This window comes from Benincasa hispida, chromosome 1 (assembly GCF_027475165.1).
Source record: "Benincasa hispida cultivar pf3 chromosome 1, pf3_genome.v1.1, whole genome shotgun sequence".
NCBI classification, from domain to species: Eukaryota; Viridiplantae; Streptophyta; class Magnoliopsida; order Cucurbitales; family Cucurbitaceae; genus Benincasa; species Benincasa hispida.
Window position 1 is genome coordinate 95,271,373 of NC_143478.1, and position 72,089 is coordinate 95,343,461.

A 72,089-nucleotide genomic window follows, 5' to 3' on the forward strand; every position below is an offset into this window, starting at 1 on the left:
AGCAAGAGGTATACGATCGAGTAGACAATCGAGTAAGTGGAAGATGAAGACTGTCTAACGTATAGACGAAATACTCGATCGTTTAGAATAGGGAAGCCTATCGTCTAGACTTTGCTACTTGATCGTGTAGCAACAATTAAGCGAGTAACCATCGTATAGTAAACTCGTAGCTAGATCGTGTATGCTCTCTATGCTATCGCTTAGTAAAACCATTTTACTTGATAGCCTTTTGTGAGATTAATCCGAATGAATCATCAACCTAATTTTGGAAAACTATTTTCCTTTTATCTCACAGTTACCATAACACTTCTAATAACCTTCCACTCAATTCGGTTATTAGAGAAAAAGAATAATTAATTATCATGTAATTAATATATTAGAAATAAATATAATAACCAAATTTTATCATATTATATTTATAACATATAGTTTTAATATTTCATCATATGAAACATATAAACCATAGCTCTTTTTCTATTTTATGGTATTTAATATAAATAAATTTACATTAAATCCTCCAATTAATGTATCTAATACACCATATCAATTATATCACATATAATTGAATTTTCTCTTTTTAATTTGAACACTTCAAATTAACCCAAAATCTGATTCTCAACTTGAACCCATTGAGCTACCCAAGGGATCTCATGGACATGTAGTTTGAAGCTCCAACGATACGTTAATAACTGATTAAACTCCTTAATCATGAGATCCACCATCCGTTAACTGTTGGTCACTCCACTAAAGACCAACAGCTGCACTCTTCGCACTATATATATATTTTTGTGTCCATATGACCAATCAACAATGCGATGACCTAATCAACAGTGCCAAAAACTTGATGACGGGAAATTAGATGTCAATTTCTCAACAACTAAAATTTCGTGGACGCAATATGCGATGCATGTTCCTAAAGTATGCGTTGATTATCATGCGTTGATAGTCATGCGTTGGAATGACAATGCGTTAACGAATGTATGCGATGACCATGCGTCTTGTCATAAGTTTTCTTGCGCTCACGCCAAGTATAATGCGAACGCAAGTTTCTCGCGTGATCTGAGGTCGAACTCAGGGACTTGTAGCTGGATGAATGCGGTAATGTGCATGCGGTGGCTGAATAAAAGAATGTTAGAGGGGTTTCTAAGCTAACACTACTTCTACTCCTAACTAACAAACAACAGAATGAGAATATGAATGAGAGGTAGAGACGCGACAATTTTGACATGAAGTAAATGGATGGAAAAATAGATAAAATGTGGAGATGTCTTCATTAAAACCCTTAAGAGTGACCGCAAGGGCAACCTTAGTCAACGCAAACTATGCGATCATGCTACACACACTAAAAGCCTAAATCTAGAACGTATGCGGTGTGTATACATAAGTGTCAAGATAGCCGCATATAGCCAACATATCCTACTTCCTGGATGCATACAATATCTTATCCGTAGGGTGCATACGTTATGTGATAGCAAACGGAGCTTATCTCTAAGTGCCCCATTCTTGCCTATGCGTTCCAATCTGCTCTCTCGAGTCTTAGATTTAGATTTTAGACTACTCTCTCAAGTATGTCTAAATGATGAATGAAGCGCTCATAAGACAAGGTAACCGCATAACTTTGCTGACATAAGATTATTCCTATCTCTAGTGAACAATAGCTTATATTGTTTAATGCGACCAACCTCTTACCCTCTCGGGCAGTTAGTTGTTGCTGACTTTACTCATAGACAAGCATTGCATTCGCCTATAGACAGGCATTGCTACAACTTCACACTAAGCAAATAAGGTTTTCTCACACACTCACACAATGCACACCTCTCGGTGGTTTGCTACATACTTCATATCTCTAATCCATATAACTAAATATAAAATACTCTAACAATCTCACTAAGTGATGTAATGAAAGTTAAAGATGCTAAGTAAGAAGATGAAGATGGAGTCGAAGGAAACACAGAAATGCATTGAACATATCATGTATTAATTCCTTAATCACAAAATGTATACAATACAATATAAGAAAATAAGAGAAAATGAAATGATCGGCTGGAAGAAATGACTTGCTTCCAACGGATGTGCGTCAAGGCTGCTTGTGGTGCCATGGATGGGCGGAGGAGCTGACTCTCTCGAGATTTAGCTCCAGTCATCACTCGGAATGGAGGAAAGAGGTGAAGAACTCTCAAGCTTCTTCTCACGCATTTGTCTGGATCGCAGGGATAAACCTTGGATCCGCCCTAAGGCGAACCTCAGGCGAAAATTCTTGGATGAGTTGACATTCTGCTCATCGGCTTCTTTATATAGAGTCTGTATCACCGACAGCATTAATGGACAACTTTGATTCTGACATTCGTGGCGCGTTTAGTCTTTTCTGAATCTCTACTGCTAACGGTGTGGTAGGTGAAATGCCAACATCAGCTTTTGATTTTCCCGAGATATGCGTTGATGCGTTCATTCCACCAACCTTGCGTTGATCCCATTAATATGCATTATCGTGTAACCGCAATCATACAGTGACCGCATTCGCTTAATACCACAACTCTACACGATGACGGCCATCGCTTGATGAGTGCAACTCCCATACGATGGACGTATGCGGCTGATTACCACAACACCCATGCGTTGATCGAATGCGTTCACCTTTGTGATGGAAAGTTTCTCCACATGCGATCGTCTAGGCGGTGGTTTAGCTTCTGTGTTTGCGTCCACTTCCTGCGTTAGCTACAAAAATAGACAATTGAATGCATAATAACACATAATAAGGGTTAGTTGAGATTCTTAATGTTGAACGCCGCAAGCTCATTTTCTCATGAATTCCTAACATAATTGCCACATATTCTGCTTAATAGCCCTCACAATTCTAAATAAAATGCCTAAGATGACATGTATTTATGAATGTCATCAATCCATATGACCAATCAACAGTGCGATGACCCTTCACAAATTGTTCGTAAATACAATTTGGCCAATTTACCGTTTTTCCCTGTGTAGTTATATCTAACTCCTTAAGTACCATTGATTCCTCTAATAAATAATAAATCATAGTCCTACTATGACTAAGTCCTCTCGGACCAGAAGAGGGTGTGGTCACTATGTTCAAGTCCCGGAATCAGCCCTTAAGGGAGTAATTTATCTATTTACCCCTGCTTTGGGGAAGGAGTGAATTCTGTCTTGCGTAGCTAAGTTCCCAGCTCCCCAATGAGACGAATCCCCAAAATGGTAGGCTCGTTGAGTCGGCAATCTGGCCACTCTCACCCATACAAATCAAAGAACCGCCCTCATAGGCAGGGTTCCCAACTCACTCAAGATTAAGATCATGTCACCTATGGTCATTTTAGTCAAATGTAAATCACAATTACCAACGGTGTTATATAAAGAGACTAATCATCTCGTGGTTCGGTCTTATACAAACTCTTTGTATAGGATACCCCCGCTCGCATGTCTCAACATAAATGGTTAGGATCAAACCATTTGTAGCAATTTATAACACTTGTAACATCTATAAAGCAGGTCGTATCCGTAGTGTCAACAAGATAAGGTATCCCTCCTTCATCCATCTACTACAGACTATTTAGGTTATTACTTACGGCATGATCCACTTGTATGTCTCACATACATGCTTAAGTTACATAAAATAACCACGTATCTTAGTTTATTGGATTTGAGTAAATGCTTATAAAATAACATTTATTTTATTAATAACAATATGTGTACAAATGTTTGCAAACTACGAGACCACCAAGAGAATTAGGACACCAATCCCAACAAATCCCACTATAGGTTATGCATTTAGTTTCATGCATCATTTATATTATAAGTATTACAATATATATAATTGCATGATTTGATTAATATAGCATGCTCATGCATCATATAGTATAAATGATATAATATATGCATGCATGCATTAATAACATATACATTCATAAATTATATTATAAGAATTATAATATAGTATATGGATGTATGTTTGGATGTATGTTATTATTTATTTCATTACTTTAGTATATAAATGTTATGTATGTTATTAATGAAATGGAATTGCATGAAGCATATCACTGCTTTAGGGTATTTTATAATTGTTATAATATTACTTAAGTATGCTTTCACATGCAATGTATCATTTGAATTAATTTCATTTTTTTAATAAAAGTTATAATTAAATGAAATTAGAAATTAAAATCAATAATTCAGAATTACATGCAAACCTTAGATTAAAATCATCTTTTAAAATAGTTTTAAAATATGATTCATATAGACCTAAAATCAATTTTCTAATGAGACTAGAAATTTATGCTTAATCTTTTAATTGGTTTAATAGGATTAAATTTATTCTTAATTAAAAGAATAAATTTGTAACAAATGTATCTATAAGGGACTTTTTGTTTAAGGTTTGTTCTATCTAGACTGGGGTATTTAAGTTGACGAAAACGTAACACCCCTACCTGAGAACTTACCAGGAAAAGTGAATTAGATAGATTTGTTGCAAGCATGCAATGATTAAAGTTTATTAAAATGTTTAATAAACATTAATCAAAGTTGTTTAGCTATCCGAAATAAGTGTTACTTTTGGGAAAATTAAACAAACACTTAGTTAAAATCAGTAGCCGAATTTTCTTGAGTTAATTAACCCTAGGTAAAATGCTCAGTGGGAGGAAAATAAGGTATATGATACTTTCTTTTTTATCTTCACATTTTCCCTAAATGTTCCCACCATGAGATCTATACTCGACCTCGAGACACCTAGAGTGTCCCTCTATGGATGGTGTTTATATAGATCAATACCAAAGTGAATGGAGAGAGTGTTTATAGTAAGTGGGAGCAGGACAAGTGTCAACTGATCCCTCAGTCTCTCTCATTAGTTTGAAATAAAGTTTCATGCTCGGCCTCGAGTCACTTTGAGTGTCCCCCTACGGATGACATTTTGCATGATGTTTTATTCAAACTCCAAAAATGGATAAGGGTTACTTTAGTTTTTGTCCCAATCGGTTTTTCCCTACGGTTGGCTCATTTCCCTACGGTTGGCTCATTCTTGCATACGAGAATACAAGATGTGTTTAAGAGCATTGTGCCTAAGTGAGTTTTATTATGAACCGAACAATGATGACTGATAGTTATAGTAATAAGGAGTTGTTCTATCAATTGGTTGAGATAGTCTCATTTCAGTGAATGTGCATTTGAGCACTCTACGGTGGCTGTTGTCCTATCTCACTGAAGCATCTTATCAAAATAGATGTCACTTAGGGTGCCTAAGATTATTTTGCCAAAATTTATTAGTTTTTCTAAATGGGTTAATGCATGATATACTTATATATATAATTTGTATGGTTTTGGCAATTTATTATGACTTCTGCTACTTTAAATCTACTCTATGTTGAAAAACTAATGAGCGAAAATTATACAACCTAGAAAAACATAATCAACACTATAATGATCATCGATGACCTCCGTTTTGTCCTAATGGAGGATTATCCTCCTATTCCTGCTCCAAATGCCCATCGAAATGTTCAAGAGGTTTACAAGCACTAGACACGGGGAAACGAAAAGGCTCGAGCGTATATCTTGGAAAACCTTTCAGAAGTCTTTGCCAAGAAGCATGAGCCCATGATTACTACTCGTGAGATCAATGAGTCCCTACAGGGGATCTTCGGACAACCGTCCGCACAACTTAGGCACAATGCTCTTAAACACATATTGTATTCTTGTATGCAAGAAGGGGAATTTGTTAGAGAACATGTTCTCAACATGATGGTCCACTTCAACGTAGCAGAGATGAATGGGTTTGTTATTGATAAAGCTAGTCAGGTTAGCTTCATTTTGGAATTTTTACTTGAAAGCTTCCTACACTTACGTAGTACTGTTGTTATGAATAGGATTGACTACAACCTAACCACCTTGCTCAGCGAGCTTCAGACTTTTTAGTGCTTAATGAAAAGCAAGGAACAAAAGGGAGAGGCTAATGTTGCCTCATCCTCAAAGAAGTTCTATAGAGGATTGTCCTATTGAACTAAATTATGGCTTTTTCTTTCAGCACCAAAAAGTGGAAGAAGAAGAAAGGTAGAAAAGGGAAAGCTAACCCACCAGTTGCTGCCCAGAAGAGCAAGAAGGCCAAGGTTGAAAAGGGAATCTGTTTCCATTGCAACCATGAGGGACATTGGAAGAGGAATTATCCCAAATAATTGGCAAAAAAGAAGAAAACCAAGCAAGGTAAATATGATTTACTTGTATTGGAGGCCTGTTTAGTGGTGAATAATGATTCTGCCTAGATAATTGATTCAGGCTCCACTAATCATGTTTATTCTTCATTTTAGGGAATTAGTTCCTAGTGGAAACTGGAAGTTGAGGAGATGACGATACGTGTTAGAAGTGGGCACGCCATTTTAGTTGTGGCAGTGGAAAGAATCCAGTTGACTTTACAAAATAAATATGTTTTACTTGAAAATGTATATGTTGTTCCTTATTTGAAAAAGAACTTAATTTTTGTAAGGTGTTTGTTAGAACAAAATTATTGTATTCAATTCTCCATAAATAAAGTATTTATTTCAAAGAATGGTATTAATATTTGTTCTGCTAAGCTGGAAAACAATCTTTATGTGCTAAGACTGTTCGCGACTAAAGTCTTTCTTAACACTGAAATGTTTAAAACTGCAGTAACTCAAAATAAAAGAATTAAAATTTCTCATACAGAAAATGCCCAACTTTGGCACTTAAGATTAGGGCACATCAATCTCAATAGAATTCAGAGATTGGTAAAGAATGGACTTCTAAGCGAGTTAGAAGAAAACTCTTTACCTGTGTGTGAGTCATGCCTTGAAGGAAAAATGTCTAAAAGATCTTTTACTGGAAAAGGTCATAGAGCCAAAGAACCCTGAGAGTTTATATATTCAAACCTTTGTGGTCCAATAGATGTAAAAGCAAGAGAAATGTTTGAATATTTTATCACTTTCTGCTAGTTAATTTGATGCAATATAAGTCTGCATCCTTTGAAAAGTTCAAAGAGTTTAAGGCTGAAGTTGAAAATACATTGAAAAGAGCAATTAAGATATTTCGATCTGATCGAGATGGAGAGTTTTTGGATCTTACCTTCAAGAACTATTTGATAGAGCATGAAATTGTATCCAAACTCTCAACACCTGGTACACCTTAGCAAAATAGTGTATCAGAAAGGAGAAATCGAATCTTATTCGACATGGTTCGATCTATAATGAGTTACCCTTCCTTACCTGATTCGTTTTGGGGTTTTGCAGTACAGACTGCAGCATATATTTTGAACTGTGTTCCATCCAAGGGTGTTTTGAGAACACCTTTTCAGTTATGGAATGGTCTTAAAGCGAGTTTATGTCATTTCATAATATGGGGTTGCCCAACACATGTGCTCGAGGCAAGTCCTAATAAACTAGAACATTGTTCAAAGTTGTGCATATTTGTAGGCTATCCCAAAGGAACGAGAGGTGGTTACTTCTTCAAACCTAAGGAAACTAAAGTGTTTGTGCCAAAAAAATGCTATCTTTCTAGAAGAAGACGATATAAGGGAGCACTGGGAAAAAAGATTCCCTAATCTTCTGTATATTTTTTCTTCCTGAATCTTGAGCCAAGTTTAAACTACACCTTCAATTTGAAAAATGAAACAGTTGTTGGACGTAGGGTTGCACTTCATATTCAAGTTGGACAAATGGACAACAACACCAACTTTTGGTTCAACCTATTCAATGCCTAACAATCAAGCTTGGACGCCTGGTACAACACTCCATCACATGATCTTCCCTCAAAACTCTAATTATCTCTAATCACTCCCTTATAAGACTTCTCAAGAGATCAAAAAGTTGTGGAGTGAAAGATGACTCCCTAGAGGTATTTATAGGTAACTTCAGGTCATCCTTGTCATCCTCTCAAGCCTCGAACACTAGTCACATCCTCCTTGAAAAAAAAACTTGAGTGTCTTCTTTCCATTAAGCCACCACCTTCTTCATTTCCAACACCGACTTGCATGTAGGTAAATCGTGTCCTTCATTGCATATGTCCAATGCATACTCCCTTTGAAGTGGCTTTCCTATATACAATCTTGCATCTCCACCCTTCACCTCCTACTTTGGTTTACCAAAATTTCATCTGAAAAAGCCATGTTCATCCCCTTACTACCACTTGATGCCCAAATACATTTTGTTGGATGCATGGTCCCCTTGCTCATGCATTCAACTTCCCAAATTCCTACTTTTTCGTCTTAACTTCCATTTTGTAGCATGGTCTTATACTTCCCAAGTGACTTTCCAAATGCCTAACATCTTGGCTCATGCGTCCAAGCATATTATCCCCTCATGGTATGTGTTTATCTTATTTCTTATAGGGTTTCTTGGTGAAAAATTCCCCCTAAACGGTCACCTCAAGCTCTATTTTGCCCTTCATATGCTTAAAATGGTTCCACCCACTTATTGTGTGATACATTATCCAACACTTAGCCAAATTTTCAGCCTGGACCTCTATGCATTCACTACCTCCTTGCTATTCGTCCAACCCTAGTTTTCTCATTTAGTCATGTATAGTTTAACGCATGGTTGTCCAACACAACCATTTCTTCCTTTATACGTTTACCTAACACTAGACATCCTAAAATGGTTCTTCTTGCCCTAGCATGCATCCAAGTGAATCTATTCTTGTCCAAGTATGTGTTCAAGGCTTCTACAATTCCAGTTATGCTTCCAACTCTATGGTGACTTATCACATACTTAGTACTTAGTCCAAATTCTTCTTCTTCCTTGGACTCATCACATACTTAGTACTTTGTCTTTCCAACACTTGAATTCCAACTCCTAGATCAACCATATGTTTCCAACACCTAGAAATTTTCTTAAGTACTAATACCTCTTCTAAGGCATAGTTTAGATACTTAGCTAATCTTTTCCTTTCAAGACTTTTAAGTCTGAGCTCTTTACTTAACCTAAGGAATCATTCGAGGACTGGGTTGTTATAGAAAGCAAATATCTACATCGATGGCGGTTAACAAAAATTTCTGCATATATGAAGGTAAAGATCATGCAGACTCAACAATGTATCATCAGTTAATAGGTAGTTTAGTCTACCTTATCTTAACAAGATCTGATATCTCATATTTCGTCAGAGTTGTAAGTTTTTACATGCAGAATCCGAATAACCCTTATCTTGAAGCAGTTCGAAGAATTTTAAGATATATAAGAGGAGAAAGTGAATATGGCATTTTTTTTATAAGAAAGGGGAAAACTGAAAGTTAGAAGGCTCATGTGATGCTGATTATGCAGGAGATCATGATACACGACGATCAACTACTTGTTACTTGTTCAAACTTGGTTGTGGAGCTGTTTCTTGGTGTAGCAAGAGGCAAGCAACAATTGTATTTTTTTTTACCACAGAAGCAGAGTATAAAGAAGCAGCCATGACAACACAAGAGAATATGTGGATAAAGCAACTCGTGAAGGATCTGCACCAAGAAGTTAATTATGCAGTGACTTTATACTATGACAACCAATCTGCAGTTCGCTCAACTGAGAATCTAGTATTCCATGCAAGGACTATGCATGTGGAGATACATTACCACTTCTTTAGAGAAAATGTGCTTTAAGAAGAAATTGAGATGATGTCAATAAAAACAGAAGATCAAATTATAGATATATTCACAAAGAGGCTACTAGCACACAAACATGAAAAGTTTGGACAGCAACTCGGGATGATTGGATAATCTAAAATAGTTAGTGTTGAGGGGGAGTGTTAAAATATGTAGCAACACTAACTAGTCTAGAAGGTTCTTGAAGTATCTATCATATGACATAAAAATGTAAATTAGATTTTTCTAGAACTTTGTTGTAGTATGAATAAATATATCAAAGGAAGAAGTTTATGAATATTCTAGAACAATCTTAGGTATAAGGAATTCTTGAATTCCTTTAGATAAGAATAAACCCATAAATATTTAGATATTTAGAATCCAAGAATAATCTAGAGAGATCCCTTTGCTTTGGCTCGAAGGATCTCATGCCTATAAATAGGAGGTGTGACTCTATTTGTAAGCCAAGTGAGCAAAGAAAGAAAGAAAGAAAAGAAAAAAAGTTAGCGAGAAACTTTGAGTAAAAAGTAAGTGTGTCTTGAGAGAGTGAAAAAGTATTCTCTCCAAAAGTGTCCATCTTTTTAAGTTCTTACTAAAAGTTTATTTCTTCAAAAGAAATTGTGTCTCTTCTTTTTGTGTCAATTTCTTCACCATATTATAGGGTCGATTAAACATACAATCTTTTTTATTGAATATTTAATCTAGCATGCATCAATGATCAATCAATGTAATAAGCACAACAATATTGGAAAACATAATAAAACACAACATCTATAGAAATACTAAAACATTAACTTAAATCCATAATAAAGTTCACCAACACCCTAGAACTACAACGTTTAGGAACTCATCTTTGTTACAGACATACTCTTACACATTGCAACAACCATGAAAAAGTAGAGAGAATAAGTAGAAGAGGAAAAACTACTATCGTGATCAATCTCGTCGATGTAACAAGTCGGAAGCTCCTTGATTTGCACCTGAGGATATCAAACGGCCTCCTAACAAACCTCTAACTCTCTCAACTCTATTTTGAAGCTAAAATATTCTCTAAGACTCTATAATTTCATTGTGATTTGGAAGGTTGAAGACCCCTAGATTTTATAGAGAAAACTTTTCAAAAATTCAATTTTTAGAAAATGAAACCTTCCAAAAATATGTTTTTCTCATAAAAGGAAAGCTTTCCAAAATTACATTTTTTTCAAAAAAGAAAAGTTGGCGCCTCTTTTCATTTGATCTTGTTTTCTTCCATACTTTGGAGATTTATTCTAAATAAATTGCAAATCAGACATACTCAAGTGTCTTTTAAAACTCCTATATGTAAAAAAAGTCTATTAATAATAGATTTCTATTAGTTATAGAAATCTATCATTGATAAACTCTTTTTACACATAGGTGATAAATTTTTATTAGTTATAGAAGTTTATCATTGATTAACTCCTTTTTAAGATAAACTTCAATAAAAACACAACTCACCAAATGAACACACATGACTTCAATAGCTTATCATTAGAATATCATTTTTTAATATGTCAATTCAATATTTGCTTCTTTCGTCTTAACTTGATTTTTCTTTTACTTTTCGGAATGACTTCCTGCCCATCACCATATGTTAAATACACGAGTGGTACTATCACAAATATGCTTGCATAAAAAATTGAATAATTAGTACACAAATATGTATATATATAGATATATAGATAGATATATAGATATATAGATAGATATATAGATATATAGATAGATATATATATCATGAATAGAATAATATTACTATTAAAGTTTATCACTGATAGCAAAATTTATTCGTGATATAAGTATACCATTGATAGACTTATATAACGATAGAGTTTATTACTGATACTATCACAGGTAAACTCTATCAGTGATATAAGATATCACCGATAGACTCTATCAGTGATATGGGGTATCACCAACAGACAATGCTAGTGATTAGAGTCTTAACTTATATGCTTATATTATTTGAAGTCTATCAATGATAGCGAATGATAGATTTCAAATAGCATATAGAAAAAAATTTTGGTTTAGTTTTTTAAAGCTCTTGTGATTGAAATCATGGATCACAATAGTTTATCATTGATAGATTTGGGTTATGAATGAACTATATGTTAGTGATAGGCTTCTATCACTAATAAATTTGATTGACTTTTTTCACAATTCTAACTACAAAAAGATCTATCACTAATAGACTTCAATCACAATTCTAATGTCTTACGTCCCAAACACAAATAAATTTAATTGACTTTTTTCCAATTTAATTTGGTCTTTGTGTATTCTTCTCTATGCAATTGGATGCTTTACAATGAAAAACAATCCTATTTATAGGATTCTCATGGGTCCATGACTCTCATACTTAAATATATAAAAATCGAAATTAACCCCAATACTTTAATTCATGAAACTCTCACACTTAATAAAACTCTTACATTAATTTAATTAACTTTTTCATCGTTTAGTTTGGTCAAAACTCTCCTAAATTAATTCATCTACAATCCATCTAATTGAGACAGGTTTAATTTCAACCATTTAAAGGACAAGTGATGAGGATGGGCGTTGGGCAATTGGTGATTTCATCAAATAAATGAAGAATCAGCTGTCAAATTGTCAATCAGCCCTTGAGATAAACCGTAGGAACCAAAAGAAAATAATTATTTTCGGCCATAAATGTAAACCAATAGTCAACATTTTCACTCCCAACCAAATTCTTAAACAAAGTTTTAATTAACGTCAACTTACCTAGTTCCTTGAAAGTTTAGAAATACAATATAATTTAAAAAAAAGTTGTCAAGCTTTTCATTGGCTAAATATAAAAGAAAAGATCATTCTCTATGAATGAGGATAAGAATTTCTAACTGAAATGACTATTTTGGATAAATCCAAAGGCAAAGTTATGGGAATTAATGTCCAAACTGGACAATATTATATTGACATACTTTTATTCAGATATGAAAAGTTGTTGTATTCTTGTCAAATGGTATTAGAGTCATGCTTCTCTGAAGATGAGTAGACATGGTCATAGCATATTGAATTCATGATTAAATTCCATCAGATATGTGTTTTGTCCCAATGAAAGAGGAGTTGATATTGAATAGATAATTGTTCAAAAAGAAGTTAGATGATGTTTTGTTCATAAAAAAGATCGCTAGTAATAGGACTAAAATCTCACGTTAGCTAAATGAAAGGAAGATCATAGGTGTATGGAGGAAGACTATATATATATATATAAATCCATTGAAACAACATCATTTTATGATTCCAAACAGAAAAACTATGAGTTTGTGCTGGAAATAGATAGTATTGTATTATTGTAATGATCCGTCAAATCATCTTATCCTAACCTTAAATTCTCTTAATTTGTTAGTTTTTTCTTTCTTGTGTATCTGAGGCTATGGAGAGAACAAGTGATGGGGATGGTGTAGGACAATCAGTGATTTGATTGAAATGAAGAGTCAACTGTCAAATTGTCAACCAGCCTTTGAGCTAAACCGCAGGGACCAAAAGAAATTGATTATTTTCGGTCTTAAATACCAACCAATAATCAAATTTTCCACAATACTAAATTCTTAATCAAAATTTTACTGAATGTTAGATGATCCTCAATTTAGTCCTTAAGCAATAAAAAATATTGGATACATTATTCAACTTTCAATTTTGTATTTAATAAAATTTTAATTTTTCAATTAAAAAAATAATCACTGATCCATAAGATGTAAAATTAAATTTTATGTCTGATAAAATCTAAACTTTTAATTTTATTCTTAGGTATGTGAATTTAAGAAAGTATGTCAAATATGTTGAAGACCCTATTAGAAGAAAGAAAAAATAAGGATCTATTGGACGCAAAATTTAAAATTTAAAGACCTATTAAACATATTTTAAAACTTAAATACTTAATTTAGGCAACATTGAATGTTTAAGGATTTATTGCCCATGTTTTAAAGTTTAATAACCTATTTGAAACAAGGTTGACAAAGTTTATGAATTAGCCCTTCTAATTTAAAACCTTTAACTGATTAAGAAATAAGAATGAAAAATATTGTATATCATTTTAGAGAAAATAGCAATTTATACTCTTGAATTTTGATAGTTGTATCAATTTAAACCCTAAACTAATAGTTTTATCAATTTAGATCATGAACTTTAGGATTGTATCAATTTAAATCCCAAACTAATAATTGTACCAATTTAAACTCTCTACTTTCATAAATATATCAAAATCATAAAATATAATGGAGGATTGAAATTGATACACGGATGAAATTCAAGGTTTAAATTGATACACTTATGAAAGTGTAGAACTTAAATGATACAATTATTAGTTTGAGATTTAAATTGATACAATTATAAAAGCTCTGAGTTTAAATTGATACAATTATTAATTTAGAATTTAAATTGATACAACCATCAAAGTTCAAGGATATAAATTGATATTTGTCATTTTTTTGTTTGCTCCCTACAAACGACTCTTTATTGGTATTTGGAATAAAATCCCACCAAATGCTTAGTTCAATTCCTGTGGTCCTTAATATTTATTCAAATTAACTTCTTTTGGTCCTTTCGGTATTTGGAGGGGAAAAAAATACCGACATTAATATTATATTAGAAAAGCTATAAATAAAAAAGCAGTAGCTAACTATGCCTAAAAAAATATTGTACACTCCCTCCATATCTTTTTCATTTTTATGGACGGACATGCGTCGAGTAAAAATATAGTTAAAACAGTCAAGAGATAGAATATCGTTTTCAATGAATCGGATTGATATTGTGTTAGATATTCAAAGATTGTTCTAATTTTATTTAGGAGACCAACTTCAATGGAAAACAAATTAAACTAATGTAAAAAAAAAAAGTAATAAAAGTAATTGAATATGAAGAAACATTTTAGGAAATAGATTTCATCAAAACGTAATCTTAAACACACTTGCTTTGACTCTTCAAATAATTAACACAACACTTAGATCTAAAGTCTTTTATCCAGATTTGAATCTTTCGAAAACATTATATTCTTTCACTTAATTACTAATTACTAATTCCTTTAAACTAGATAAGTAAGCAAAACATTAAGACTCTTCATCAACAACCTCTACATTTATCTGATTATTCTCTGTGTATTCAAATGATAGTTTAGTATGCATGATCTAATCTAAACTCTACTTGCTAAAGTAAGATTTACACTACAATAAACATGATCTATAGCTTCTGATATAGCTTCTCGCTAACTAGGCTATAGCAAGAGGAAAAATAAGGCCGAAGTTTTCTTTTTTTTCTCCAAAAGAATTAAAGTCATCCTCCCCCTCAAATTTTATAGAAACAAAAAGAAAAGGGTGTCACTTGACTTCTCGTTTTAAAAGGGCGTCACTTGACTTCTCGTTTTTTCTTCTTTCCACTTTTTTAGTCTCACCACTCTCTCACTCTCCAGCATCTTTAGTTTAAGATAGGGAGAGAACGGATGAACCCTAGCCGACTACAACATTTGCAAGGAATTCACTCTCCACCTTGTTCTTCATCCTAGGGGAGGTGTCAAGAAGCTTAACAAGAAGACCTACGTTTACAACAAAGCTTGTGGTGATTATATTTAATCTGTTATTTTTTCATCATGTTTGTTTTATATAGAAGACAGGAAGATGGTTTCATTGTGGGCTTTCGAGGAAGAGGGTTGCGGAGGTGTCTTCAATTTTTAGAGGAGCAAGGTTGCATCTTCGATTTCTAGAGGACGACTAGGAATTGGTTTCGATTTTAAGAAGAGGTCCGCAACTTCAAATTTTAGAGGTTGGTTGTGGTTGGTTCCGATTTTAAGAGGTAAGAAGAATTTAATTTTGATTTTTAGATGGAGAACGAGCTTAGCTGTGAGCTAATAATCCGGTCATGATTCAAGACCGAATATTTCGGATCGTGTGGAAGAAGAAGTCCACACGTTGCTATTTTTAGTAAGCATTATATTAGTGGTTTGTGGTTATTTTGTTGTTATTAGACTATAAATGTAAGTCCATCAATTGAATAAAAAATAGGGAGTTCTATTACTTTTCTTTCTCTCGCTAATATATTTTGCTTCCAGAATATTTTGTTTTGTCTGTTTCTTCAAATATATATCAGAGTGCGTGAGATTTTTTTTGTGCAGATCCCTGGTTTTTAAACCAACATTTGGTATCAAAGCAAGGTTGTCTTCTCATCGCAGTTTCCACCGTCCAATGAAGATGTGGAGCGTCTCGCAGCAAGCGAAGGAGAACGGCGGAGTGCCAATTCTCTACCCGATGTTGACTCCTCACAACTACACGGTGTGGGTGATAAAGGCGGAAGCAATCCTCGACGCCCAAGGAGTTTGGGAGGCGATAGAGCCGATGAAAAGAGCCGAAGTGGATGTGAAGAAGGACAAGAAGGCACATGCGTACATTCTCCAATGCATCCCGGAAGACGTGCTTCTATAAATCGCGAAGAAGGAGACCGCAAAGGAAATATGGGATAGTCTCAAGATGAGGTACTTGAGTAGCGAGCGGGTGAAGATGGCGCGAGTTCAAACCTTGAAGAGCGAGTTTGATGTTCTTTGGATGAAGGAGACCGAGACAATAGATGAGTTCGCGGGAAAAATCAACGGATTAGCAAGCAAGTTCTCCACCCTCGGTGTTGCACTTGAGGATTCATCATTGGTCAAGAAGCTCCTGGACTCCATCCCCGACAAATATTTCCCTATTGTCGCGGGAATCGAGCAATTCCTAGATCTCGAAACCATGTCGTTTGAAGAGGTGATCGGACGAATGAAGGTGTACGAGGAACGGACGGCGCAGTCCGAGGAAACAACAACAACTTCAATGGACAACTCCTACTTACCCATGTCGAGTGGAAAGCAAGACAGAAAGGGAATAGCGGTAAAAACTCTTCGGTGAACAAAGGGCGCGGATCCGGTGGTAGTGATCGTGGAAGATAGTAAGGACGAGGACGAGGTCGTGGCCGTGGTCGTGGCGCAGAGCGTCAAAATAGTGTGGGAGGCACTAGTAACACCGGAAATGGCACTCGTGACAAAAGTCACATAAAGTGCTTCACTTGCAACAAGATGGGACATTACGCGTCAGAGTTCCGCGGAAAAGGTCGTGACGATGAAGCTCATCTAACTTGCGCTGCCGATGAAGAACTGGCTTTGATGATGGTCGTGTCTCAAGAGGGGACATGCACTAGACGTGATCAGGAGGATGTCGTACTACTCAGCAAAGAGCGGTTGTTGCCGAAGATGTATCGCAATGACAAGAATGGAGAAAATAATGACGTTTGGTACCTTGACAATGGTGCTAACAACCACATGATTGGCCATCGTGAGAAGTTCCAAGAATTGGATGAAAGCGTCACCGGGAGGGTGAAGTTCGGCGATGGATTAACCATTCAGATCATGGGAAAAGGAACGGTCATGTTCGAGTGCAAAAGCGGTGATTAAAAGACTCTCCAAGAGGTGTACTACATTCTAAAGCTACATAGCAACATCATAAGCCTCGGGCAAATGACAGAAGATGGGAACAAGGTGCAAATGCAACTATTTTCACAAACATTACCAATGCAACTATTTTCACAAGTCCTTGTGTTCGACCCTGGACTTACCAGGAAACTCAGAGGAATTTACACTTGAAATCTACTATGGAAACTTGAGTGCACAACATAATCAATGAACGCATATCATTCATATTTCCATTTATAAAATAACACATCATGTTTTGGGCACCGTTGCTGGGGACTTTGGCAAAATAATTGTTAACAATAATTTTTGTGATTTCTTTGCAAAACTCTCAATCTCTGGCAAATTACGACCCGAAGATTGAGAGAAAATTTCGAAGGAGACTACGAGACCGCCAACAGCAACCACAATCCGATAAGAACAGATGGCGGAGCAACCTGGAGGTGGAGCACCAAATGATAATAATGTCATGGCGAATCCAATTCTATTGGCAAACGATCGCAATAGGCCCATTAGGGACTATGCATCGCCAAACCTCTATGATTTCTCTCTTGGAATCATGAGACTTTCCCTTAACGGAAGCAGATTCGAGATGAAACCGATGATGCTACAGATGATCTCGACTGCAGGTCAATTCGGAGGAAGGCGTGGCAAGGACCTGCATGCCCACCTCCGAAGTTTTATTAAAATCTGTAATACTTTTATGTTCCCGAAAATTTTTGCTGAAGAAGTTCGACTAAGTTGTTCCCATTTTCTCTATGTGACCAGGCTAGGAAATAGGCTTATTCACTCGAACCAAGAGAGATTACTTTATGGGAGTACAAGTAGTGGAGAAATTTATGAAAAAGTATTTTCCACCTACCGAGAACGCAAGACGAAGAAACCTTATTACTAATTTTGAACAAGATATGAACGAATCGCTTGGCGATGCTTGAGCGAGGTTTACGAGGCTGGTCCAGGATTGTCCGCATAATGGACTACTAGACTACCTTCAAATGGAAATTTTCTATCATGGTTTGAATCCTGCTTCGTAGACCGCTGCCAATGTGGCAGCCGCTGGTGGTCTGCTTGACAAAACTTACGATGAGGCGAAGAATATCCTGGACCGCATCTCCAAGAACCATGAAGGTTGAAGGGAGAGTGACCAGAGATTAAGACTCAAAGATTCTGACGCAAATAACGATGCCATTGTTTCATTACAAAACCAAATGACCGTAATGATGAGTTTGATTCCAGGAATGGCGATCAGCAGCCTAACAACACAAGGTGGGCAAATTAACGCAATAAGTCAAAACACTGCAAGGTGTGTGACTTGCGGTGATAGGCATGCGATGAAGATTGCTCGCAAAATCCACAGTCTGTATATTTTGTAAAGAATAATCCCTTTTCAAACACTTACAACCCCGGGTGGAGAAACCACCCCAATGTTTTCTGAAAGAATCAACAACAAAATTTTCAATCTGTGGCGCAAAAAGAAGGGCCACTAAGATTCTTCCAACGTAACAACGATTAACAGAGCAACCAAGCAAGTAGCTCACAACAACCAATGCAATCTTCTTCTCTAGAGAGCCTATTGAAGCAATATATAGAGAAAAATGAGATGGTGCTTCAAAGTCAGGCTACGTTCATCCACAACCTCAAATTGCAAATGGGCCAGATTGCGACTAAGCTGAAGAGTCGACCACAAGGGGCGCTGCCAAGTTCTACCAAGCTTCCACGCAACCCAGGGGGATCAGGTAAGAAGCAATGTCAGGTTATGACATTGTGCAATGAAAAGACCGTGGAGGGAGAAAAGAAGGATCAGAGTAGAACAACTTCCATCGCAACCGAGCATGAGATTGCGGTAATGCAAGAAGAAGAAAGAGAAAATAAAGTAGTGGAACTTGAGGTTGCGTCAACCTCAAAGTCAAATGAAACGGAAACCGTGAAAGTCTAGTTACCACCTTTCCCTCAGAGGCTAAGAAAAAAGAAATACAAAGAGGTATAATACCAACGCTTCTTATCTATGTTAAAGCAATTACATGTTAACATTCCTTTCACTGAAGTGATTGAGGAAATGCCTGCCTATGCCAAGTTTCTGAAGGACATGGTAACTAAGAAGTGAGGCACTGGAAATTTTCCACGGTGGCATTAACGCAAAGTTCCAAATCCATTATCCCACTAAAGATGAGCGATCCTGGAAGCTTCACTATTCCTTGCTCCATAGGAGGACTCTATGTTGGGCAACCGTTGTGTGACTTAGGGGCCAGCATAAATTTGATGCCGCTGTCAATCAGCAACTTGTGCCCACATTAGTGACTCTCTAATTGGCTGACAGGTCTCTGGTTCATGCAGAAGGAAAGGTAAAGAATGTGTTGATCACAATTGATAAATTTATTTTGCCAACTGACTTCATCATTCTAGACTATGAGGCCGATAAAGATGTGCCCATCATCCCCGTGCAATGTATGCCAAAGAAGGGCGGAATGACGGTAGTTCCAAATGAGAACAACAAATTAATACCGCAAAGAACCATCACTGGATGGCGCATATGTATGGACTACCGCAAGTTGAACGCTGCCACAAAAAAATATCACTTCCCTCTACCATTCATTGATCAAATGTTGGACTGACTAGCAGGGAATGATTTTTACTGCTTTTTGGATGGGTATGCCGGATACAATCAAATCATGATAGCTTCTGAAGACCAAGACAATACCATATTCACCTGCCCATATGGGACATGCGCTTTTCGCCACATGCCGTTTGGCCTCTGCAATGCGCCGAGCACGTTTCAGAGGTGTATGATAACAATCTTTTCAGATTTTCTCGAGGACTCAGTGGAAATATTTATGGATGACTTCTCCGTTTATGGGAACACTTATGAAGTCTGCCTGGCCAATTTGGAGAAAATTCTGAAAAAGATGTGAAGAGACGGACCTGGTGCTCAACTGAGAAAAATGTCACTTCATGGTGAAAAAAGGTATAGTGTTGAGACACAAGGTCTTCTGAGAAGGGTTGGAGATGGACAAAGCAAAGATTGAAGCAATTGAAAAACTCCCACCTCCAACTAGCGTAAAGGCTGTGCGAAGCTTCTTAGGGCATGCTGGATTCTATAGACGATTTGTTAAGGACTTTTCTAAGATAGCACGACCACTGAATACGTTGTTAGATGCGGATAGGAAATTTGAGTTTGACAACAATTGCCTCAACACATTCAGAGTATTAAAAGATGCGCTGATTACCGCGCCCGTACTAATTGCGTCGGATTGGACAACGCCATTTGAAATCATGTGCGACGCAAGCGAGTACGCGATGGGGGCTGCATTAGCGCAAAAGAAGAAAACTATTTTGCACCCTATCGCATATGTGAGTAAAACTCTAAACATGACTCAAATAAATTATACCACCACTGAAAAAGAACTCCTAGCTGTGATTTTTACGTTGGAGAAATTCAGGGCATATCTGTTGGGAATAAAGGTACTCATTCACACTGATCACTCGATAATCAAATATTTAATGACAAAAAAAGATGCAAAGTCTAGATTGATCAGATGGGTTCTCCTCCTTCAAGAATTCGATATTGAAATAGATGATCGAAAGGGGACAGGGAATCAAGTTGCGGATCACTTGTCCAGATTAGAAAATCCTAAGGTTGACGGCAATGAATTTGAGGTGAGTGTCGTGTTCCCAGATGAACAGTTGTTTCACATAGAAGAAGTGCCCTGGTATGCGGACATCGTTAATTATTTGGTTTGTGAACAATTTCCTGAAGATTACACCTACCATCAATAGAAGAAACCCAAGCATGAATGCAAACATTATTATTGGGATGAGCCAAATCTATATAGAAGAGATGTAGACCAAATCATTCGACTATGCGTACCAAATGCTGCTCAACAATGCATATTGTCACATTGCCACGATTCGCCATATGGAGGGCACTTTGGAGGGCAACGTACTGCAACCAATGTTTTGCAAAGTGAATTCTTTTGGCCTTCATTATTTATGGATGCTACTGACTATACAATGAAATGTGATCGGTGTCAATGCACCGACAACATTTCATGGAATAGCGCAATGCCAATGAACACTATCTTGAAGCTGGAATTATTTCACGTCTGGGGGATTGATTTCATGGGACCATTTCCTCCACATGGCAAGCATTATATCTTATTGGCCGCCGATTACATCTCCAAGTGGGTAGAGGCAATAGCATGCGCCGCAAGTGATGCTGCGGTGGTCTCCCAATTCCTCAAGAAAAATATTTTCACTCGTTTTGGCACTCCCCATGCCATCATAAGTGATGAAGGATCACACTTTGTCAACCACAATATAAAGGAGCTGCTGTGCAAGTACAATATCCTCCACAAAGTGGCCACCGCATACCATCCGCAAACAAATGGTCAGGCTGAAGTGTCCAATCGAGAAATTAAATTGATACTTGAAAAGGTAGTAAAACCTTCACAGAAGGATTAGGCAATGAAGCTTGATGATGCATTGTGGGTATACCGGACCAGATTTTATACACCAATAGGTATGTCCACCTATGCGTTGGTATTTGGCAAGGCATGTCATTTGCCTTTGGAGCTGGAGTATAAAGCATTGTGGGCAGTCAAGAAACTGAATTTTGATTTGAAGAAAGCAGGGGAAGCACGAAAACTGCAGCTAGTCGAGCTAGAAGAATAAAGGGTCAATGCATATGAGAATGCGAAGATTTATAAAGAGCGCACCAAGCGTTGGCATGATAAAGGCATATGCACTAGAAACCTCCAAGTCGGGCAAAAGGTCTTACTCTTCGATTCAAAATTGTGGCTCTTCCTGGGAAAATTAAAATCATACTAGTCCGGTCCCTTCATTATCAAAGCAATATTTCCACATGGTACGGTGGAACTGATCACAAAGGATGGCAGTCGAACACTTAAAGTGAATGGACAACGGATAAAGGCATACTGCGGAGGAGATTTCCAGCTAGAAATAGCCTCTGCAAAGTTGAAAAACCCAGACTATTCCTTATTCAACACTTGAACATTTAACTCTTCGTCACTTTACTATTATCTACATGTCACTTGCTTTTCTTTCTCAAAAAAAAAAAAAAACTTATTGTTTTCTTTTAAAATCATTTGACCCTCTATTTGTCTGTTTACAAGGATTAAGGCATAGGATTGCGAAAAAGCAAATGATCTCATTCTATCACCACAATCCACAGAAGCAAAGATCGCCACAAGGATGGATGCATCAATACACAATGCGGACGACAGCATAAAATTTGGGGGTGTACTCTTCCTTATTTTTGTTTCAAATTTTGCGCTATCACATTGCATTTTACTTTTCAAAGTTTTATCACCGCATCCTCCTTGATTACCGCAATCATTTGACAAGTAGATAAATTTAGTAGTTCACTGCATGTTGTTTCTTTGCCAAGTATGATTTCAATGATGAAAAAATATGCTTCTATGTCTTTCGTATATATCAAAGTCAACTTAATCTTAAGATAGTCACCTCATGAAAAATTTCTAGAAGTTAAGGGTTTGCTAGCTTTCTTTCAAACTCTCTTTACAACACATTCTATGACCATCGTGTGACCTATTTTTATTTCTTTTGGCAATGAGGACATGGCCGCATAATAAATTTGGGAGTGAGGTATTTATTTTCGACCTTGCTATAAAAAGAATTAAAAAAATGTTTTTTTTTAGAATAACAACTCCACTATCAACGCAATAGGAAACCCATGTTGATAAGAGTTAAGTTGTGAAAGGCAGTTACCCATAGTTGGATAACCGCATGCCACACGTGGGGGCAAGCCAAAACGAAAGTAAGTCATCAGGATCAACGCATAAATCAATGACCACAACTCCAATTCCAAATCGGTATGAGTTTAGTCTGAGAAAGAGTGCATTGCTCATAGTTGGATGTCTGCATGAAACCCGTGAGGGCAAGCCAAAATGAAGGCAAGGCACTCCGATCAGCGCAAGGTCAGGAAAAAAAATAGCAATAAAGAAAATTTTTGTGCAAGGATAAATCATTTGACACCCTAGAGGAAAATATTCTTTTTGAAATAGATCATGCGATGTTCCGAAATTAGTAAAGTTCTTTTGAAAGTTAAGCTTACAATCTCTAAGTCTTAGAAATATTTTAGGAAGAGACTTAAATAGAACTTAAGGAAATTCTGGCATATAGGATTTGAACGAAGTATACTTGAGAAATCTAGGGAAAGAACTTTGCGGTTAACTTGCTAAAGGAATCTTGAGCTTATGCTTGAGGACAATCATTGTTTAAATTTGGGGGTGTGATAACGGGTAGAAATGCACGTTATCATAGTACTAAGTTCTTAAACAATGTTGGATTGCGTTGATAAAATATTTTAAATTGCGTCCATTAAGCATAAATTCTATAATATTGCGGTTGCATGCGTCAAACGTATTAGAGCAGTTGATCTTTACATTTTTGTGCAGAATATGTGTTAACGAAATTCAGAGAGTGCGATCATAGAAATACAATGGTCGAGCGCAACTTCATTGCAAGACTTTGTATTGATCGTGCTCGCAAACATTCATCCAAAAAGAATCACCGCAACTTGGTCAGCGCTACATGGTGGGCGCATCCGGGTGAAAGAATAATTAAAAGCGATGAGACAAAAGCTAATGATAGTTGGATCCAAATTAAGTTGATAGCCATTAACAGTCATGAAGTACATTCAGCTTTATCGATGATAATTATTCGGCGGGTCAATCAGGAATTAAAGCTGTCCTATCTGTACAACCGAGAGAGAGAAGCAGCCTTTCACCATGGAAGCTCTATAAATACCAAGTGTGTTCTTTAGAGAAGGGGTTAAGCAGTCGATTACTTCATCACTTTACAAGTTCACGCCTCTGTCCATAGTTTCTTTCATTTTAAGGCAGATGCAAGGAAGAAGGTGTGTAGATAGATCGTTCGGGTAAGCTTGGGAAAGTACCGGAAGCTCCAAGACAGAGAGAGGGCTGACACCTGCGGAAGTGGGAACATTTATAGATCAGAATATAGATTTAGTGTAAAAAGCCTCGGTCAGCAAGGAATGCTACCAGGCTCTCTACCTTTTCTTTCCATTGTCATTTTGTACTCAACTCAGTTATAAGAATGGAATATCTTTCTCTATATATGTCCACTCTCTGTTATTTATGCATGAGTAGCTAAATTAGTTGAATGGGTTGAGAAGTAGTTAGCTAGCATAACGAGGGAATCTTCATCTTTGTGATTATCTTGTTTATGTATGCTTCATTCGTCTATTAGAGATACTCGGGAGGGTAGTCTAAAGACAGGATTTAGACCTGGGAAGGTCAAGTCAGAATCTAGGTTTGGAAGAACCAGATTAGAACGCATAAATAGGAGATATGCACTTAGGAATGAGCACTATTTCTTATTAACGCATCGAATGCATCTTAGCAATAAGATATGATTGTATGCGGTCACCTTGCTTTCATGCATTTGGCATTAATTCATAGGACAAGAGTAGAGACTTAGAGATAAGCTCTATGGACATTTTGCATTCAACACATGCGTCCTAGATGTAGGAGCATCGCATTTACATTGGGAAATGACTTGTTGTGCATGGTTGTAACATGATCACATGGTTTGACGCATTCCCAAGTAACGCTAGCTAAAGATCTTCTCAACCCGTTCATCGCATACTCATTGCATCCATCAACGCAACTATCTTTCTCAAATCCGCCGCCTTTATTTACTCCTTTTGTCATCAACGCAACTATCTTTCTCAAATCCTTGTGTTCAACCCTGGAGTTACCAGGAAACTTAGAGGAATTTACACTTGAATTCTACTGGGGAAACTTGAGTGCACAACACAATCCATCAACGTATATCATCCATATTTCCATTCATAAAATAGTTCATCACTAACGGTGTGGTAGGTAAAATGTCAACATAATCTTTTGATTTTCCCGATAGATGCGTTGATGCGTTCATTCTACCAACCTTACATTGATCCCTCTATTATGCACTATCGTGTAGCCGCAATCATGTAGTGATCGCATTTGCTTAATACCGCAACTTCTACACAATCATTGCAATCGCTTGACGATTGCAACTCCTATGCGATGGACGCATGCGGCTGATCATCGCAACACCCATGCGTTGATCGTATGCGTTCGCCTTTTCGATGGAGAGTTTCTCCGCATGCGGTAGTCCGATTTCCGCGTTTGCGTCCACTTCCTGTGTTAGCTACAAAAATAGACAATTGACCGCATAATAACGCATAATAATAGGTTAGCCGAGATTCTCAATGCTGAACGCCGTAAGCTCATTTTCTCATGAATTCCTAACATAATTTCCACATGTTCTGCTTAACAACCTTCATAATTCTAAATAAAAGGCCTAAGATGACATGCATTTATGCATGTCATCAATCGTCTACCAATATCAAACCAACCCGATCGTTCACCTCCCTCATCACTAAACGATTGTTTACCCACACCCGATTGCCTACATGATCGTTTAACTACATCCAACGATCGTCTACCTGTCCCTTCCTCACCCGATCGTCGACCAAATCATTTTCTAAACGATCGTTCACCTATACCTGATCGTCTACCTGATCGTCTACCAATATCATCACCACCCGATCGTGTACTGATAATGGGAAGAAATGCACGTTATTACAGTACTAAGTTAATAAACAATGAAGGTTTGCATTGATAAAATATGTTAGATAGCACCCAAAAGCATTAAGTTTATAATATTATGGTCGCATGCGTTCATCGCATAGAAACAGTTGATTTTTTTGTATTTTTATGCAGAATATGCGTTGACACAAGGCGAAAAGAGCGATCACAAGAAATCAACGGTTAAGCGCAACATTACTATAAGGCTTTGGTGATTTTTGTTCGCAAACATCTGCTTAAGAAGGATTGGCCCATAGAGCCGGTGGAACTTGGTGGGTGCATCTAGGTGAAAGGCATCATTAATCACAATGGGACAGAAAGTTGATGAAGGTCGAATCCGAATTAAGTTGACAGTTGTTAACGATAACGAGTACATTCAGCTTTTCGGTGACAAATATTCAGTGCATCAGTCAGGGAATTAAAGTCATCCCATCTGTGCAATCATAAGAGAGAAGCTTCCCTTCACCCCGAAGCTCTATAAATACCAAAGGAATCCTTCAGAAAAGGGGTTAACAAGTTCACCTGTTCACCGATTTAGGAGCTTTAGTCGTGTTCATAGTTTTCCTTTATTTTTAAGGCAAAGCAAGGGAATAGAGACGACGGAAGATCGCTCAGGGCAACTCGAGAGAGAACCTGGAGGTGTAGAAAGCAGAGAGCAGGCCGACTCTTGCGAGAGCGAGATTATCTTTTGAACAAGAATAGAAAGACAGTGTAAAAGTCTAGGAAGCAAGAGATTGCTACTAGGCTCTTTATTCTCTTCTTGCATTGTTATTTTGTACTTCATCTTTATATTTATACAATGGAAGTTCTTATTCTACATTTATTCACTCTCTTAGCACGCATTAGTAGCTAAACTTGTCGAATGAGTTGAGAGGAACTAAGCTAACATGACCTAGGATTTTCATTGCTTGCGATTATCTTGTTTTATGCTATGCCAAACATCCCTTTAGAGCTACTCGAGGGAGAGTCTAAAGAAAGAATCTAAGACTTGAGAAAGCTAGGTAAGAATCTAGACTCGAGAGAGCAATATTTGAACTGCATAAACAAGAGATAGGGACTTAGAGATAAGCTCTATTTGCCAACCTACATCGCATGGATCCTAGAGATAGGAATGATATTATGTGGTTGCCTTATTTTTGTGTGTGTCATTTTGTCATCGCATAAATAAGAATAGAGGCTTATGTGTAGGTCCTATAGACCTATCACATATATCGCATGCGTTCTAGCATTAGAAGCCGTAGCATTCGCATCGAGAGATGGTTTACTATTAAATGTGTGTTTCATGATCGCATAGCATGAACGCTTTCTAGGAAGTGTTAGCCGAAACCCTTCTCATCCCGTTCACCGCATACTCATCGTATCTTCTGTTTTATTAACTCTTTTCGAACTCTGCCGCATTTGTTTATTTTCATTACTGTAACAAACAAAACCAACAACTATTTGAGTTACCGGTTACCGCAAAGTCTTCTAAAAAATTACCACCGCAACCTATTTTCCAAGTCCCTGAGTTCGACCCTAGACTTACCAGGAAACTCAGTGGGGCTTACACTTGGATGCCACTGAGAAAACTTGAGTGCTCAATGCATTTTCATCATCGCATTTCATCCACAATTCCACATCATAAAATAATGCATCAAGTTTTTGGCGCCATTGCCGGGGACTTCAGCAAAATAGTGTGTTAACGTAATTTTTTTGATTTCTTTACAGACTCTCAATCTCTAGTGAATTACAACCTGGAGATTGAAAGGATGTTCAGATGAAGATTAAGAGATTGCCAACAACAATAGTCAGACAAGGAAGATATGGCGAAGCAGCCTGAAAACGGAGCACCAAACGAAAATAACATCATAGCGAATCTAATCCTTCTAGCTAACGATCGTAATAGGACCATTAGGGACTATGCATCACCAAACCTCTATGATTTCTCCCCAAGAATCATGAGGTCTGCCCTCGAAGGAAGCTGATTTAAAATGAAGACGGTGATGTTGTAGATGATCTAGACTGTAAGACAATTTGGAGGACGACGTGACGACGACCTGTACGCCTACCTCCGTAGCTTTATAGAAATCAGCAATACTTTTGTGTTCCCGAACATCTCTGCCGAAGAAGTTCGACTAACTTTGTTTCCATTTTCTCTGTGTGATCAGACAAGAAAATGGGCGTATTCCCTCGAGCCAGGAGAGATCAATTCATGGGAACAAGTCGTAGAGAAATTTATGAAGAAATATTTTTCACCTACTGAGAATGCTAGACGAAGGAAACTCATAACTAATTTTGAACAAGACATGGATGAATCGCTCAGCAATGCCTAGGCGAGGTTTAAGAGGTTGGTCCAAAATTGTCCACACAACGGATTGCTAGACTGCCTTCAGATGGAAATCATTTATCATGGTTTAAATCCCACTTCGCAGATCGCTGCCAATGCGGCAGCCGCTGGAGGTCTGCTTGACAAAACATATGACGAGACTAAGAACATCTTGGATCACATCTCTAAAAACCACGAGGATTGGAGAGAGATTGATCAGAGACTGAGAATCAAGGATAACGACGCAAGTAATGGTGCTATTACTTCACTACAGAATTAGATGACCGCAATGATGAACTTAATTCAGGGAATTGCGATCAACAATCCAACACCACAAAATGGGCAAGTTAACGCAATTAGTCAAAACACCGCAAGATGTGCAACTTACGGTGATGGGCACGCAATGGAAGAATGCCCACATAATCCACAGTCTATTTACTTTGTGAAAAATAATCAATTTTCTAATACCTACAACCCTGGGTAGAGAAACCACCCTAATTTTGCATGAAGAATCAGTAGCGAAATTTCCAATATGTGGCATAGAAAGAAGGGCCACCTGGATTCTTCCCACGAAATAACAGCTAGACAAGCAATCAAGCAAGTAGCTCGCAACCGCTGCAATCCTCTTCCCTGGAAAGCCTATTGAAGGAGTATATAGAGAAAAATGAAACTGTGCTTCAAAGTCAGGCTACGTCCATCCACAATCTAGAATTACAGATGGGCCAGATTGCAAGTGAGCTAAAGAACAGACCGCAAGGGGCTCTGCCGAGTTCAACAGAACTCCCTCGCAGCCTGGGGGGATCAGGTAAAGAGCAAACTCAAGCTGTGACATTGCGGAGTGGAAAAACTGTGGAGGGAGAAAAGAAGGAGCTTAGCTGCACTACTCCCATTGCGTTGGAACCTGAAATTGCAGTGACTCAAGAAGAAGAAGAAGAAAAAGAAGCAATAGAGCCAGAAGTTGCGCCCACCTCAAAGCCAATAGAGAAGGGGACTGTGAGAGTGCAGTTACCACCTTTCCCGCAAAGACTAAGAAAGAAGAAGAATGAAGAGGTATAGTACCAACGCTTTCTGTCTATGTTAAAACAATTACATATTAATATTCCATTCATTGAAGCAATTGAGGAGATGCCTGCATATGCGAAGTTTCTGAAGAAAATAGTAACCAAGAAGAGGGGTACTGGTAAGTTTGTCATGGTGGCTTTAATATAGAGTTCGAAATCAATAATTCCATCGAAGATGAGCGATCCTGGGAGCTTTACTATACCTTGCTCCATAAGAGGACTGTACATCGGGCAGGCATTGTGTGACCTTAGAGCCAGCATCAACTTGATGCCTCTGTCGATCTTTAAGCAGCTGAATGTGGGGCAATTTGTGCCCACGACTGTAACTCTTCAACTTGTAGTTTGGTTCATCCAGAGGGGAAGGTGAAGGACGTGCTAATCACCATCGATAAATTTATCCTACCAGCCGGCTTCATCATCTTAGATTACGAAGCCGACAAAGATGTGCCCATCATCTTGGGGCAACCATTTTTATCAACAGGTCGTGCCCAGATTGATGTGCATAAAAGGGAGATCACTTTGAGCATAAATGGACAGAAGCTCAAGTTCAACATCATCCATTCCATGAAGTTTCTGGACGAAGAAGACTTGCATGACTCTGACGACGACCAGAATTTGACTGAATAAAGAAAAGCTTGACGAAGAGAATGAAGAAGAGGATGCAAGCGCATCCATTGCTGCATGTAATACGATCATAAAAAAACAAACAAGGAAGTTGAGATGATCGACACACAAGAAGATGAGCCAATAGAAAAAGAAGAAAGAAAAAAAATGCATCCGTCCTTAGTAGAACCACCAATACTGGAATTGAGGACCCTACCGAATAACTTAAATTACACATTTTTGGGGTAGAATGAGAAGCTGCTAGTAATTATTTCCTCGGAACTTAATGAAGACCAGGAGAATGCGTTGATGAGCATTATGAGGAAACATGTGCGAGCAATTGGCTGGACGCTCGCCAACATTCGAAGAATTAGCCCAAACTATTGTATGCATCGAATTCATCTCGAAGAAGACCACAAAACAACGATCGAACATCAGCGCAGACTTAACCCTGCGATGAAAGAAAAAGGAGATCATTAAATGGTTAGATGCGGGCATTATTTATCCAATAGAAGATAGCACGTGGGTCAGCCCCGTGCAGTGTGTGCCAAAAAAGAGTGGCATGACGGTAGTCCCGAACGAAAATAATGAGCTGGTACCGCAAAGGATTGTCACTGGGTGGCGTATTTGCATGGACTACCGCAAGCTAAATGCGACAACAAAGAAAGATCATTTCCCTCTACCGTTCATTAACCAGATGCTAGATCGCCTAGCCGGAAATAACTTTTACTGCTTTTTGGATAGCTATGCCAGGTATAACCAGATTATGATTGCTCTAGAAGACCAGGACAAGTCCACATTCACCTACCCATATGGGACCTTTACTTTTCGCTGCATGTCGTTCGGCCTTAGCAATGCGCCAAGCACGTTTCAAAAGTGCATGATGGCATCTTTTCAGAATATCTTGAGGACTCTGTCGAAATATTTATGGATGACTTCCCTATCTATGGGCACGCCTATGAAGTCTGTCTGGCCAACCTGGAGAAGATACTGAAAATATGCGAGGAGACGAATCTCGTTCTTAACTTGGAAAATGCCATTTTAGGATAAAGGAGGGTCTCGTGTTGGGGCACAAGGTTTCTCGGGATGGGTTGGAAGTGGATAAAGCAAAAACATAAGCAATTGAAATACTTCCACCTCCAATAAGTGTGAAGGTTGTACGAAGTTTCTTGGGGCATGCTCGATTTTACAGACGCTTTGTCAAAGACTTTTCCAAAATAGCACGACCACTGAGTGCGTTGATGGAGGCTGGCAGAAAATTTGATTTTGACAACAATTGCCTTAACGCATTCAGGATTTTGAAGGATGCACTGACTATTGCACCCGTGTTAATTGCACCGGATTGGACACTTCCTTTTGAATTAATGTGCGATGCAAGCGGGTATGCGATAGGAGCAGCTTTAGCACATAAGAGAAAAACAATCTTACATCCCATCGCATATTCGAGTAAGACGTTAAATCTTGCTCAGACTAATTATACCACCATAGAGAAAGAGCTACTTGCAGTAATTTTTGCGTTGGAAAAATCTAGAGCATATCTGCTGGGAACAAAGGTACTCATCCATACTGATCATTCGATGATAAAGTATTTAATAACAAAGAAGGATGCAAAGCCGAGGTTGATCAGATAGGTTCTCTTCCTCCAAGAATTTGACATAGAAATAATAGATCGAAAGGGGACAGAAAACCAAGTTGCGGATCACTTGTCTAGACTTGAAAACCATGAGGTTGACCGCAACAAGTCAGAGGTGAGTGCGGTGTTCCCAGATAAGCAGCTGTTTCATATTGAAGAATTGCCAAGGTATGCTGACATAGTCAATTATCTGGTTTGCGAGCAATTTCGGGAGGAATATACTGACCAATAGAAGAGGAGGCTTAAGCACGAATGCAGATCATATTTCTTGGATGAGCCGAATCTGTACAAAAGGGGGGCAGACCAAATTCTGTGACTATGCGTACCAAATGCTACTCAACAACGCATATTATTGCAATGTCATGACTCACCATATGGTGGGCACTTTGGAGGACGGCGCACCAAGCTAAGGTTTTACAGAGTGGATTCTTTTGGCCAACATTGTTTAAGGATGCAGCTGACTATGTAATGAAGTGTGATCGGTACCAACGTACAGGTAACATTTCATGGAAATATGCAATGCTGATGAACATCATCTTGGAGCTTGAGTTGTTCGATGTGTGAGGTATCGACTTTATGGTACCAATCCCTTCATTGAATGGTAAAAATTATATTTTTTTAGCCGTCGACTATGTATCCAAGTGGGTAGAGGTAGTGGCATGTGCCGCAAGCGATGCGGCGGTGGTCTCTCAATTCCTAAAGAAAAACATTTTCATTCATTTTGGCACTCCACGTGCCACAATAAGTGATGAAGGGTTTCACTTTGTCAATCATACTGTCAAGGAGCTGCTGTGCAAATATAACATTCTCCACAAAGTGGCCACCATATACCATCTGCAGATGAATGGTCAGGCCAAGGTGTCCAATCGGGAGATTAAGCTGATACTTGAGAAGGTGGTAAGGCCTTCATGAAACGATTGGCCAGCAAAGCTCGACGATGTGTTGTGGGCATACCGGACTGCATTTAAAACATCCATAGGTATGTCCCCATATGCGTTGGTATTTGGTGAGGCATGTCATTTGCCTCTGGAGCTGGAATATAAGGCACTGTGGGTGGTAAAGAAACTAAACTTTGATTTGACGAAAGCAAGAGAAGCGAGAAAACTTCAACTAGTTGAGCTGGAGGAATAGAGGATCAACACATATGAGAACGCAAATATTTACAAGGAGCGCACAAAGCGCTGGCACGAAAAACATATATGCGGCAAGAACCTTCAAGTCGGGAAGAGGGTCTTACTATTCAACTCAGGACTACGGCTCTTCCCTGGAAGATTAAAGTCATGTTGATCCGGACCATTCATAGTTAGAAAGGTATTTCCGCATGGCGTGGTTGAATTATCAAATGATGATGGAACCAACATATTCAAAGTTAATGGGTGGTGAGTAAAAGCATATCACGGAGAAGGCTGGCATCGCCAAGTCGAGTCCGTGGAACTGAGAAACTTTGAATGAAGGAAGAAGTAGGTGGTCCCTGCGCTATCAGAAGATCAAAATTCATCAGTGACGCAAGTTTTGAAATCATGGAATCTTCAACTTTTCTCTACTACTCAGAATTTTCATGGCACTATATCTTTTCAGTTCTTTATCTACATAAAAAAAATGGAGATTTCAGTAAAAGAATTTTGTTTTGTTTAAAATTATTTGACCCTCTCACTGTTTTTCTTGTAACGATCAAGGCGCAGGATTGTGGAGGTGTTACACAAAGAAGCAACTTATCTTATTCCGTCACTGCAATCCAACGAAGATAGATCGCCGCAAAGAAGGATGCATCAACACACAATGCGAGTGACAGTGCAAATTTGGGGGTTGTATTCTTCCTTAACTTTATTTCAAATTTTGCACTATCGCATCACATTTTGATTTTAAAGGTTTTATCACCACATCCTCTTTGATTATCGCAATCATTTAACATTGATAAATTTAGTAAGTCAACACATGCTGTCTCTTTGCCAATTATGATTTCAATGATGAAACACATGCTTCTATTATTTTCATATATATTATAACCAAATTAATCTTAGAAAAGTTACCTCATGAAACTTCCTAGAAGAGGTCTGCTAGCTTTCTTTCAAACTCTCTTTACGTAGCTTCCTAAGAACATCGCATGACTTCTTTCAATCTTTTGGCAATGGGGACATTGCCGCATTTTAAATTTGGGGGAGGTATTTATTTTCGACCTTGCTATTTTTAGCTTTATAAAAAAAATATTTGAGAATAACAACTCCACTGTCAACGTAATGAGAAAACCCATGTTGATAAGAGTTAAGTTGTGAAAGGCACTTACCCGTAATTGGATATCCGCATGACACACGTGAGGGCAAGCCAAAACGAAAGTAAGTCACCAGGATCAATGCATAAATCAATGACTGCAACTCCACTACCAAATCGGTATGAGTTTAGTCTGAGAAAGAGTGCATTGCTCATAGTTGGATGTCTGCATGACACACGTGAGGGCAAGCCAAAACGAAGGCAAAGCACTCGAATCATCACAAGGTAAAAAAAAATAGCAATGAAGAAAATTTTTGTGCAAGGATAAATCATTTGAGACCCCAGTGAAAAATTTTCTTTTTGAAATAAATCATGCGATGTTCCGGAATTTAGTAAAGTCCTTTTGAAAGTTAAGCTTGCAATCCCTAAGTCTTAGAAATATTTTAGGTGGAGACTTGAATAAGATTTAAGGAAATTCTGGCATATAGGATTTGAACGAAGTATCCTTGAGAAACCTACGGAAAGAACTTTCCGGTTAACTTGCTAAAGGAATCTTTAGCTTATGCTTGAGGACAAGCATTGTTTAAATTTGAGTGTGTGATAACTGGCAGAAATGCACGTTATCATAGTGCTAAGTTCTTAAATAATGTTGAATTGCATTAATAGAATGTGTTAAATTGCGTCCATTAAGCATAAATTCTATAATATTGCAGTTGCATGCATCCAACGCATTAGAGCAGTTGATCTTTATATTTTTGTGCAGAATATGCGTAACACAATGCAGAGATTGCGATCATAGGAATACATTGGTCGAGCGCAACTTCACCAAAAGACTTTGCGTTGATTGTGCTCGCAAACATTCGCCCAAGAAGAATCACCACAACTTGGTTAGTGCAACATGGTGGGCGCATCTGGGTGAAAGAATAATTAAGAGTGATGGGACAGAAAGCTGACGACAGTCGGATCCAAATTAAGTTGACAGCCGATAACGGTCACAAAGTACATTCAGCTTTATCGGTGACAATTATTCAGAGCATCGGTCAGGAATTAAAACTGTCCCATCTGTAGAACCAAGAGAGAGAAGTTGCCTTTTGCCATGAAAACTCTATAAATACCAAGAGAATTCTTCAGAGAAGGGGTTAAGTAGTCGATTAATTCATCACTTACAAGCTCACGCCTCTGTCCATAGTTTTCTTTCATTTTAAGGCGGACGCGAGGAAGAAGGAGTGTTGGTAGATCGTCCCGGTAAGCTTGGGAAAGCACCGGAAGCTCCAAGACAGAGAGAGGGCTGACACCTGTGGAAGCAGGAACATTTGTAGATTAGAATAGAGATTCAGTGTAAAAGGCCTCGGTCAGCAAGGAATTGCTACCAGGCTCTCTACCTTTACTTTCCATTGTCATTTTGTACTCAACTCAGTTATAAGAATGGAATGTTTTTCTCTATATCTATTAACTCTTTGTTATTTATGCATGAGTAGCTAAATTAGTTGAATGGGTAGAGAAATAGTAAGCTAGTATAACGAGGGAATCTTCATCTTGTGGTTATCTCGTTTGTGTATGCTTCATTCGTCTATTAGAGATACTCGAGAGGGTAGTCTAAAGATAAGATCTAAACTTGGGAAGGTCAGGTCAGAATCTAGGTTTGGAAGAACCATATTAGAACGCATAAACGGGAGATAGGCGCTTAGGAATGAGCACTATTTGTTATTAACGTATCGCATGCATCTTAGCAATAAGATATGATTGTGTGCGGTCACCTTACTTTCATGCATTTTGCATCAACGCAAAGGACAAGAGTAGATACTTAAGGATAAGCTCTATGGACATTTTGCATTCATCACATGCGTCCTAGACCTAGGAGCATCGTATTCACATTGGGAAATGACTTGATGTGCATGGTTGTAACATGATCGCAAGGTTAGACGCATTCCCGAGTAACGCTAGCTAAAAGATCTTCTCAACCTGTTCATTGCATACTCATTGCATCTATCAACGCAACTATCTTTCTCAAATCCGCCGCCTTTATTTACTTCTTCTTTTTTTTCATCAACACAAAAATACACCCACACTTTATTTATTTACTCGGTTACCACAAAGTTTTCATAAACATTACCAATGCATCCATTTTCACAAGTCCCTGTGTTCGATCTTGAACTTACCAGGAAACTTAGAGGAATTTTAACTTGAATTCCACTGGGGAAACTTGAGTGCACATCGCAATCCATCAACGCATATCATCCATATGGCATCAAAAAATTACCAACGCAACCTATTTTCCCAAGTCCCTTAGTTCGACCCTCGACTTACCAGGAAACTCAGTGGGGTTTACACTTGGATGCCACTGAGAAAAATTGAGTGCTCAATACATTTTCATCATCGCATTTCATCCACAATTGCACATCACAAAATAACGCATCATGTACCTCCTGCCTCCTCTACCCGACACCTTCAACTTGACCTTACAAATCCTTTATCAGCCAAACCTATTCCTTTACCCACTCATCCTATGACAATCTGAGGGAAAGCTGGTATCTTCAAACCAAAAATCCTCACTACCTCATCCTCTGTTGATTGGTTGGTAACCAAACCTACTCAAACTCAAGATGCCTTAGCTTCTCCTCCCTGGAAGTAGGCCATGGATGCCGAATATGCTGCCTTAATGAAAAACAACACTTGGCGGCTTATACCTCTTACACCAGACATGAACATTGTGGACAAATGGGTTTTCAGAATCAAGCGTAACTCTGATGGTTCAGTTCAACACTACAAAGCACGACTTGTGGGAAAAGGATTTCACCAGAACCCGAGCATAGGCTTCTTTGAGACATTCAGTTCGATTGTCAAGCTTTCAACAATTCAGGTGATTCTTAGCATTGCTGCCTCTGATGGATGGAGTCTACGGCAACTAGACTTTGACAATGTCTTTCTTAATGGAACTCTAGAAGAAAATGTGTATATGACACAGCCTTTCGGGTATGTACATCCATCCTACCCACATCATGTTTGCAAGCTTGACAAAGCCCTTTACGGCCTAAAACAGGCCCCCCAGGCTTGGAATGCTGCTCTCACAAGGGAGCTCCTTCGATGGGGATTCACAAACTCACTGTCTGATTCTTCTTTATTCATTTACAACATGCAGTCATCTATTATTTTCCTTCTGGTTTATGTTGATGATGTTATTGTAACTGGTAATGGCCCCTCAATAATCAATCAACTCATCTGGTCGTTGGACAACACTTTTGCTCTTAAAGACTTGGGACAACTCACATATTTCCTTGGCCTTCAAGTTCATTATCTTGATTCTGGCCTCATTATAAATCAAGCAAAATATGTGGATGACCTTCTACATCGTTTACAACTCACAAACTTGAAGCCTACCCCATCCCTCAGTGTTCTTGGCAAACATTTGTCTATTACCGATGGTACTCCTCTTGAGGATCCTTTTATTTATAGAAGCACTATCGTAGCTTTGCAGTATCTCACCATAACCCGACCAACATCTCCTATATAGGCAATCACTTAAGTCAGTTTCTTCAAAAACCAACTGATGTTCACTGGCAAGCTGTAAAACGCATCCTTCGATACATTAGTGCAACCAAACATTTTGGTCTGTTGTTTCAACCAAGCTTTGACCTATTAGTCTCTGCCTACTCGGATGCAGATTGGACCTCTAACATTGATGATCGAAAATCCGTTGTAGCATACTATGTATTCATTGGAAACAACTTAGTCCGATCAAGTACTGAATCTGAATATCGTGCCTTAGCATACACTGCATCTGAAGTCATATGGCTCAATCAACTGATGTCGGAACTTGGGATGTTGTCTTCTGTCAAACCAATCATCTGGTGTGACAACTTAAGCATTGCTGCCATAGCCACCAATCCCGTGTTTCATGCCAGAACAAAACATATTGAGATAGATACCCATTTTGTACGAGATCATATCCTTTGTGGAGCCTTGGAAGTGCGATATGTCCCTTGGGCAAGTCAGCTTGCTGATTGCCTCACAAAACCTCTAATACATTCTCACTTCCAGTCTTTTCGTTCCAAACTCGGTGTACTTGACGTACCCTCTCGTTTGAGGGGGATATTAGAGAAGAGCAAGTCAGCAACACACATGGACAAATAGTCAGCCACCCAGTCAGTACACCCAGGCCATGTCATCATTCTTCTAGAAGAAAAAGTTGTTAGAGGGAATATTTATCCCAACCAGTCAAAATTGTACAAATATATTCTTTATTCATTATTATTCAATATCTTTCAGCCGTTTCGTCTTCTTTGCTTATTTTAAATTTCTAACTCTCCGATCCTTTCATGTCGCGGCTGCCAAAGAGAAATTTGAGACAGACCATCTCATTTTCCTTTCCATTCTTCATTGTTCCCAGTTTCAAAATCAAAGGTAAACTTCATTCTGTTCTAGAAATTTACCCATCTCATTGTAATTCTTGTGTAGGTTGTAACAACGTTTACAAAGCTATTAGACAACCGAAAGAAGGTAAAGTTGCCACCTAACCTCACAAATGCAACAAAACCTTTAGCTGCAAAAGGTAGTTCGATTTCTTCTCTCAATCAGTAAGAAAAAATCCTCTCGCTCTGTTTTCTTTTGCAATTTGCTAATGTACTGAAATGATGAAATTTTTTAGATGAAAGGGGAAAAAACATTTTGGATGGTGTTTGTCAAACTTCTTTGTCCACCTTGTTTATTCGTTCATACTTTTATGCCTCTGTTAGACCACCTTTCTTAAGGAACTATTTTACCATGCAGATGATTTTCTAATGGTGTTTTTTTATTATATACTTTTTAAAACTTTTCTTTAGAACATTGCACGGGGATTCTCTTCCTCACTTATTTTTGCAGTTGAAATGGTCAGTCATGGTTATCATTTTCTTGTTTATATATCATGTGTATGTTCTTTTGTGTACTCTACTTTTTCACCCATTTATTCCACTTGAAGGAAAAGGCTTGTAGATGTACTCTGCTTTCTTTTTTACTTATATATTGGGTGTCCTCTCTTAATACGGAAACTCTCCTAAATAATAATTTTTATGGTACAAATCCATTGGAGATTTGGATCTCTTACTTATCTATGATTAAGGGATCAAGGAGTGAGATTGATGTTTGCGATCCCTTCCTATCACCCCAACTTGTATAATAAGTTAAGTAAATTGACTGCACTTGTGGGGAATTAAGAGTTACCTTTATTTTATTTACTCTTTCTCATAACATGTCTTAGGTATACAAACCATAATGATATATCCCCTATATCTCGTTAACATGCATGCTAGATAATTGAAAATTTTGTTTGTTGCCAAAGTTCATTGGAAATAGACGCCAATTATACCTCCTTAATGTTGCTAGGTTGAAATTTTGCTTCTCACTGAACTCACTCCAAAAAGTATTGTTGTCCATAATGCTACAGAGGTTACTAAAGTTGTGGTAAGTTACATTTGCTTATTGCATCACCAAACCCTGTATTAGAGGTTTCTAGGCTCAATGCTTATTGATACTTATACATTACGAAATTTTATTTTATTTTTTTGTTCTATTAACTGCATTGATTTTATTGTCTGTAGGTCAAGCCAGTGGCACGGCTTTTGGTGATACTTTACCCAGTTGGAAGATTTGTCACATACCTATCAATGGGGATGTTTAAAATGCTTGGTATGAAAGGGAGAAGGTAAGTTTTGTAGTATCAATGTTTCAGCTGCTTAGAAGCTTCTGCTCACTGTTTCATTCTAAGGTTGTAATTGCATGAAGGTTTATGAAGCCCTGTATTTCTTCTTTCGTTTCATCATACAAAATAATTCATCTTAGCGCTACTTTTACCTGTGTTACTGTGTTAGTGAGCAATTTGTAATTGAGGGGCAGAACTGAATGGGGCCATAGAGAAAAAAGAGCAAGTAATGGATAGGCTTCCTAGGACATTGTTCTATTAATAAAACTCTTGAGCTTGAATCCTGAAGTAAATCTTAGCTGCTGTTTCTTGTTGACAGCACATGTGAATCTGAACATCTAAAATGGTCTTTGAGATATTATACTGCAAGATTATCGCTTTCTTTCTCCTCTTAAAATGATACAAACTATTTCAGAGAGCTTACTGACTTTATTATTGTATCTCAGATTTCAATTTCATTGCTGATAAACATCTAAAATTGAATTGAAATGTGACAACACTGTGGTTTTGGTTTCATTTGTTCTCCCACCCCCACCCCGCTCCTCATTCTTTCTCTCTCTGCCAATAGTAAGAAAGGAAATTCATACAAGGGAAAAACAATTAGGAGATATTTCATTATTACTTAATCTCCATGAACTATAAAATTTGGTTTTTTTATGGAAGCACAAGAGCAATCAGATGTCTGAAATTAGCACATTCGACGGACAATTTAGTATGACAATTTAATCTTTATTGTAAATTAGCTTGACTATGCTAATTGCTAAGGTCACTTTAATTTGGTTGAACGAGGTTTGTCATGAATATTTTGAATATCTATAAATTTCAAGAACAGCATTTGCCTCTTGAGTTCTATTTATTTATTTTTAAATTTGTATGTGCAGCTGAATCAACTCCAGTTTTTTGACTTGGTGATGGTGAATATTCATTGTGTTGTGTGCCCTATTGCATGGTATCTGGGATAGTTTTCCTTGCTATGTGGATTTTGTGACTTGTTGATTATCTGGTTATGTCTTGATTTGTACTTGATACTTTTTTGGGTTATCTGTGTAAAATGTTGTCATGATGGTTTCAATACAGGGTATGATTGGGAATGTTCTTGAGATAAAAGATACACATGTGAGAGAGGTGATGACACCTTTAATTGATGTGGTTGCAATTGATGGCAGTGCCACACTGGTGGACTTCCACAATTTGTGGGTGACTCATGAGTACTCATGGTACGTTAAACTTTTAGGCCAAGTGTCTGATGGCCTTTCCCCACAAATTGTTGTTTGAATACACACGCATACACACATCTACTCTGAATTTACTTTTGTTAGGTATGTCTTCAAACTTTTTCTATAAATGAATTAATATGTGTCAAAAAAGCAGCTTGTAACTCTAGGGATATTTTAGTAATTGTGTGTACCCTAGGGCTTCCCACTAGTCTATTTATTTGGCCTATTCTCTTGTACTTTGTGTATCAGAATTAATAATAAAAATCAGTGTCTATCGTGGTTTTTCTCCCTATACTAGGCTTTCCACGTAACTGTGCTGTTATTTTCTTCCATAATCTTTTATTTTTAACATGGTATCAGAGAACGGGGACGAAACCCTAGCCATTATGGAAGAGAATCATCCACAGTTGCCTTCAGCTAGTGGATCTTCGAGTTTTGATATGAAAACTGCTATTCGGGCCGCGGTAAAGGAGTGTTTTCAAGCTGCCTTACCGGAATTAATTTCTGTCGTCCAGTTGTAGTCAACAAAAAGCCGCCGTCAATGGGAGCCGCACATGGACAGATCTGAAGAATACACAAACGTACGGCCGCAACAACCCCTCAGACCCATCACGAGGCGGAACAGATCTGGCTCCGATCGGGGACGTCCGCATTTGTAGCAACCCTTCGGCAGACAGAGTTTCTTCCGATCGAGCCTTCGACCTGCAGCTTCCGATCGACGAACAGGGTGGGCTTCTGATCGCGCCTAGGGCTTCAGACCTTCGACAGCTTCCGATCGCGCCTCGAGCTTCAGCTTCGACCTGCAAAAACTCAACTGCGCCGACATACCCTAGGGTTTTTGCGTCAGATCCGGCGAACCCACTCGTCTAGCAAAGAGAACAAGACCTTTCCGATTCTGCCTAGGCGCATTCAACCAACAACAGGCCGACAACCGCCTCTAGCCGGCGACTACCTTCCAGCCGTCGATTTCCTTTCAGCCGTTAGTGGTTGCCCCGTTTCCAACCGATTGTGACTCGACCCAATACCCAGATGAAAGCCCGGTAAATTCTTTCCCTATTTTACCTACTACAAATATCCTGCCTGTGTTTCCCTCAGTTGACAGTACGACCAGCCTGAGTATGGTTGGAATCAGTACCATCGCCCAGTCAGACAATATGCAGTCTTTTGATATTATTAATGTGAACGGTAAAAAACCTTGGATTGTTGACTCAGGGGCGACGGATCATCTTACTGATACCTCTGATCAGTTTCTTTCATATTATCCAAGTGCTGGTAGCGAACGAATTAGGATTGTAGGTGGGTCGTTCGCACCTGTTGCAGGAAAAAGGGATTTATCTCCGTTTGAGGGTTTGGTTTTGCAGGACGTTTTGCATGTTCCTAAAATTTCATATAATTTATTATCCATCAGTAAGATTACAAGAGATTTGAATTGTCAGGCAGTTTTTTCACCAGACTCTGTTTTATTTCAAGATCTAAGCTGGGGACGACGATTGGCACTGCCCGGCACGATGGGGGATTCTACTTCCTAACTGATGATGTTTCCTCTAGGAATGATTATAGGACTAGCCTTGTCTCCTTAAATTTTTCTACCTCTGAGAATAATTTTCTGTTATGGCATTACCGCTTAGGGCATCCGAAATTTCAGTACATGAAACACTTATTTCCGCATTTATTTCACAATATTAATGTGTCTTCTTTAAAGTGTGAAGTGTGTATTCGTGCCAAACAGAGTCGTGTCTCCTTCCACTCCCAGCCCTATAAACCATCCAAACTCTTCACCTTAGTCCACAGTGATGTTTGGGGTCCCTCACCAACCACAACCTTCATAAGGAAACGCTGGTTTGTCACTTTTATAGACGACCACACTCGGCTTACTTGGGTCTTTCTTCTCACTGATAAGTCCGAGGTGTTATCTATATTCCAACAATTTTATGCCACTGTGGAACCCAGTTTAATGCCAAGATTGGTATTTTGAGAAGTGATAATGGGCGGGAATTCTTTAACGCTTCCTTCTAGGAGTTTCTTACTTCCAAAGGGATTATCCACCAGAGTTCGTGTGCCTACACTCTTCAACAAAATTGGGTAGCAGAGAGGACAAATCGTCATTTGGTGGAAGTTGCTAGGTTCTTAATGCTATCCACATCACTCCCGTCTTACCTATGGGGTGATGCCATCCTTACTGCTGCTCACTTATCAACCAAATGCCTTCCCGGGTCCTTAATTTTCAAAACCCCTTAGACTGTTTAAAAGAGTCATACCCTACGACTCATTTAGTCTTCGATGTACCACTTCGAGTTTTTGGTTGTGTTGCCTTTGTTCACTCCCATGGTCCAAACAGCACAAAATTTACCCTCGTGCTCAAAAGTGCGTCTTTGTTAGGTATCTACTCCATCAGCGCGGGTATAAATTTTACCATCCATCCTCTCGCAAATATTTTGTTTCCATTGATATCACCTTCCTTGAGGATCAGCCCTTCTTCCCTGTTAGCCATCTTCAGGGGGAGATCTCTAGTGAAGAGATAACTGGTCCACATATACAATTCCCTTGGAGTCTGTCCCTATTCATGAACATGTTGGTCCTATCCTTCCTACCAATCAAGTCCCATGGATAACATACTATAGGAAGAATCTCAGGAAGGAAACAGCGTCACTTGTTACATCTCCGGCTCCGGTCTATGAGTCAAACCCGACATCAGGCACATGTATTCCTGAAATTAATGAGATTGATACTTGTATTAACGAGGGTAGAGAGGAAAAAGGAGGGAAAGGTGTTGATAGCACCACTATAGCAGATGGGAAGACGATAGTGAATGACGATTCAGACACAGCTTTAGAAAATGTGAGTGATACTAAAGATAATTGTGAAAAAGGTGTGATTTCTGAAGATGAGAAACAGGAAGAGGAAACTAGCGATCACAATGGAAATTCTGATAGTTTGAAGGAATATGATGCTTCTCTTGATCTTCCAATGGCCCTGAGGAAAGGAATTTGGTCATGTACAAGGTACCCCATGCATAGTTACATGACATACAATAACCTGTCATCAGAATTTAGGGCCTTTACCACTAGTTTAGATGCAGGGGTGATACCGAGTAACATACAGGAAGCAATGGGAATTGAAGTTTGGAAAGTTACTGTTATAGAGGAAATGAGAGCTCTGGAGAAAAATGAAACATGGGACCAGGTGATCCTACATAAAGGGCACAAGACGGTTGGGTGCAAATGGGTTTTCACTATAAAGTACAAGTCAGATGGGACTTTTGATTGGTACAAAGTCAGGTTAGTTGCTAAAGGATTTACTCAAACCTTTGGGGTAGATTACTTTGAGACATTCTCTCCCGTAGCTAAACTCAATACTATCCGAGTATTGTTATCAGTTGTAGTTAATAAAGATTGGCCCTTGCATCAACTGGATGTAAAGAATGCCTTTCTCAATGGAGAACTTGAGGAGGAAGTCTACATGAATCCTCCTCCCAGATTTGAAGATCAGTTCAAACAGCGAGTCTGTCGGCTGAGAATGTCGCTATATGGGTTGAAACAGTCTCCGAGAGCCTAGTTTGACAGATTTGCCACCTTTGTTAAAGGACAAGGGTATACCCAAGGGCACTCAGATCATACACTTTTTACGAAGAAGTCAACTTCAGGGAAGGTAGCATTTCTCATTGTGTACGTTGACGATATTGTGCTCTCCGGTGATGATGATGTTGAAATTGTGAAACTCAAACCAAAGATGGCCAAAGAGTTTGAAATTAAAGACCTTGGGAAGTTAAGATACTTTCTCAGAATGGAAGTAGCCCGGTCTAGGGACGGAATCTTAGTGTCCCAATGGAAATACATGATTGATCTTCTAACGGAAACATGAATGACTGGGTGCAAACCTGCTGACACCCCAGTTGAATATAATTCAAAGCTCAACAATACTAGTAACAGCGTTCCGGTCAATAAAAAATGGTATCAACGGTTAGTTGGAAAATTGATATACTTATCTCATACGAGACCTGATATTTCATATGCAGTAAATGTCGTCAGTCAGTTTATGCAGGCTCCTTGTGAAGAACACATGATAGCAGTTGAACGCATCCTTCGATATCTGAAAGGTGCACCAGGTAAGGGGTTAATGTTCAAGAAGTCTGATAAACACTGCATTGAAGCCTACACTGATTCTGATTGGGCAGGGTCTGTTGTTGATAGAAAATAAACATCAAGGTATTGCACATTTGTTTAGGGTAATCTTGTGACCTGGAGGAGCAAGAAACAAGGAGTTATGACCAGAAGTAGTGCAAAAGCTGAGTATCGGGCCATGAGTTTAGGGATATGTGAAGAGATCTGGTTGATGAAAGTATTGTCAGATCTTCATTAAGACAATGAGCTCCCAATGAAATTGTTTTGTGACAATAAGGCAGCAATAGGTATTGCAAATAATCCTGTTCAGCATGACAGAACAAAACACGTTGAGATCGACCGACACTTCATCAAGGAAAGACTTGACAACGGAAGTATATGCATTCCTTATGTTCCCTCAAATCAGCAAATTGCAGATGTGCTCACAAAAGAATTACTGAGACAAAGCTTTGATTATTGTGTTAGCAAGTTGGATCTTATTGATATTTACGCCCCAACTTGAGGGGGAGTGTCGAAAAAGCAACTTGTAACCCCAGGGGGATTTTAGTAATTATGTGTACTCTAGGGCTTCTCACTAGTCTATTTATTTGGCCTATTCTCTTGTACTTTGTGTATCAGAATTAATAATAAAAATCAATGTCTATCGTGGTTTTTCTCCCTGTACAAAGGTTTCCACGCAACTGTGTTGTTATTCTCTTCCCTACTTTTTTATTTTTACACTATGACTATCCTGCAGGTATGACAGTCATAGATTTGTTTTTGGGTTTATAATTAGTGTGCTAGAAGACTTTAATGGCTTTTTTAAAAATAATGTTGGTGATAAGTTGTCTATAATTTTAATATTTAACATGTGGTTTATAAATAGTTTTATTGTTTATTAGTTCATGACTTCGTGCTTTTAGTTTTGTCCTTAGCTTTGACATCAAGTTCCTATTTTTATACTTGGGTTGTTAAATTGTTCATGGCTTCTATTGATAATATTAATTGTTTGGTAGTTATTAGTTTGTTGAAAAAGAGAGTTGTTATGTTAATGTCTTTGTTAGTGAGTAACTACATTACAACAAGTTTTGTCACTAACCGAACGTCAATGATTTTCTTAGTAGCTTCACTACTTTTAATGGGCTTGTGCAAAACCTAGTAAAAAAACAACATTCATTTTAGAGATCAACTCAATGAATCAATGTCAACAATAATCACAACATTCGTGTAAGTCTAAACATCCTTTTCATACGCCATTTCTAGAACAAAAGTTAAACGCTCACTCAGTCTACTAATGCAGATAATTAATGGCATATATTGACACCTATGAACAATTCATGCCTTATTTTAACATGATAGCACCCAAACATACCAAACAACTAAGCACTATAATAAATAAATATCACATACGATAGCATTAAAAAATGTTATTGTAGACTTTCTATAGCGTTTTTGAAATACTATCGTAGCCCATATTATTGGAAGTCCCTGACTTTCTATTAGTTTTTTTTTTAACACTATCATAAATGCTATTAGAAATCCATTTTCGATTGCTTAAGTTTAATGCTATGAAAACTTTTCATAGCTTTATTGGAAAATGTTATAACAAACCTTTTCTAGCATTTTTTATAGCAGTAAGAAAATGCTATAAAAAGTCTTTTATAGCATTTTTATAGCGGTCAACAAATACTATAAAAGACTTTCTATAGTATTTTAGATATACTGTCGTAGCATATGTTATTAAAGTCCTCAACATTCTATAGCATTTTTTAAAACTATAAAAAGCGCTATTAAAGACTTTCTAGTGCATAATTTTAATGTTATGATTGTTGTTTAATAGCACTCTTTATAACAGTAAACTTGTTACTATGCTTGTTTCTATAGCGTTTTTTTGTGTTTTTATAACATTTGATTGCAATATTATATATGTTCTATAGCTTTTTGAAAGGCTATAGTAGATTTTATAATAATTTCTTGCTACTATTTATTATTAATAATAGTTATAATCATAAAACTCTTATAACTTTAGTGTGAAATAATTTCATTCTCATTCTTTAAAATATCATATAAAACTATTTAATTTCAAGCAAATTTAGTACAACAATATAATAAATTCAACAAGTAATTTTCAACAAAAGATAGTTAAAATATAAAATATACAATTTATTGAATATAGTAGCATATGTATAAAATACAAAAAGTTAGGGGGAGTTGTTATCCCCACTTGACTCCAATTTTGATTTGTCGGCTACTAGTTCATAAATGAAATTAGATATTCTACTTTGGATACGAAAATACCCATAAACAATGTTCCAATTTTTATATTACGTTGGAATCTTTGCCCTACATTTCCATTCAAACATAGTTAAAAGTGTACATATTTATGTACAAGAGAACAAATTTTAAAAATTCAAACACAATGACAAACCGAAGAAAATTAGTCGAATTATAGGAAATGTAACCTAAAAAATTATAAATACATAAAACAAGGATATCGATTAAATGAGTTTTTGAGAATAAGAACAAAGTGAAACTTAAATTAAGAAAGTTACATAGGTTTACTTATATTCCATTAGGCATAATTAAACAAGAAAACTAATGAAAATGCAAAAAAGAATATTGCAAACAAAAGCAAATGCAAAATAGAAACTTGCCCACAACTATACTAGAAAAATGAAAAGTGGTTTCTCGAAGATCAAACAAATTCAAATTAGAATGAATCTAAATAAAATTTCTTAAAAAAATAAATAAAAAGGGTGTCCTCTCTCTTACTTCGTGGAGGAAATTTAATTAAAAATTATTGAAACTCAAATAACATTCCTAAATAAATAATATGAAATGACCTCACAAGGTTAACCTTGACTTATATTTTTAAATTTTTAATAGAGTTGATATAATTTCACAAATAAAAAATGGCAAGAAGTTGCATCAATAAAAGCTCCAGAACTACTTTAAAAAGTAGATAAACTAAATGAGCTTCCTCAACAGCTAGTATTAGGCAGGACAAGAGCTACCTTTGTATGTCTTCTACAAGATCAAGCAGACAAGGACATCACTTTTCACTATATTTCTACAATTTATATATCACAACCATTGGCCATTAGCTGATGAAATAGCTCTTATCAGTATCATTCCCAAACATGAAACGTGTCATCAGTCTTTAAGGAAATGCTATAGCTCTAATGACAATATATCAGTAACAATAAATAACCATTCTAGAGTGTTTATATAAATTGTGTACCACAATCTACAGCTTATAAATTGTGTACCAAAATCTCAAAGAATCAATTCAAGATATTAATTAACGGAATTAGTGAAAGAAAGATTCAAACTACAACATTAAGAAAAAAACGACATAAATGATTGTTTACCTGAGGAGCAGGAATACTTCTTGAAAAGGTTTAATCGGATCCCTTGCCTTGGCAATAAAATACTTGCAGTGACAATAACTAAAAAACAATCTCAAATAACAGCATTGAAACCATCCATTCAATATGATTATAAACTTTAATTCTTCTACTAGGAGTTTGCTTACCAAATTCAGTTCTACCACAATAGCATGTAAAACAAAAATCTAAAAATCAACAAAACAATCGTAAACTAAATTAATTTGAGATTAACCTTCTTTTCGACTACCAAGGAGTGAGTGAAAGTTTGTCGTTGTTGATGGGCTTAAAGATCTACATATGTTATTTCCAGATTGTTTACCTTGTATGTTTTTCATACATGAACTCGAATTGTCAGCATTATTGATGTTATCATTACAACAATGATATTAACATAGCAAACATAGTGAAATTTTTTATTAGTTTCAAAACCACAGCTCGTGGAAGAAGAAAAAAAAAACAAATATCAATTAACACTAGACCACAAAAATCAATCATTCTGGTTCTGGAGGCAAATCATCAAACACCTTAGACCTTACTAGCAGGAACCAAATATCCACCATCTAAGTATTCCTCCCCTCAACCTAAACAAAATCTAGAAATTCAAAAAAAAAAAAAAAAAAAAAAAAAAAAAAAAAAAAAAAAAAAAAAAAAAAAAGGAAGATTAGAAGAAATTTAAATAGTATGCAAACAAGCACTCAAGACCACTGTAGTAAATTCTAGAGAGACCTTAGAAGTTGAAAATAGAAACTCGTCTCAAGATCTTAGCATAGCATAACTAGTGCAGAAGACTAGAAGTAGATCAAATGTCACAGGTGAACACAAACATAACACCAGAAATAGATGTATTCCTTTATCAAATGTCACATATGAACATAAACATAACATCAGAAATAGATCAAAAAAGGAGAAAAGAAGATCAACAGTTATGCTCCTAAATAAAAAGAATAAGGTTTTTAGAGGCAAACCTTTGATTCTGCTATTTCTCCATAATTGACATGCTCCTTTGCAATAGAAACAAAAGCAACACTTACTCGCGATTTCAACCCAGGAAATATTACTTTAATATGTTCAACTAGAACCTATAAATAACATTAGAGCAAATAATATTATAGCTTAGAATTGCAAAGAAAAAGAATGTTGTCCCACTCAAATTCATTGGCATCAAAATAGGAAAACAAGACTTCCTTCATAAATGAACAAAGAACACAATCCCATTGATAAACCGAAAATAAATGAAAAGGTGTACTCAACACTTTAAACACCTTAAACACCAAGCACGTGCTTCCAACGACACAAAGGAACCTAAACATGATAATAAACAACAATCACCTCAAATATTGAACATCAATCACCCAGAAGAACCTAATTAAGGCATTGCATAACAAATTACTTACTAAGAAAACCGACAAAGAATTACAACCCTCCAATTAGAGATATTAAAGAAATTTCTCTGTAAAGAACAATCTCCTAAATTAACATTTTCAAGTATTTCATGAACAAAAAGAACATTACAAATTTAAAACCTTTATAAGCAAAGTGACATAAGATAAAGAGATTAAAGAAACTAATAGTCCAAAACTTACCGACATCTAATAGTGCACATTGAGACATTTCTTCAAATATAACTTTTCTTATATTGATACAAACTGAAAGTGAAGGGACAAAGTTTAGCAAAGCGTGTAATGTGATAGGAGAAATTGGTTGATGCCAATATAACTAATAGAGAGAGCATCATCCAATGTCAATGTCTTATAAGTTGAGGAGACCCAAAACACCGTCTCACACTTAAAACATCAAACTACAATGATGTCCAACAAAAAATAACTATAAAAGTAAGTACTATATTGAAATATGGAGCACATAAAGTTAGAAGATATGGTCCCAATCCCATTCAAGAAGCCCACTGAAACCTTTGTGCATCAACCCAAGAGCCCTTTAGCTTATCTAAGAAAGTAACCATAGGAAAAATTATGCAATACTGGAATCAAATTTCATCTTCTTCCTCAATGCTCTTTATAGAAGAACTATGATAGTATTTTCTATAATAGTATTTCTTAGAAGGGAGTTTTAATCTAAACTATTTAATATTTTTGTACTAGTTATTAGAGCTTGGAGATCTATTTAATCCTATTTGCTCTTGAGTTGATATAGAGATAGACCATAGGAAGAAAGTTGCAAACATAATTTTGTTTGTTATTTATTATAATCGCTCATTTTTTCATATGGATCAACACTCGTAAATATAGCTTCTACCTCTAATGAAATTCTTGTCACCTGAATCTTCCAAGAGGAAATCAAAGTGAGTTGTCATAAGGAGCAATCTATTGCAGTTTGAAACTAATTTAAGAAACCCTTAATGAACCTTAATAGTTATTTATTTATAACTATCATGTATCATTAAATGAAATGAAAGTCAGTAAATATCTAGGAGTTTCGAAAGACCCAACTATTGACAGATTTGCAAACTATAAAGTGACTAAAAAAAATATTATGTAACTTGCTCTAAGAAGCATGACCACATAATGATAAGATGGAAAATAAAATGAAGATGTAATTTCTCTCATTTCCTTCAAAATGCTTGTTGTTCCTTTCTAATTCTAACTGATTAGTATTCCAACGGAGACTTCATATAAGGTTAAGCCAAGTATTTCTTCTAGAGGGATGGAAGAGTTAACAATCGAAGACATTCAAGATGAGACTCCAAAAGTTACAATCAAATAAATAGTGTAAAAAAAGAATGAAAGACACTTGAATATAGAACTTTATATATAGGTCAAAAGTATTTTATTTGATGGTTTATAGAAGAAAATTTAAAGGCAATCCAAGTTTTAAAACCGTCATAGTAAGAGAGAACCCACTTGCGTTTAAAAAAAAACAGAGAGAAAGACACTTTAATTTTTCCACTAAACTAAAGTTAGCTAAGAATGTGAAGTGTTGACAAGCTTTACGATCATTATTTCTTGGCCCAACTTTGAAACTTTTAGCTACACTATATGAGTTGGAAGACATTTTGCATATCCTATACGTTCTTTAAAAATAAATAAGAACAAAAACAGACCTTTATAAATTACCATTTGTTGAACTTGAACGAAATGAAACAAATGAAAATAACTCTTGATCTACATATTGATCAAATTTGTACTCACCCAAAAACATAATAATACAACTATGATGTTTAAGGCTTAAAAATTACCAGAAGGAGTAAATTTGAGAAAGGGGAAAAACCCAGCCCTGTAGATGTAAAGAAAGTGAAGAGTTGGATTGAAATGTCCCTAAATGAGTTCAAGTTTAGAAGTCAATACTTTCAAAGAAAAGTGGCTCAGTAACCTAAAAATACAACCCTTCAATTTCTAAAGATTATAGACTGAAAAAGTGAAAGTGATTTATTGGACATACACTGCCAAAATTTCATTTTCCTTTTAAAATTTAATTTCTCTTACCCACATATTGACAAAATCAAAAATCACATTGAATCACAAAAATGGCATCTCAAGATTTAATTTCTGTTTGGAGATGCTCGCGGATGATGGAGTTGTGAATAACAGAGAAGTAGACGAGATGGTCAGTTGTGGGCGTCGATCGAAAGAAGATGGAGAAAATGAGGGACCTTGCAAATAAAGACCGAGGAGAAAAAAAGGCGTAATTTTTTACCTAAGCGTGCCCAAATTTCACTTGTCCACCTTTTTTTCCTATTCTTTTCAATAGCGTTTTATAAGAAAAGTTATGCTATGATGCTATTAAAAGATCTATTTGTTGTAGTGAAAAGAGAAATAACTTATTTCCACAAAGTTTCTCACATGATAAATAACTATAAACAATGGCTTTTTTCAGGAAAAAAAAAAATTGGCATCAACGTAATGACGAAAAAATAATTAAAAATAAACACGTACACATTTCCAACAAACTACACGCATGACTAAAATGAGGAACATCTATCATAAGGACAATAATCTAGTTGGCAGCTCCATGGTTGTAGGCAATAGTTCTATCAACACCTACTTCCACAACGTTAATTGCTAGTATTTATGAACCGTTAATGAACTAAAAGGGCTACTGAGAAACAGTGGCGCATAGCTCACAGAGCAGATAGGGACTAATCAACAGAAAACAAAGGTACCAATACATTTTTCTTTTAATCATCGTAACAGAAACTTAAATGACAGATTAAATGAGTTCTTACATGCAGGATTTTAGTTCAATGTTAGATACGTTAATGTAGAACATTTCATCGTCATAGGGATAAGAGAATGTTCATTTCTTCATTCCAACCTTTAATGAAACCAACTCAAATCTTATTAACAAATGATTCTATTCGTATCGTTTCATGACTGAGATTCTCCATTAATCAGTATTGATATGTTACTAATCAAATAAAATGGAAGTCATCAATGGGAATCATTGAAACTCAAAAAAAATTTGAAATCCATAGTATAAAAGTTGTACCATACCTCTTGCAATGTAATTGTACTCATAAACTCTAGTTATCTCAATCAATGCATATGTTTATAACAACACTCTAGTACGTTAGTCACTACCATATCACCGCAAGAGTACGACAAACTTAAGCATCTAAGACACATACAATTCAAGAATAACGATATTCAATTAAACACGCTTCAAATATAACGAACTCATCCAACCTAACTCTTATTAGCCAACAAGCAATCACAACTTATTGAAAATCACTTCATTTAGCACAAACTCACTCAACTCAAACACACTTCACACATACATCACAAAAACTCACCAAAACGTCTTAACAAAAAAAAATGTCTAACTTATGTATTCTTATTTTTCATCCCACTATCTTATCGAATATTTATCCCTCAAAAAATGTGTTTAACTCACCAAATATCTAACCCTTAATGAAATTTGTCTAACTCACCAAAAATAAAATTGCAGGATAGAAATACAACCCTATATATGACACTTAATGAAAAAAAAAAAAAAAAAAAAAGAATTAACCAAAACCAATTTCTAAACCCAATTATGCAACAATAATTTCAAAATAGCTATATAAATTCAACTAAACACATAAAAGACGATCGTAATGACTTTATTTATAATATTAATGAAATCGTCCATACCTAATTAGAAGAGACACTCTTGTGTGCTTGTCTTTCTACAAGTTCAAAAATTGGACAAATATGAGGGATAATATCACATCAAAGAATGTAATCCACTAATCACCATACAAAGTAACGAAACTTTGATGACAAGTTATACGTGAAACTGGCCAAGTATCCTTGCTCAAAACAATGTAACCACATACCCAAGTATATACTCATATCTTATCAATGATATTCAAACAATAAACTTCTTCAGAAATGGAACCTGCTTTACAAAACATACTAACACAAAAGAAAATGGATAGTTTAGAAAGAAAATAGATGAAGTTTCACCATAATTGCACTAGTGTGTATTAAATAGTAAACAAGGTACAAAATCAATAATACTCGCACATATGACAGATACAACATACTAAAACAAAGAAGTTGACTAAACTCTTATACAAAATTCAATAGTCACCTTAATTGGAGACTAGCAGTCACATTTCTATACACCTTCCTCCTTGAATCCAAAATCTTGATGGTGCAAATTTTAGGTGATTAACTCATTCCAAACTCCTCCGAATGTGACTTACTTCAATTGTGAACACTTGAAATTCTATCACTTTTGAAGAAGAATAACACCTAAAATTGTGAACACGTAGAATTCAAGACGACCATGTAAGAGTCTAAGACTAAAGAAGAATAACACCTAAAATTGTAAATGCACATACGAGTCTAAGATTGCATGAATCGAAGGTTATAAAAAAATTCTAATTAGAGCTTAAAGTAGAAATATATACTAAAAGCATTTGACAAATGTCCTATAACAGTTTAACGTACTTTGAAAGAAAATAAAAGGTGAATTAATTTCCCCAATGACCCATGCAACAGAACATTTTTCTTATCCAAACAGGGGCAAATTCCAACCAAGTGAAGGGAAAATTTAGAAAATCAAAAGTTATTCAATAAGCAAAGGGAATAGAACTCATAAGATTTTTGTCCAAGTAATAGGGAAACTTAGACTTCTCATTTTGAAATAAAACTCAATCAATTAAAATGGCTCATAGGAATGCATTACAAAAGTTGTGCGTATAATAAGTAAATTCTGAAGATTAATTTTAAGTTTATATAATTTTAAATTTAGCCTATAAAATTTTAGATTTATATCTATTTAAAAATACGCCAAAACGTATTTAATAAGCTCCCAAACTTTTCAGTACTCCCCTAATAATCAAAGTTTCACCCATTGCACATGCTAAAACCCTTTAATTTTCAAATAATATATATTTAAAACATGAGGATTTCAACACTAAAAATTCCAGCATTAGGATAAAACTTATAATCTCCCTTCCTTTCTAGACTACTTTTTCTTAGTTTAGGTTTTTAGTTTAGTTTCTTTAGGCGTTAACTTCTTTTAGTTTAGTTTCTCTTAGGTATGTTTTAGTTTCTTTTGGCTCATTTTTTGTTTTCTTTTGCAAGGTAGTTTTCTTCTTTTCTTCAACTTAGTCCCAATTCCATTTCATTAGCAAGAGGCACCTGCCCTTCATGTGCTTCAATTTTAGGGAACGATCAAGACACGGAATCAGTCCTTAAGGGAACAATTTATCTACTTACCCCTACTTCGGGGAAGGAATGAATTCTATCTTAGGTAGCTGAGTTCCTAGATCTCCAATCAGACGAATCTCCAAAATGGTAGACTTGTTGAGTCGACGATCTGGCAACTCTCACCCATGCAAATCAAAGGACTACCCTCATAAGCAGGAGTTCACAACTCACTCAGGATTAAGGTCATGTTACCTATGGTCATCCTAGTGAAATGAAAGTCTCAATTATGAATGGCGTTATATAACGGTCTTATACAAACTCTTTTGTAGAGAATATCCCCGCTCGCATGTCTAATACATGAATAATTAGGATCATATCATTTATAGCACTTTACAACATTTGTAATACCTACAAAGCAGGTATGACTTGTAGTGTTAGCAGGATAAGGTACCCAGCCTTATCTATATACTACAGACCATTTAGGTTATCACTTAAAGCACGATCCACTTGTATCTCTCCACATACATGTTTAAGTTACAACGATAACCATGGACCTAAGTTTATTGGTTTGTGGTTAATGCAACTAAAATATCAAATATTTCATAGACAATGTGAATATAATATCATATGTTATAAATCAAAGAATGCTTGTTCATCCAAGTGTTTACAAACTACAGGATTCTATGAGATTTATAGCATCAACCCCAAAAATTCAAGTGTTAGTAAAATTACTATTTTTAAAACTATGATTTACTGACATTATAAAACATCAGTAATATTCAATTTAATATGTAGACCTGTTATAAAATTTTAAAACATAATATTCCTTTAAACAAATTATAAATCAACTAATCAATTTATATTTAAAACAAAAATTACAAGTGAAGATACACATTTCCAACACTGTCATTGAAATAAAATGAAATAATGCCAATTTGGTCACAGGTTTACATGACAAGTTATATCAACATACTTCATTAATTTCTAATAAGTGAATTTGAGTAATATCATCCTAAGTTGTAATTATCAAGTTACATCAACTAAAAGACGAACAAAATTAGTACCAGCACTAGCTATCATAAGTTTACGTAACAAAAATTTCAACAAAAGGTCTTTGAAGCATGAACATCATTTTGAAACAAAAGTATAAAATACCAACCCAAACTCTTTCAATTTCCATCCAAATTCAACTCTAAAATCTCTGAAGACCATCGAGGCATCAAATCTGACAAATAAAGATGTGAAATATGTAAGCACGTGAGAATAAAGAATTGAACAAAACTCATCAAAGTAACTCAAACATAACAAAACCTCAAGCAATGACCAATCAAAAGCACAACCATGTTCTAAAACAAACATTAAACCATTCTTACTATCTCTCAAATTGAAGAAAACTCAATATCAAAAAAGCCAAACACATATTTAACACATGGTCATGAACACATTGTCAAGAAAACAATTTATGAAAGCTCCTTTCGAAAGGGTATACGAATAAGTACCATCAAAATAAATCAAATAAACCAAAACCTTAAGCAATGACCTCTTAGATCATACTAAAAGGACCGATCAAAGTAAGTATCCTAAATACAATTTGGGAAGCGGGACAAAAGCATAACCATGTTCTAAAACAAACACCAAATCATTCCTATACATTGTCAATTCAAGAAAATTAAATAATATAGAAGAAAAAATTATTCAACACACGACCATGAACACATTGTCAAGAAAATAAATTATGGGAGCTCCTTTCAAAAGGATATGGGAATAAGTACCGTCCAAGTAACTCAAACAAACTAAAACCTTAAGAAATGACCTATTACATCATACTAAAGGGAACAACTAAAGTAAGTATCCTAAACACAATTTAGGAGGGGGAGTCAAAAGTACAACCATGTTCTAAAATAAACACCAAACCATACCTATACCTTGCAAATTCAAGAAAATTCAATAACATGGAAGCAAAACACATATTCAACGCATGGCACACAATTTCATGAAAACAAATTATGGAAGCTCCTTCGGGTATAGGAATAGGTACCATCAAAGTAACTCAAACAAACCAAAATCTTAAGCCACCTCTTAAATCATACTAAAGGGACAAGACAAAGTATCTTAAATACAATTGGGGGAGAGGGAAGGGGGTCAAAAGCACAACCATGTTCTAAAATAAACACCAAACCATTCCTACTATCTCTCAAATTGAAGAAAATTAAATATCATAGAAGTAAAACACATATCCAACGCATGACCATGAACACATTGTCAAGAAAAAAAATTATGGAAGCTCCTTTGAAAAGGGTATAGAAATAAGTACCATCAAAGTAACTCAAACAAAAACCAAAACCTTAAGCAATGACCTCTTAAATCATACTAAAGGGACCAATCAAAGTAAGTATCATAAATACGATTTAGAAGGAGGTGTCAAATGTACAACCATGTTCTAAAAAAAACACCAAACCATCCCTACTATCTTCCAAATTGAAGAAAACTTAATATCATAAAAGTAAAACATATATTCAATGCATAGTCATGAACACATTGTCAAGAAAATAAATTATGGAAGCTCCTTTCGAAAGCGTATAGGAATAAATACTATCAAAGTTACTCAAACAAACCAAAACCTTAAACAATGACCTCTTAAGTCATATGTTAGGTTTTTAATGGTTGTGTATTTTCTATGTTAATTCTCCCAAAATTATGTTGATTATTTGCTTTAATTTCTAATTTTGTAGGATTAAACGATCTCCGAAGCATTTTGGAGTCATTACAAGAAAATTGTACCAAAAAGACTAAAAATTACCAAGAAAATAAAAAAATTAAAGAGAATCAAGTAAGTACCCAAGAGAGCATTGAGTAAGGTTGTTGGATCATCAACCATCGAATATTTAACAGAATACTGTCAAAAGCATCAAGTAAAGACTATCGAGTATTCAACCATCTTCCATCGAGTTTCATTTGATTCATCTTGCATCGAGTTAAGGAAATCGAGTAAAGAGCATCCAAAGCGTCGATGATCGAGTATTGACCGTCGAGTGTCGAGGAGCAAGTTTTAAACAGAAAAACTCGATGCGCTCGTTCTTCTTTCTGGATTTTGACACAATCTATCCATATGCTTCGCGATGACTTCCTGTTAGTATAAATGAGTTCAGTTCTTCAGTGAAAACAGAGATATATCATTTTTAAAAAATTCCATCATTTTCTTGAGAGAAAAACTTTGAAGAAGAAAAACCCTTTTTTTTTAGAGAGAGATTTTGATTTCCAAGAGCGATTCAAGTAATTTTTCTGTGAGATTGAGTCGATTTCTACTCAGACTTGTATCAATATGCAACTATCAATGGAATGCTCAAAGAACTTCAATCTCCATGAGTAGGTAAATCTTTTTCTTGGGGTACCATGTAATTAGGCATTTTCTTGAGACTTTTCTTAAACTTTCTTTCATGTAATTACTTTCTTTTGAATATTCTTGCTGAGATTTAGAATAAAATTGAATAAGATTGAATTGACGAATAAAGGTTAATCAATTTTTGTATGCAATAATTACATAGTTTTATAACAAAATTGTAATTGTAGTTGCAAGAATTAGTAGTCTTGATAGAAAATGTGGACTTCTTTTCCTCTTTTCTTTAAATAATTTATTAATTCAAAACATTCATGTAACCAATCTTGAATTTTCAGTCTTTTGATTTCAAGATTGGAATAGTTAAGAAAACCCATGAGTTCAATACAATTTAGGGATTAGTTGTGAAATGTCTTTAGGTAGCAACTAAGACCTAGATTAGGATTAATTGTAAAATTAGGTAATTGAGGCATTAGGAATTTATTCTTAATGAACTATTGAATAATCTAATTACATGATTTTTTATTAAGTCAATGATAGAATTGCCTAGTTATATAAAATCCTTAAGTCAAAGATTATCAATTCTTCATCATCTTTCTTCTCCATAGAAGAAACATTTATCAACAAATAAAGAAACTAAAAAACATTAATCTAAAAAAGTAAACTCATATGTTCTTGAATTTAAAAGTTAATTTATTAAGTTCCTAATTTAGGTTGTTTAGAAATCAATTAACTTTAAGATCCTCAGAAATTGATGGAAAATTGATTGGCTTTAGATTCTTAAAAAAATGAAAGTTTCACACAAAAAATCACCTAAAAATTCTCTGAGAATGTGGAAATCATTGAAAAGTTGTGTGAGTTTGGAAATAGGGTTAAATGTGTACTAATGGATGGAAATTTCACACAAAAATACCTAAAAAGGAGTGCGTTCTCTGAAAAGAAGGTTTTGTTTTCGTTCACCAGAGTTCCACTCTGTTTAGTGGCATTCTATTCATATGCAACAATCCATGTGAAACTGGCTGCAGCTTGTCTATCTAAATCTTGTATAGCAGCTTGTCTAATTTGTGTGCAACAGCTCATCCAAACAGGTGCGGCAGCAAGATTCCGTCCAAATCATGTGCAGCAGCTCGCCCGTCCATTCGAATCGTCCACTCTTGTCAGTCCGTTCAAGTCGCTGGATTTATATGGAGAGAAGGTCATCGGAGTCTGTTCACGTTTGTCCAAATCATTTGTTCACGTCCGTCCGTTCATCATGCAACAACCTCATTGTGCAACAGTCGTCGGAGTCGTTCGCGTTCTCTTTTCCGTTCACTGTAAAGCTTCTTCTCTTCGCCGACAGTGAGGTTAAGTGAAGAGTGAGGGAATGGAGAGTGGAAAGAGGGAAAATGGAGGATGGAAAATAATTGGAGGGAAAGAGGGAGGAAAAAAAAGGCTAAAATTTTTACCTTTTTTATAAAATTATATATATTTAGTGAAACCTTCCTATGTTACTAAAAGCATTTGATATTTAGTGCTGTCGGTGGATACATTATTAATTCTTTTAGTGATATTGATTTAAGATGTGTTGTTAATAATAAAGTTTTTGTGACATTTTTATATAACATTTCTATAAATTAAAATTATTTGTAAATATATTTCTATATATGTTTTGTAATTATTTTCCATTTAAGTCTTTTATGATCACTACTACAAAACTAAATTTTAATATCGGTTTAAAACTGACATTATAGGGGTACAATGTCGGTTGACAACCCACATCAAAGATCGTGTTATAAAACGGCTTTAATATCAGTTGTCTTTAATGTCGGTTTTAAATCGACATTGTAGATGACAAAAATTTCAATGTCAGTTATCTTCAATGTCAGTTTTCAAAAATTGAATATTGTCTTCAATGTTGATTTTTCACTTACTTTTTGTTAGCAACTGTCTGATATTAAATGTCTGTCATCATTTTGTCATTAAAAAAATAATATATATATATATATGTATATGTATATTGGGCTGAAGACCCTTTACAAGTCCCAAATACTCAAGATCATTATTGAAGAGATGAAGAAATGACTCAAATCAATTCTGCCAAATCCTCAATACTCAAAACTCGACACTCGACACCTTGCTACTCAATCCTCGATCAGAATTTTCTTCCTCGTCTGACTGGTCTCCGTTAAATCCTCGATGCAACTCGATGATAACAGAGTTAATACTCGATCGTACTCGACGGTTCTTGAACGATGCTCAGTGCAACTCGAAGGTGAAAAGGGTATACTTGGACCTACTCGATAGCAATAATTTGATGCAAGATTGACTCGATAACTTGATACTCGATACGTTTGTAATGTAAATGATTGGCATGCGATTTGCAGTGAAGTATTACTTGATTGAAAACAAAAAAGTTAAGGAAGAAGAAAGAGACAGTTATTTACGTGGTTCGACAAGATTGCCTACGTCCACAGGAAGATCTGAAATCTTTTACTAATTGCAGATTGCTTACAGATTTTAGTTTGCAAGAAAACTAAGAAAAGATGATAACTCTTTATTTCTTTTTTAAAATTTTAAATCAGTGGTATTTATAATGATATACAAGTTGACTGTTACAAAAGTTAGTTATAAAAAAACTTAAAATCTGAGGTATTTGAGTCAAACTTTTTCAAATTCTCTACCTTGACTCTAATGCCTACAATCTTCATGATCTTTTTTATTCTGACCAGTTTGTCTACCCTGTTTCTAGAAGCTCTAAACCAACCTATTCTAAACATTTAACCAATTTAAGCTTTGTACCAGGTTTAGTTAGCATATCAGCTGCATTATCAGAAGTATGGACTTTTAAGATTTCTATCTCCCCTGTCTCAATTTTATCTCTAATGAAGTGATATTTGAAATCAATGTGCTTTATTCTAATATGAAATTGTGGATTTTGGGATAAATGGATAGCACTTTGGTTACCACAGTAAAGTGAGCAGAAGCAAGATCTTTTCAAGCCTATTGTGAAAGAATAAACACATTCACAAACATACAAGAACAGTTATGCATTGTAGAGAAAATTATAGCATGTTTTCTTACTAAAACACAAAGGGAATCGAGAGACATACCTTTGAAGAACTCTTCTTCACGTATTTTCTCGATCTCCACTGATCAGGCGTCCCAGAAAAGTCTCAATGATCACGAACGGAATGAATACCCAATGTAATCACGAACAATCTAATCCTCGAACGGCAACCCTCGACACTACCACTCGGTAACCTTGGTATTCTCGGAGTGAGAATCCAAGAGGTGTGGGCTCTATGTGAATTTGGTAGAGGGAAGGAGGACGTATACGATCAAGTTACACGATTGAATAAGTGGGAGAAAGGTTTAGTCTATTGCATAGACAGTGGGTACTCGATCGTCTAGTAAACTCTCGCTCTCGTGAGCAATCGTCTAGCAACCTCTCGCTCGATCATTTAGTCTCTTAAAGGGCTATCGTATATCTTTCTTTCGCTCGATCGATTAGTAATGCTATAATGAAGCGATTCATAAAAAAATGAAAACTCTTTTTCATTTTTATTCTTCAATTATTAAAAATGACGCTACCACAAAAAAACCAAAAATTTACCTTGAACCAATTCAAAGAAACACACTCTCCCAATAATATTCCACGACTACTTCTCAACAAAACTATCAGAATCCCAAAAAATGAATATTCAACGCTTCATAAAACAAATCCAACAATACTTGTTAAAAACTAACTAACTGTTTTCAGTGATAACTCAAGCAAACTAAACAAAAACCTATTATAAGTTCTCAACTCAAACAACTAATTAAGAACCAACTTAATTTAAAAACAATTTAAATTCCAAATATTTGAAATAACTAATACCCACCTGCTTTGGATTTGTTTGTTTAACCAATACACAAGCTTTACTGCTCATGTTTGTTTAACTTTCCTAAAGACTAATATTATATCACTCACATATGAGAATCAACATTTACGAAGTTGTTTAATCTCCAATAAGATGTAAATAGAACACCCATATCGAAACAAAATCTTCTCAGTACGCTAATTAGGTAGGTATACACAACAACTTAAAAGCTCCCAACTCTTTAATTGACCCATCTCTAATTTTTTAAATAGAGATTATCAAGATTGGACAATATCATACCACAGAATTGAAAATAAAGGTTAAAAACTAATCCCTGGTTGTTATAGCATGCCTACAATAGACTGGATGAATGTTATATGCAGGAGTATTCAAGAAAGTGAGGTTTGAAACAACTACATATTAAGAATCCTCGAATTCCACGAGGTGAAGGCGGTTGTAGTTTAGGGATTGAGAGTTGAACCAATTCCACCAAACTAACCCCTGTCCATCAGTGACCCCATCATCACATAGCACATCCAAAATCAACATAATAACACTAGTTCAGAGGAATGCATTTCTACAAACTGGATACTTAATCAAGGGTTAGAAGAGCAATAAACCTGTTATTACAACATCTTGTAAATTGTAACCATTTATAAAGCTTCGGTATCATTTCCCTGGATCTTCAATACCTCGACCATGTGAAGGTAGATTGACAAGTTCCCAATGGGATGGGTTCTATTAAAGAGAGGATCAATGTGTTTCAAACAAATTCCTAGAACAACTATTTGCTTGAGCACAATCCATGAAGAAAAACATGCCTGAGAGCTAAGAATCACAACACTTTTTCCAACAAATTTTCATTATATTACAAACCCAATTGAAAAATGTTAACTTTAAATGATATTTGAATGTTTTTCACTAACTTAAAAACACAAATATCACTTTCTTTCAAGTTATTATTGAAGGAACTCTTATCCAAGAGTACCATTGAGTGGAAGTAAGATCGTTCCAAACTCATTGTGATAGAATTAATGCATTCACAATCAAACAAACGAGATATGCATTAACAACTAATTACAGGCATGCTTTCAAATTTAAACGAAAAAAAGAACGAAGTACGTACAAGTTGAAGAACACTTCTTCACAAAAAACTTGTTCTCGCCAAAGATTGCTCCTCTCGCTCTCGCTGAGACTGTCCAAGCAATCGACCACCAAATCACAGTCGTCTACCCACGAATGGACTCCACACGAACATAGTAGTAGAGAGGGCACCACCATTTAGAACCCTCGGTATTCTCGATGTGAGAATCCAGGAAGTGTGGGCTCTGTTGGATTTGGTAGAGGGAAGAAGGAAGAGAAGATCGTATACCATGACCAAGCAAATGGGAGAAGTCAATTATGTATCGTATAGACATTGCTTGATCGTTTAGGAAAAGGTACATGATTGTTTAGTAAAAGGTTTACGATCGTATAGATGATCATTTAGTAAACACTCGGGCGCGCGATCGTTTAGGAAAAAGCAAGATGATAATTTAGCAAATCCTATGTGATCGTGTAGTAAAAGGTGGGCGTGTATACAATCGTTTAGAAATGTTGAGCTTGAAGGAAATCGGAAACACGATTTTCGTGAACAGCGGAAGCAAGATTATTCCAAATTACAATCATGAATCAATAAATAATTTACAGTCGACTTCAATACAAACAGTTAGGCAAATATACAGACAGATTACCGCATGAACAAAAAATGTACAAAAAGACAAACTCTATACGAACATCGGCAGAAGTGTTTCCACACTCCGATGCGCACTCTGATCGAACAACAACAACTACAAACACTCGATCTATATGACCGAAACACCACATGACACAGTACGAACACTTCATGCTCGTCCTCAACGATCTCCTCGGTCACGAACTCCTTCGCAACAGCGAACGGCCTCTGCAGTACTATGAACATCCTTCGAAAAATCTCGACGATGTCGAGTTGAGTTTGACACCACCAACAAGGAGACCTTGGTATTCTCGATGTGAGAATACAGATGGTGGGCTCTATTCGAACTTGGTGTGAGGCAGATGAATGGAGGAAATACAAATCGTGTACACGACTAGACAAGTGGGAGAAGTCAGAGACCTATCGTATAGGTCGATGCCCAATCGTTTAGATAAAGCTATGTGATCACTTAGCTCTATCGTCTAGCTTGGTTGATTCTACACGATCGTTTACCTTGGGCCAATGATCGTTGATAACTTGTAGAAATACAAGTTATTTATGCTGCCTTATTCAGATATTGCGGCTAAAAGAGAGTAAATATTAGTCGATTGTGTGAAAATTAGCTCAGAAACACAATAAATATAAATTATCTCAAATACACCCACTAACATCATTAAAATGGAAGAAAAAGATATTTCTACTCTATTGTGCAGGAAACCAAGTCACCGCTTGCGATCAAGGCTTAACGAGAAACTGAACAACGCATCTCTGTCAATCGTCTAGCAAAGCTATGCGATTGTTTAGTAAACACTGCACGATCGTTTAGCTAGCACTTGCATGAGCATTTAGCTCGTCCAGCCGTCGTTTAGTAAATCTGTATTTACTTGACGATTTCCGTGAGTTTCTTTTCGTCGGAGAGAAAACTCAAATTCTTTTTCAATCTTTTGTAAAACCACATTTTTCAAAATAGGAAACCGATTTCCTTTTAAACTCACGGTTACCATGATCAATAACCACCCACTATATTTGCTTATTTAAAAGAAAAACTATTAATTATCAAATAATTAATATTATTATAAATATAACTGATAACCAACTTATCATACTATATTTATAACCTATAGTTTTAATATTTCATCTCATGAAACATATAAACCATAGTTCTTTTTCTATTCTATTGTACTTAATGTAAATCTCATTTACATCAATCCTCCACTAGATGTATCTTATACATCATACCGATTATATCATATATAATCAAAATACCTCTTGTCAATTTGAACATTTCAAATCAACACCAAGAACTTGATCCTTCAACATGAATCCAAGCTATCAAGGGGACCTCATGGACCTGTAGATTTGAAGCTCCAACGATACGTGAATAACTGACTAAACTCTTTAGTCACGGGATCCACTATTCGTTAACTGCCAGGCACTCCACTAAAGACTAACAGCTGAATTCTCCTCACTACAGATATATTATGTGTGCATCTTAACTAATGAGCAGTGCGACAACCCTTCACAGATCGCTCGTAAGTACAACTGGGCCAATAACTGTTATGCCCCTATAGTTACATCTGTCTCCTTAAGTTCCACTGATCCCTTTAATGAACATAAATCATAGTCCTATTATGACTAAGTCTTCTCTTCCAAAGAGAAGTTGTGGCCACTATGTTCAAGCCCCGGAATCAGATCTTAAAGGAGCAATCTCTCTATTTGTCCCTGCTTCGGGAAAGGAGTGAATTCCATATTGTGGATTGAGTTCCCAGCTCCCAGATTAGACAAGTCCCCAAAAAGGTAGGCATGTTGAGTTGGCAATCTGGCCATTCTCACCCATACTAATCAAAGAACCGCCCTCAAAGGCATAAGTTCACAAAACACTCAGGATTGAGGTCGTGTCACCTATGGTCGTTTAGGTGAGATGCAAGTCTCTAGTATCAACGGCATTATATACAGAGTCTAGTCATCTCATGTTCTAGGTCTTATACATATACATGCTTAAGTTCACATAAGATAACCAAGGAGCTTTGTTTATTAGATTTGATTAAATGCCAGAATTAAATATCATTTGTTTTATTCATTTAACAATGTACATCTTTACAAACAACGAAACTTCGGGAGAATTAGGACACCAATCCCAATAATCTCCCACTTGTCCTAATGACTCGGGAGACTAATGTACAATACAATATAAAAATGTACAATATACAATATACTAGGGCATACCCCAGTATTATCTCCCACTTGCCCTAGGCAAGATGCCACATGTCCCTCAGACCAAGACTTTCCAAGTGACCCTCGAACACTTTAGCCGTGAGGTCTTTTGTAAAGGGATCAACAACGTTGTGCTCCAATTCGATCTGCTCGACTATCACATCAACGTGACGCACAATCTCCCTGATCAGGTGATATTTTCGTTCTATGTGCTTACCTCGACGATGACTCCAAGGCTCCTTCAAATTTGCCACAGCCCGCTGTTATCACAATACAGTGTGATCGGCAAATCCATATTTGGAACAACTTCCAAATCTGTAAGGAACTTCCTCAGCCAAACAACCTCTTTAGCTGCTTCACAAGTCGCTACGCATTTAACTTCCATAGTGGAGTCCGTGATACATCCTTGCTTGATGCTTCGCCAAACTACAACCCCTCCATTGAGAGTAAACACTGACCCCGATGTCGATTAGTGAGAATCTCGATCGGTCTGAAAGTCATAGTTTGTGTATCCTGTAAGGATCAGATCCTTATCTCCATACACAAGCATGTAATCCCTCGTTCTCCAAAGATACTTGAGGATCGTCTTGACCGCTGTCTAGTGATCAAATCCTGGATTGGACTGATACTGACTGACAATACCTACTGCATAGTAAATGTCAGGTATGGTACATAATATTGCATACATTAAGCTTCCTACAGCAGAAGCATAGGGAATCCATCTCATCTTCTCAACCTCTTGAGGTGTCTTAGGACATTGATCCTTAGATAGAACGATTCCATGCCTGAAAGGTAACAAACCCCTCTTGGAATCCTGTATCCTGTACCTGATCAACATTTGATCAATGTATGATGGTTGAGACAGGGCTAACCGTTTATTCTTGCAATCTCGAATGATTTAGATCCCTAGAACATACTGTGGCTCACCAAAATCTTTCATTTGGAACTGGGCAGCTAGCAAACTCTTAATGTCAGTCAGATATCTTATATCATTCCCAATGAGTAGGATATCATCCACATACAGTATCAGGAAAGCTACTAAGCTATTGATGATCTTCTTGTAAACATAAGGATCATCAACGTTCTGATCAAAGCCAAATGGCTTGACAGTAGCGTCAAATCTGATGTTCCAAGATCAAGATGCTTGTTTCAGCCCATAAATGAACCTATTAAGCTTGCAAACTCCTTGCTCTTTATCTGGAACTACAAACCCCTCTAGTTGAGTCATATAGATGGTCTCCTCATGATTACAATTCAGAAAGGCAGTCTTGACGTCTATTTGCCATATTTCATAATCATAAAATGTGGCTATGGATAGGAGAATCCTAATAGACTTTAGCATGACAACAGGTGAGAAAGTTTTCTCATAGTCAACTCCCTCAACCTGGGTATAACCCTTTGCCACGAGTCTAGCCTTAATGGTTTGCACCTTTCCATCTACACCTCTCTTTCGCTTATAGATCCACTTACACCCAATAGGTCTTACCCCATCAGGTGAATCAACAAGCTCCCAGACGTTGTTGAAGTACATAGACTCCATTTCCTGGTTCATGGCCTTAACCCATTCATCTTTGTTAACATCTCCCACTACAAGAATTTTGGGCTTTAATGTCGGTTGAAAAAAGTGAAATCGGATGTATAATGTCAGTATTTTTTTTAAAAACAAGCGAATCTTTAATGTCAGTTTAAAATCGACATTAAAGATCCGGTTTTCTTTTTTTTTTCCTTAAAAAAAATAAAAAAACCCCATTCCCCCCCCCCCCCCCATTTTTTTTCATTTCCCTATCTATCCTATCTATCCCTTTTCTAAACCCTGTTTTCCCCATCAACCACCTCTTCTCTAGTCCCCCCCATTTTTGTTTCTTTCGAAAATGATATTAGGTTACATTTTGTTTCTCTCCTTTCTCTCTCAGATTTCAGACAAACATTCGTAGACGGCGAATAGAACTGAAACCAAAAGCTATAAAAAATGGCGACCAAAAATGCCAAAAAGGCCAATCTCTTGGATCATCATTCCCTCAAACACCTACTCGAGATATGTGGAGCCAACGAGAAATGGCAGAACCCATAGATAGATCTGCAATGTCGGTCCATGTAGTATCGATTTGAAATCGATTTTGCATCTTTTCGTACTCCCGATGCCATTGACAAGCAGCGAGAGTCATAGTCAATGATTTGAGAAGATTCCAACGATGATTGAAAAAATAAATTGAAGAAAGAATAGAGAGATCGGTAGAGATATGAAGGATTTGAATCTGTTTCTGAGGTAATTTAATCTGCAATTTCATTCCCCCTTTTTAGATCTTTTTCGCGTCAATTTTAATCTAGGTTTGAGCTTTTTCCTTGCAAATTGTCACCAGACGTAATGAAGGATTTGAATATAAAGGATTTGAATCTATTTCTGAGGTAATGCTATTTGGCTACATTTTAGTGTTTCTAAATATAAACTAGCTAAAAAAACCACAAAGTTCTATGAGTTTTGGTAATGCGATACATTTTTTGTTTCATCATTCATCTGTACTTCTTAGGGGAGAGAGGAATACTAGAGCATTAGAGATTTGGAGAAATACTTTATTGATGTTTGATTCGTTGTTAGTTCATGTCTCTCTGGAAAGTGTCAAACTGAAGAAAAAGAAGAAACACAAGAGAACAGAAAGGCCCAGGTTGGTAATTCTTTTGACATTTTTTTCCAGCACCATTTGTTACATAAGTGTGCCATATTCAGATATTCCAATCCTGCAGATGGTAGCAAAACTACATGGAATACTGAGACCATTTCTACTTCGGAGAATGAAATATGATGTCGAGCTAATGTTCCCTCGGAAGAAAGAAATCATAATATATTGGTTATGATTGAAGGTAGCATTGTTTTTAATCTAATTGTTATAGATAGATTCTATAACCTGTGCATCAACTTCTCTTGTTTTCATAAATATTATTTATATATTTAGATATATATCTCCGCCTAAATCCCTCCCCTCTCGCCCAAATCCCTCTCGCTCTCGCTCATAAAGGCCAAATCCCTCCCATCACGGCTTTCGCCCAAATCCCTCCCCTCTCGCCCAAATCCCTAGCTCTTGCTCATAAAGTCCATCCACTCTCACTCGTCCCTTCCACTCTCGCTACTCTCGCTCTCGCTCATACCTCCACTCTCGCTACTCTCGCTCTTGTTAATACTTCCACTCTCGCTCTCGCACATAAAGTCCCCTCTCGCTCGCCCCGCCCCGGCCCCGATGTCAGCCCTAGAGGAAACTGATCTTATTAAATCTAGCGCCTTGAGTAAGTGTTGTCTTTTTCTTTTTTTCTCTTTTTTCCTTTTGACTTTGTAAATTGGTGGTTTTTTCACTTTAATTTCTTGGATTATATTCTTATCATCATTCGTTTGATAATTTATTTCGTGCCTTCCATTTCGATTTTCTCTCTATTGGAGGGAAGGGGACAAGGACATGTGGATTAATTAGTATTCCTGTGGTGAACTGTTAATATCACCATCACTTGTCAAAATTTCTTTCTTGACTTACTTTCCAATGGTTTACACAAGATGTTTTAATTCATAAGTCTTGTCAAATTTCATGGCTGGAAATACAGTTAGCTACGTGTCGTGGTTGTTTGTTCCACAATAGTCTATGTGTGCTCAATTTGAATCATGCCTTTTTGAGTTAATCCTACTGGTGGCCGCTTTATGTTTATTGTGTGGTTGTTTAATATTTGGTAATTGATCCTTGTTAACAAGAATTATTGGTACAGGAAGTTCACTTTGGGAAATTAATAGTCTTCAACACCATTATTGTCCTCTTATTTCAAGGTATGCAGTTTAATATTGATCCAGAAACTTCTGTTGCTTTGGATTTCATACTGAAAACTAGTCCTTATTTTCTTGTAGGTTAGTTTTATGCCTGGTATCCCCGTACAATCAAGTGTGTGAAGTGTTCAAGAGAGAGCTTGGCATGACATCGGATAAGGTATATTTATTTGGCTAAACCTGTTTCATATAATCATATTATGCATTCATTTTGTTGAATGGAGATTACTTTTGCAATCTGACAGAAGCTGGTTATCTTGATTGTGTTACTATTACATATGAGTTGGCACTTCTGGTTTCTGTATTCGCACTTCTATTTTCTGTATTCTGATCACATTATAGCACGTTTCAATGTGCGTGACAGATTGAAGTTTCATTAACATTTGGCCTTTCATATGATTATATAAATGTGGTTATGGTTATAATATTAATTTTTCTCCTTGGATCAGAGTCTGCCTGAGGTTAAATTCTTAATCTCAGGCACATTACTTGTTAAGTTGAAGTTAAATTCTAAATCTTTCCAATTCTTCTATAGTTGCTGGATGAGCTGAAGAAGAAGAATCCTGATAGTAAAGTCCATCTCAACAACGTATATTACATCTCTTAATCTCTCAAACCCTCCTAAATTTGTAGACAAATAAAATTGTGTTACCCTTACACGGAAGATTCTGTTGCCCTTGTAAAATCATAATCTTTGTATTACTTGTAATTTGTGTTTTTAAGGCTTGAATTATTGTACGCCTTTTAAATTATAATTCTATAGCAGAATTTGTAGATTAAATGTAATAGATTTACAATCCATACATGAATAATGTCATAGCCATAGTGTTCGATGATGATGTGTCATGTTATACTTTTTTACCGAAAAAATGGATTTGACAAGGGAACTTTAAAAAATGAATAATAATTGATAAAATGGACAGATTCGGGATTTAATGTCCGTTAAGAATCTAAAAAAAAAAAAAAAGGCTTTAATGTCGGTTGCAATCGACAAGCTTTAATCACTAAAGACATTTAATGTTGGTTGCAACCAACATTGAAGGATGTGTTATTGGTCCTATTTCTCCTTTCTGATACACCATTCTACTGAGGTGTACCTGGGGCCGAGAATTGGGACGCAATCCCATGTTCTATCATATAGTTCTGGAATTGGAGGTTCATATATACTCCATCATGATCAGATCGTAGTGTTTTTATCTTCTTACCTAACAAGTTTTCAACTTCAGCCTTATACTCCTTGAACTTGTCAAGAGCTTCAGACTTACGTTGCATTAGGAAGAGATACCCAAACCTTGAATAATCATCTATGAAAGAGATGAAATATTCATACCCACCTCGAGCTCTAACATTCATCGGACCACAGAGGTCTGAATGTACAAGCTCCAAGGCTTCCTTGGCTCTGTAACCTTTTCCAGTAAAAGGTCATTTGGTCATCTTACCTTCAAGGCATGATTCACATACTAGCAAGGAGTTTTCTTCTAAACTCTTTAAAAGTCAACTTGTCATCAACTTCTCAATCCTATTGAGGTTGATGTGACCTAACCTCAGATGCCAATGATGGGCGTTTTCCTTAGGAGAAACCTTTGGTTTTTTAGCTCTTATTGCCGTACTGAACATTTAAGTGTTAAACAAGGCTTTTATGACTAACAACCTTAGTACATATAAGTTACTTTCCATTAAACCATAACCAATCTCCATTCCATTCTTGGAAATAAACACTTTATTCTTAGAAAAAGAGATGGTATAGCCTTGTTCAATGAGACAAGAAACCGAGATTAAGTTCCTTTTAATACGAGGAACTACAAAAACATTATCCAGTAATAGATAATGTTTCTTGTCAACAAATAACTTCAGCCTGCCTACAACAATAGCTGAAACAACCTCACTAGTACCGACTTGAAGAGTCATCTCTCCCTGTGGCAACATTTGCCAGGAACTGAATCCTTGGTAAGAGGAATTGACATGATTGGTAGCACTTGAATCTAAGATCCAGGCAGAATCATCATTCTCTACCAGACATGTCTCCAAGGCTAATAAATCATATTTACTGTCTTGTCTCCTCTTTTGGAGAGTAGTGGAATGGAGGTCGTTTGCCACGAAATTCGTTTCATATGATTTTTTCCACTATAATAAATCGGTCATTTTTTAAAAGCTTTAAACGAAAATACTAACGAGTTGCTGAAAAGAAAAACACATTGACCTACATTAGATTTTAAGAAAATACCCGTTGTAAAACAAAGAAACATCCAATAAAATTTTAGCAAAACTAACATGAACCCCGTGTGACATCTAGTTTCGCAATGACGCTTCAAAGGTTTAGGACAAAAGCCGCCGAAGGGAGGTCAGTTATCCCTCCTCTGAATTGAGAAGTTCTCAACCAGTCATTAATACCAGAAAAACTCTTGTTCCTATAATGACAAGCCATTATTGATTTGGCCAAGAGATCATTAACTTACTTAACAATCTCCCGTAAGTGTGACCTGCCATTTTAAGCCCTAAGGTCCGTCCCAAAAGGCCAATTCGAAGGGAAAAAATCCAATTGGGATAAAACCTAAAGCGCCCCTATCCATTTCTGGAGTTCACCTTGATATTGACCAACTGCACAAAACCCATCTGAAGGGAGCCGCATCGAAGGCGACAAAAGGGCGTACAGAATGATCTCAAGGTGTGAACCAATGATAGAGACCATAGGACGTGTTGGCACACACCCTTCACCCACTTACTATAAATACTC

General features: G+C 36.5%; 2 long non-coding RNA genes across 3 annotated transcripts; one reads left to right on the forward strand and one right to left on the reverse strand.

Annotated features, from left to right (window-relative positions):
- The first annotated feature begins 37,734 nt into the window (after positions 1 to 37,734).
- On the forward strand, positions 37,735 to 39,477 carry LOC120075115 (uncharacterized). Its single transcript, XR_005481311.2, has 3 exons — positions 37,735 to 38,019; positions 38,832 to 38,909; positions 39,047 to 39,477. It is a non-coding gene; the product is annotated as an uncharacterized LOC120075115 (long non-coding RNA).
- Positions 39,478 to 53,262: 13,785 nt separating this feature from the next.
- LOC120067444 (uncharacterized) lies at positions 53,263 to 59,210 on the reverse strand. Of its 2 annotated transcripts, XR_005478987.2 has the most exons (3): positions 58,700 to 59,210; positions 57,288 to 57,576; positions 53,263 to 53,546 (listed from the first exon to the last, which is right to left on the reverse strand). It is a non-coding gene; the product is annotated as an uncharacterized LOC120067444 (long non-coding RNA). The 2 variants fall into 2 exon arrangements; XR_016525332.1 differs by lacking the exon at positions 53,263 to 53,546 and having other exon boundaries at positions 57,273 to 57,576.
- Between the last annotated feature and the right edge of the window lie 12,879 nt (positions 59,211 to 72,089).